At 39.3% G+C, this 50,988-nt stretch overlaps 1 protein-coding gene across 1 annotated transcript; it reads left to right on the forward strand.

Annotated features, from left to right (window-relative positions):
• Positions 1 to 6,454: 6,454 nt before the first annotated feature.
• On the forward strand, positions 6,455 to 32,853 carry RAB32 (RAB32, member RAS oncogene family). The gene is made up of 3 exons (XM_052645926.1): positions 6,455 to 6,707; positions 26,543 to 26,820; positions 31,641 to 32,853. Exons 1-3 carry the CDS (start codon positions 6,455 to 6,457, stop codon positions 31,785 to 31,787), a joined length of 678 nt encoding a protein of 225 aa, XP_052501886.1. The 3' UTR covers positions 31,788 to 32,853.
• Positions 32,854 to 50,988: the final 18,135 nt, after the last annotated feature.

A 50,988-nucleotide genomic window follows, 5' to 3' on the forward strand; every position in this document is an offset into this window, starting at 1 on the left:
AGACTTCATCAAAATAACTTTAAAATCAACTGTTTTTTACCAATATTTTATAGATTTCTCCGTGTATTCAGGTAGGATTCATTTACTTTTTCTCCAGTGAGCTACCCCACTATTTAAATATATAAATCACAGCTCATTTTTCCCTTTTCTTTGTTTCTACTTTTTTCCCTCTTACAGTCAAAGATGATGCATTGTACATGATCTTGTGAGCATTTGTAAAAAGTTGTTTTGTTTATGGCTTTAGTTTTTGTTTTTAGCATAGATATTGGATTACTAGGTGTGATGGTTTATGTTATGAGTCAACTTGCAGAGGCTACAGTACCCAGATACTGGTCAAACATATCTGGATGTTGCTTTGAAGATATTTCTTAGATGAACTTAACATTTAAGTCAGTAAACTTTGAGTGAAGCAGATCACCCTCCATAATGTAGTTGGACCTCATTTAAATAGTTAAAACACTTAAATAAAAGACTGACCTCCCCTGAGAAAGAGGGAATTCTAAAAACAGGCTGCCTTCAGGTTTAAGCTGCAGCATCAAGTCTTTCCAGGTCTCTATCCTGCCAGCCTGTCCCACACATTTTGGACTTGCCAACCTCTATAATCATGATATAAGGCAATTTCTTAAATTTAGGAATGTCTCTCCCTCTTTTTATATTTTTAGTGTATGTGAGCTCTAATTGCTCCACATCTTTCCCAGTGATTGGTGTTTGTCAGCACTTTTTAATTTTAGTCAATCTAGAAGGTGTGAAAAGATTTCACATTGATTTATGGTTTAAATTATCATTTCCCTGATGACTAATGAGGCTGGTCATATTGGCATATGTTTGTGGGCTATTTGAATCCTCTTTTGTGAAACATCTTTTTTTTTAGTCTTTTCTCTCATTCTTCTATTTTGTCATATGTATTTTCTTAACAATTTTTATTAATTATATGCTTCAAAACTGAGCTTTTTAAAAATTGTAGAGTACATGTATTTCCCTATTCTGTTAACTTTCAGTCTCCTAAAGGGAAATTTTTTAAGTTTTATGTAGTCCAACTTAGCCTATTGTCCTTTGCCATGATGGTTTTTGTGAATGCTTTAAGAATCCTAACTTATTCTGAAATCATAAAGATGTTTTTCTATGTCATGTTCTATAACAGTGCAGTCTGAAATAGAACGACCATATGGGATACAGGATATCACACACAGATACCTGCATTCCCATATTCACTGCAGCATAATTCACAAGAGCCAAGACTGGAAACAGCCTAAGTGTCCATCAGTGGATGAGTGGACAAAGATGTGGTATCCATACAGCAAAATACGATTCAGACCTGAGGAAGAAGGAAATCCTGTAATTTGTGACAACATGGCTGAAACTTGTGGGCATTATGCTAAGTGAAATAAGTCAGACAGAGAAAGACTGCATGGTGTTACTTACATGTGGAATCGAGAAAGGCCAGACTCATAAAAACTGAATCTGATGGTGATTACTGGGGCTGAGGGCGGGAGAAATGGGGAGATGTCAATTGAAGGATACAAACTCCCCGCTAAGGTGGATAAGTTCTGGGGATCTAATGTACAACATGATGGCTGTAATTAGCAATACTGTAATTATTATTACATTTTTGAAAGTTGCTGAAAGTCAGATGTTCTCACCACAAAAAAGAAGTGTAATTACAGGATGTGATGGAAATGTTAGTTAAGGCAATGGTGGTGATTATTACGCAGTGTATGTAAGTGTATACCTTAAACTTACACAATGTCAATTTTATCTCAATAAAGCTGGGAAAAAATTAAAGGAGTTTCAGCAATGACATAGAAGTTTTTTAGTTGTGTTAACCAATATGGTCACCACTAGACCACGTATGGCTATTGAGAATGTAAAATATAGCTGTTGACCAAGGAAATACTTTAAAATTTTTAATCTAATTTAAATTGCTGCTTATGACCAGTGGCTGCCATATTGGAGAGAAATTATTCAGCTGTGTTCTTAGACTATAATAGGATTAAACTAGAAATCAGTAACAGAATAGTTGGGAAATCCCAAAATATTTCTGAATTAATATACTTTAAATAATCTATGGGTCAAAACAAGTCAGTCAGTTGTGTCTGACTCTTTGAGACCCCATGGACTGTAGCAAGAATACTGGAGTGGGTTACCATGCCCTCCTCCAGGGGATCTTCCTGACCCAGAAATCAAACTCACGTCTTTTATGTCTCCTGCACTGGCAGGTGGGTTCTTTACCATTAACACCCATTAAAGGGAAGCCCATTCTATAAGTTCAGAATTATGGTATTATTAATTCCTGATATTGTTATAAATAACTGAATAGATAAATAAATGGGAGAAAAGACAAATCTACATGCAGTGTCCGACTTTTTGTGACCCCATGGACCACAGCACGCCAGGCCTCCCTGTCCATCACCAATTCCTGGAGTTTACTCAAACTCATGTCCATTTAGTCAGTGATGACATCCAGCCATCTCATCCTCTGTCATCCCCTTCTCCTCCTGCCCTCAATCTTTCCCAGCATCAGGGTCTTTTCAAATGAGTCAGCTCTTTGCATCAGGTGGCCAAAGTATTGGAGTTTCAGCTTCAACATTAGTCCTTCCAGTGAACACCCAGGACTGATCTCCTTTAGGATGGACTGGTTGGATATCCTTGTTGTCCAAGGGACTCTCAAGAGTCTTCTTCAACGTCACAGTTCAAAATTCATCACAGTTCAATCTTCAGTGCTCAGCTTTCTTTATACTTAGCCAGTACTTCTCAAAATCGTTAAGGCCATCAGAAATGTGAAAAGTATGAGAAACTATCAGAGCCAAAAAGAGCCTAAGAAGACACTTTCACTACATAGAGTGTTGTAACCTGAATGAGATTCTGTAACAGAAAAAGGGCATTAAGTCAAAACAGAGGACATCTGAATCAAATATAGACTTTGGTTAATTGTATCCATATCGGTTCATTAGTTGTAACAAACATACAATATTAATGTAAGATATTAACAACAGGGGAAAGCAGATATGAGGTACATAAGAACTCACTGTACTATTTTTGAACTTTTCTATAAATCTAAGGCTATTCTAAAATAAAAAGTTATTTTAAAACGTGATACTGATATGTTGAAAACCTCCCCTCAAAAACTGGGTTTTCCTACTCCTCCATTTTTATTCAAAATTTTATTGGCAGCCCTAGTCGGTGAAATAAAACATGAAAAACAAGATGCATTATTGAAAAGTAATTAAAAAAATATGTTTCTATACATAGAAAATGCAATTCTATAAAATTTTAGAATTATCAGGGTCTTTGAATCTAAATTCATTCTACACAAATCAACTTTATTTTTATAAGCCAGCTACACACAATTCAAAACCTCTTCATATGACTGAAAGATGTTAAGACCTACATAAATGATAGATACACCATGCAAATATTTTTGAAGACTCAGTTTTTAGTTCTCCTCAAATTGACTTAGGGACTCAATATAATTTCAATGCAAGTCCCAGCAGGCATGTTTGTGAACAATGAGATGCTGATTCTAAGATGAATATGGAAATCCAAAGGAACAAGAAAGGCTATAACAAAAAACCTGAAAACATTATAACTAAGGCAGGTGAGGGCTTCTATGGTGGCTCAGCTGTAAAGAATTCACCTGCAATGCAGGAGACCTGGCTTTGAGCCCTGGGTCTGAAAGATCCCCTGGAGAAAGAAACAGAAACCCACTCCATTATTCTTGCCTGGAGAATTCCATGGACAGAGGAGCCTGGTGGGCTGTAGTCCATGGGTCCCAGAAGAGGTGGACATGATTTAGTGACTAAGCAACAACAACTAAGGGAAGTAATTGGTGTAAGCACAGACATAGACTAATGGAAGAGACAAGAGTGCAGAAACAAACCCAGTCTTATATGACCTTTGGAATTAAGACTAAGGCGGCACTGCAGAGGAATGAGAAAAGGATGGTCTTTTCAATAAACAGCCCTGGGTCCGTTGGTTATCCCCATGGTAAACAAATGCATCTTGGCACCTACTTTAATATTTCCTTTAGAGTAGGCCAGCTAATTAGTGTAGTTTTTGTTGTTCATTCAATGATTACTTGCTAAATGGCATTTTCCTATTTTATTCACAAAATAAACTATAACTATCTGAATTATTTCACTTATTTGCTTTTTAATTATGTCTTGTTTCCAGTACTGCATAAAGTCCTTGAGAAAAAGAATTTTCTCTGTTCTGCTCAAACCAGTGTACTTGGAATATCTAGAACATTTCTTGGCACCATCAGAAGCTTTTTAATAAATAAATGAATTCATTAATCTGCCAGAGAAATTTGGAATGAAAATAGCAGGTAATCCCTTGATCTGGCATTTGAATGTTGAGACAGAGTTTACTTGGGAGAGCCTGTGTGCTAAGTTGCTTGAGTCATGTCTGACTCTTCACAACCCTATGGACTGTAACTCACCAGGCTCCTTTGTCTATGGAGATTCTCCAGGCAAGAATACTGAAGTGGGTTGCCATGCCCTTTTTCAAGGGGATCTTCTTGACACAGGGATCAAACCCATTTCTCCTGTCTCCTGCATTGGCAGGCGGGTTCTTTACCACTAGCACCACTTGGAGAAACCTTTGGAAGAGCCTGGAGTGGGGTAAAGGTTTAGAATATATTCCAGATGGGGAGTGTGAAGGTGAAGTCACTCAGTCGTGTCCGACTCTTTGCAACCCTGTGGACGGTAGCCTACCAGGCTCCTCCGTCCAGGGGATTCTCCAGGCAAGAATACTGGAGTGGATTGCCATTTCCTTTTCCAGGGGATCTTCCCGACCCAGGGATCGAACCCAGGTCTCCCGCATTGGAGGCAGATGCTTTAACCTCTGAGCCACCAGGGAAGCCAGATGGGGAGTGTAGTAGGTACCAAATGTGAGTAGATGTGAGAGGGTATTACAGGGTGACTTTCTAAAGAGGCCATTCCTTTAGGCAGTAAATGGAAATGCTTGTTTAAAACAGAGTTTTATTTATTCAGTCACAAGACTCAGAATCTCTTTGGAGATGGGCCTAGTGTGTAATCTGTTTTAACAAACCCTGTTCACTTAAGATTGAGAACCACCAGATCCAAGCTATTATCCTTCCTTTAGCTGGGACCACTTCTAATTTTAAATCATTTACATGTGCCTTTTTTTTTTTTTTAGCACAATTCTATTTTTAATGCCAGTGGAAACATAGGAAGGTGAAAGAAAACAGAAACTCAAAAACCTACGGTAATCTGTAAGTATGAAACAATATACTGTACTAAGGCAGTAAGAGAAAATTTCTCTTTCGTCAAGCTGAAGACTATTGAAAGGGCTCTCAGTTGAGTGAACATAAAAGCCGTAAGCGAGCTGGCCATAAAACATCTTTAGAGACATAGCCATGATTTTTCAGTAGCTATTCTATTGAAGATTTTATTCCACCTTGACTTAGAAGTCAATTTTAAACCTCCTCCCCTTCTGGAAAACATTTTTTAGTGATTGTCAGAGGACAGGCCGAGTGGCAGGCTTTAGTTTACTTAAGGAAGCTACCCGAAGATTTCAGTCCCAGGTGTTTCTAAATATTATGGGGAGGGGGAGGACAACCCTCGATTTTACAAACACAGCAGGCAAGGTAAGGCCGTCTATTTTTCTTTTTTTTAAATAAAAGCCCTCAGTACTGTTTTTCAATCAATTTCTAGCATCTATCTCAGTCCCTACTACGGAAACACTAAAAATTAAGACATTCATGGTTTGTCGGGGAATTAAAATAAGATCGTTTTCGTGGCCATGTGTCTTCTTCCTCAGATTCATCGATACAAAAGCGTTTTCAGTCCTTTGTCAAGTTCAGAGTCATCCGTCCACTCTTTTCCACTTCTAAAGTGGACCACTGGCGATCAATCAAAGGCAAGCACCTCCACGTGCTAAACTCCCACGGGGCAGAGCCAGGGAGGGAGATCGATTCCCAGACCCGCGCCTTCCAGGCTGGGGTCCCTCCTGGACAACCGCTTCTCGCCCCTCCGTGCGCTCTAAGGGCTTTCACCACCTGGCTGCGTGGTCTGACCTTGACCCGCCTGGTCCCCCTCGCCGTCGGCGCTCAGCTACCCTCTGCGGCCACCAGGGGGCGGCCGAGCTCGGCGGCGCCGCGAGGAGGGGACGCCCGGGGAGAGGAAGTGCCGCGAGTTCTGGCCCGGCCCGCGCGGAGCGCAGGCGGCGGCGAGCTGCGGCCTCTCGCCCGGGCCTCCCCCTCCAGGCCAGTCCCCCCCGGCCTTTCCCCGCCCCACGCGGGCTGCCAGCGGCGGCGGGTTCCGGGTCCTGTGACCGGTCAGGCAGTGCGGCAGCGCGGCGGGAAGGGCGGCCGGTCTCGGAGAAGTTTCGACGGCCGGCGGAGCACCCGGGGCGCCGCGGGGAGGGCGCGGCCGGGCGGGGCCCCCGAGCTCGCCGAGAGCGGCCGGCCGGCGGAGCGGGGTCGGGGGCGCTCATGGCGGGCGGCGGAGCCGGGGACCCGGACCGGGGGGCAGCCGCCGCCGCGGCGCCGCCGGAGACCAGCGAGCACCTCTTCAAGGTGCTGGTGATCGGCGAGCTCGGCGTGGGCAAGACCAGCATCATCAAGCGCTACGTCCACCAGCTCTTCTCCCAGCACTACCGGGCCACCATCGGGGTGGACTTCGCCCTCAAGGTCCTCAACTGGGACAGCAGGACGCTGGTGCGCCTGCAGCTATGGGACATCGCGGGTAAGCGGATGGCGGGAGCCGGGGACGTGCGGGGACCCCGAGGCGGGCGGGCGGCGGCCTCCGGGCAGGGGGCGCCCGCGGGGTTTCCCCGCCGTCGGAAGCCTGGCGCGGGGTGGGGGACGCGGCGCTTGGCTGCCCTCGGTCTCCTTGCTTCTTTCTCTGTCCTCTGCCAGAACTTGCCTGCCGGAGTAAGTTTACAAGAAAGGGGCTAAACCACCTGGAAAGATGGAAGGGGATGTTGGACTCCAGGGGGAATCAGCACAGTGGAACAGGCTTTGGTAATCGAAGAATTTAAAAGCAGAACAAGATAAATAAATGCGTAGAGAAAATGACCCTGGTTAGACGCCTCAGCTCGGTCTTTGGAAAGCTCTGGTGTTTTTAAGAGATAGGAGGCCCTCTCTTTTGGAGCTCTCACCTGACCAGAGGTGAGAAAGCCACGGAGGCTTTTCCCGAGTTTTTAATTCTAAATCTTGACGAGAAAGAGGGAGGGGAAGGGGCTGGCTCCTCTCATTCGCTTTAACATTTTACAGATAAGAACAGAGGTTCAGAGTGGTTGAACGACTTACCCAAAGTTACATTCCTAGTTAGGGACACCCCCAAGACTGGAAACCAGGGTTTCTTTTCAGAAGGGTTTTCATCATCCACTTTGAGTCTGAGACGCTTCCTTGGGAGCGAAACCCCATTCTTTGTACGCCTTGCTCGCATTCCTAGGGCAGGCCACCCAGGCAAAGATTTGAGAAAACTTCTCTTGAAACGTTATGCTCCTCTTCTCCCCTGAACCAACACACCGAGCCCCACTCCTGCCTCCCCACACCCAATATATATTGTTTCCCTGGCATTTGCTTTCCGTTGTCATTTTGGAGCATATTATCCCTGTTTGAGGAGGGTACAGATTCTCCTCACTCTAATGTATGAAAACTTGAACTCTGGCTGGTGTGGTGGGTTGGCTGTGTGCATTTAATAAGCCATTAACTTGGGAAAGTTGAAATATGGAAGTGGTACCAGGAATTACTCTGTTCAATCATTGTGAGTGTTAAGCTCAGTCTGCCTTCGAGATGGGGGCATGTTCAGAGTTAAAGAGACCATCCTTAATCCTCCACTTGTATGACTGAAGCCTGTAAAAGGTGTGGTCACCCAACTGGTGAAGAGTCAAGGACCCAGGTCTGTCTGCTGGGTAGGCTCTTTTCATCAACAGCTTATTACATATGAGATGATGTTGAAGAAATATCACATATATACTTATTTATTTAAGACTAGGCTTCTCTACCTCTGATAGGAAAATATAAATGATGTATGTCACCTCTAAGAAAGGGGGATAGGCAGCCTTTGGGCTCAGCTTGTGTGTTTTGTTTTGTTTTGGTTTTTTTGGTTACAGAAAACAAAATGTTCGTTTGAAAAGTTTTGAAAAGTCATCTTTTGAAGCCAGAGGCTTCTTTCGAAACACTTCCTGCTTTTTCACAGAGCACTTATAAGTAAGAGTATTGCTCCTTGACAAAGTCATGGATTCTAAAGGTTGCCTTACCATGTGATAATCATTCTACCGAAATCTTCAGTGTAGCTGTGAATTTCCATGAAGATGATTTTAAATCTCTGCCTAGGAGAATAGTTGAGTTTGCTTTATTCTTCATGTAAAATAGTGTGGTGTTTAGCAGTTAAATTGTGATTGCGTCCTTCTGCAAGTAAATAAAAGATTTTTTTATGGCACAGTTGTGTTTTTTTAAGCTTCAAGGAAAAATGCTTATATTTGGAGACTTGGGAAAGCAGAAGCATGAGTTAGAGTTTTCTTCCCCTTTTTCATCCTGCTTAACCAGACCTATTTTACCAGGAGGCGAACGTATTCAGTCTCTACCAGACTCTGGTACATATCAGCTTAGGTGGAATTTTCTTGCAGTTTTGCCGAAATCCAAAGCTTGAGCCTTTCCAGGAAGGAGAGCAGACCTTTCAGAATCTCCAAAAGAGATTCCATCCAGCAAGTACACACCAACAGTTAACAAGATTAGAGGTAAACTTATGAGATGATTGGAAATTATACGGTTCATCTTTTAAGTAAGGTTTTCAGCATATAAGGAAAGTAAGAGCAAAAAATAATGTGGCTTTAACTTAAGGTTTAGGGAGCTCTATCATTATCTCTGTCATTAACAAACCAAGGTTTGGTTTGAATATTTGAGCTACTAGTGAATCCTGGCTCATACCATTTGAATTCAGTAGTTATGATGTAATGGAGGCAAAGTGAAGGTCACTCCAAATAGTTCCCCATGGCTAAACATATTTGCCTTGTGTAGCAACAAAGTTGAATCATATTTAATTCTCAAAGGGGGGAGGTATTCCTTGATTGCAAAATAGTAGGTGGAGCTGGCCACTCGACATGACTAACTTAAGGTGTGCTGTTATTACTGGTTAGACTTTAGTTGCTGCTCTAGAAGTGGGAAAGGTGTAAAGAAATTATGTCAGGTCTCTATACTTGAAAGCTCTGGCGAGCGTGACCGGCAGGAATTACCCAAATGTTTTCTGTAAATGTAGCCAAGCAGTTTAAGCTAAAACCTTCAAATTGAGAACCATAGTGACTCATGGATACAGGCCTCATAAATCCTTATTAAATCAAATGAATGCAGTTTTAAAGTACAGATGCAATTTTACACAATTTTGTGTTAGGCAATTCCTTTCTTTTATTTCATATCTGCTTTGAGACTGCTGCTCAACACATTACTGAAATATACTGAAATATTGAAGTCTTTGAGAAGATTTTAAAGAGAGTTTAATAAGTGTATATACTAAATTAAGATGCAGTATCTGATCTTCCTTTTAACATGTATTATGAATGAGTATTTGGCTCACTACTTATTATAAGCTTATTAGCAACTGGAGAATTTTCCAAGTAGGCTGAATGGCTCGTCCAGGCTAAATCTTTTTTTTTTTTTTTAAGCTTGTCCATTTAGATCTAGTATAATTTAGTCTGCATGCATTCATTGCAGTGATTTGCTTTTATAGGGAAGGCCAAATTTTATCTCTGCCTTCTTAGAATGTTCAGCTGGTCCTGAGAATGAAATTAATGTAAGAGCCTGGGTAGCCTATCCCTTCTGCAGCAGATCTTCCCAACCCAGGAATTGAACCGGGGTCTCCTGCATTGCAGGCGAATTCTCTACCAACCGAGCTATCAGGGAAGCTTTATGTGACACCGGAGCCCTCATGAAAGGAAGGACCCCCAAAAGTACAAAACTATAAATGCTTTTATACTAGGTTGAGGAAAGGCAGCTGTAGAAAAATAACCAAACTCTGTGGGATGCTAAAGGAAGATAAGAGCTGTTTTAACAAGATCTGCTTCCGCAGAATTCTCTCTGTTTGATCATCTCTGGTGATGGGCGCAGTTCCTTCCTTCCTTATGGGGAGGACATCTTTCACATGGGAGTTTTATCTCCTGATTTAAGGAAGAAGAAGGGGCGGTTGGAGTACTCATCTTGCCCTTGTTTTTCAAGTGCCTTTAGTTCAAATAATACTTAGGCCATAGTGGCATTAGAGTAGGCAGGGAGCCTATTCTACCTCTCTTCAGTTTTTAGTGTCAAAATTTCTTAATAAAAATCTTCCTTTGGGCCAGAGAACAAATCAGAAACAATGTACTCTGAAATTCATGTAAATAAGATTTATCAGAGCATAAAATTCATGCTTGGAAGACCTTATAAGTTACGTAAACCATCCTTAGATTCACTTTTGAGCCATACTTAGATTCAGTTTCGAGTTTTTTGATTCCCATCTGAAAATAAAATGTTGATCTTGTCTTCCTTGTTCTCTCTCGCATATTGCCAATTGCTATAACTAGTGGTCTCTTCTTGTTTTCTTTGATAACGCTCCAGCTCTTCATGAGCAAGAGCCTGGATTATTATCTCATGCTTTCTTGACCTTCAGAGTGTCTATCAGTCAAGGATTATTAATGTTCAAGTTTTTTCTAAATATAAAGAAGCCGTTCTTTGATGAATTAGTCTCTGTTATATGTAGCCTCTTAGCCCTGCAGTTACTGTCATAGGACTTATTGTGGGTCAGTTACTTAATAATTCATTTAAAAGGATTGAAATAAAGTCTTTTATTACATCTGACTTGTACACTCTTGCCATCTTCAGCCTTATTCTGGCTCAGTTTTGTGCTGAATTCCAAGCAAAGCCTACTATCCCATTTTACATCTTCAAATCTTTCTTATTTCATAAGCCTTGACACACCTTTGGGTTCTCCAGTCTGGACTGTGCTTTCACAAATGCCCAGACAGGAATTTCAACGTAACAGCATATTTGTGTAACTGACATGAAGAAAATCCCACTGGTAATGTCGAGTCTGTTGCTTTTCCTTCTTTTGAATATGTTACTATTCCTAATCGGCCTCAGTTAGCCCAGGTGAGGTAAAAGTTGCTCAGATTAGAGGTACAGAGAGCCAGGTTCTGATAAGAAGTACTAAAATTTGACTTGGCTGCAAGCCATTTGCCTAATCAGTCTATTGTTCGAATAGGGTTAAAGGCTTTTAGAGACCCTATGGTATAAACCCAGGGAGGTGTGGTAAGCTGACCAAGAAAACACAGGTAATCCATGGCACAGGTCTCAGGTCTCTAATAGCAGAATGGATTTTTGTGACATAAACTTTTGTCTAAATTTGCAAATGTTCTGGTTAGCCCTGTTTTGGAGCATATGACTCATATTTCATATCTGTTATAATCATTACCATCTCTTTATGTCATCAGTCCAGAATTTCTAGTTCTTATACTTAATTATGAAGCATACTGCTTCCAAGGCAGACACTTTTTGATTGGCTGCATCTCTCTCTCTCTCTCTCTCTTTTTTTTTTTTTTTTTGTACATTTGGAAAGACACTCCAAACTGTGGACTTCTCTGAAGTTAATGAAGCTATTTTACTGGTATTTGGTATAGAGCACATCCTGGAAAACAAGGCAATAATTACAGCTGTTTGTCTGGACTATTCTGTGATCTCACAGATTAAACCTGTATGCCATGCATTATTCCAGAGGTGCAGTGTTATTTTCAAATATATCTTAGGAATTTCAGCTTTATGTATATGGTATTCTGACCTTCCAAAATGGCAACCCACTCCACTATTCTTGCCTGGAGAATCCCATGGACAAAGGAGCCTGGCTGGCTACAGTCCATCAGATTGCCAAGGGTCAGGCATGACTTAGTGACTAAACAGCAGCAGCAGCATCCTGACCTTCCAGCTTTCTTAAGCTTTTGGTATGTGAATTTCAATGATGATTCTTCTTTTTTAAAAGATATTTTTATTTTGTATTGGAGTATAGCCGATTAACTAACAGTGTTACCGTAGACAGCTTCTTATTCCCTTTTAACATGTACTCAAGGTTTTGTTTTTATTCAAGTGAAATGAGATCACCACATTAGGAGACAATTGCCATTAAAAGAGATAGTTTGTTACTGATAGGAAGGACCATGTCACACCATGCAGGACCACACAGGGAAGCACCAAGGTCATTTAGGAGGCAGAAGGAGCTGGGAGAAAGCAGAGCAAGGGCCAGAGCCTTTTTTTGTGATTTTTGAAGAAAGGAAAGGACCTCGCAGCATAGGCAAGCTGAGCAAGCTTATGATTGGATAGTTTGAAAGATTTCAGTTTGCTGAGGTCTGTAGGGATGGTCCCTAGTTGTCTCAGACCAAGACTCCAAGAGCCTGACCAAAGAGAGCAAGTAGAGGGGAAGGACTCGGGACTGATTGTTTTGAATATTGAAGAGGCGCTCTTAGCAAGTTGTTTGCTCTAATAACTAGATAACCCTGGGCAGGGGGCGGGGGCGGGGGCGGGGGGGGGGGGGCGGGGAGGGCAGTCCCTTCCCTGGCCTACAAGACCCCAAGATGTCAAAGTAATCCTAAAATATATTTTTTAAAAAACCCTGATGTACACATATTTCTAGGCATTTATTAAAATGGACTAAGAGATGAGAAAACGTAATCTTCTAAAGGAAAAAGAAACTTTGAAGGCCTTAGATTTGAGTCCAGGAATAGCGTATCCTCAAAATAGTGAAGATTTCACACTTAATCAACACTTAAGTAGTGGAGAGTGGGCTCAGTCGACAAGTTTAAGTTGCACTATGGCTGTAGAGTCCTTCTCTTAGATGAAGAGGTGGTGAGAAAGTGCTGACCTATGTGAGGAGATTTCTGGAGGTGAGATAAATGATCAAGAAAAAGGTGTTCAGAATTTTATTCTATATTTTCAAAAGAGCTTTTTGCACTTTTTACAGTCACAGAGGCTAGAAACATGTGATTTCTTTACTCTTATTTTGAGAGCGACAAACCACATAAAAAGAAATGGATAGCAGAGGTTTAAGGCTTTGTGTTGGTCTTTCTGACAGGAGATCTTACTCTTCTTCCTCATTTTTTTCACTCACTTCTATCCAGATACTTTTCCTTAAGCATTTTATGTAGTGATTTTTGATTGCTTTGAAATTAAGCTAAATATATATTGGGTGTTTTGGGTTTTTGTGTTTTTTTTTTGTATGACTGTATGGGGCCTGCTCCGTCAGACTCATCTGAGGTGCTTAAATGTATCTTCCTTAGCATCAGCTATAAGCAGAACTGGCTTCATCTGTCAAACATCCCCATAAATCATGGTTTAACAAGAGAAAAGTTAAGTCGCTCATCTAGTAAGTCTGTGGTTGAGCAGTCACAGCTGGTGAACAGAACCATTCATTCTTCATGGACCAAAGCTGACATTTCACCACTCCCTGGCTGTATTCTTTGCCTTTCTGGTTCATTCAGACGCCCATGCCTTGTTGCAAGGGCAGCTGGGAAACCTAGGGCTTTTTCTGTTTGTTTTCAAACTGGACACACTGCTTCCCCAAATAGAATTCTGTGAAGGGGATACTGCAGAGGCAACTAGCAATTTTCCATGCTTAATAAGTCAGAGTTCCTAGGGAGAGGGCCTGTAATTTACCAGGCACCAGGGGTAATCTTTCCCAGGTGGCAATAGTGGTAAAGACCCCACCTGCCAATGCAGGAGACATAAGAGGCACTGGTTCGATTCTGGGTCAGGAAGATCCCCTGGAGGAAGGCACAGCAACCCACTCCAGTAGTCTTGCCTGGAGGATCCCGTGGACAGAGGAGCCGGGTAGGCCACAGTCCATGGGGTTACAAAGAGTCGGACACGACTGAGCAACTGGGCACACACAGCATGGGTGACCTGGTTCATGCTCAAGTTGAGAGCGATGATTCTATCTTGCCTGTGCTGCCCATGCCAGCAGACCCATCCTCTGTTCACTCCACTGAACAAGCTCCTTGACACCCGCCTTTCCTGGCCCCTAAGTTCCTGTCTGTTTTGCGTCACCTGCTCTTTATCTCTGTTGCCGTCTCAAGAGGTGATGTAAGGAGACACGATAAATCACACGACAGAGATGGGCCATGTCTTGCTCTCACTGAATGCTGTACTTAAGAAAGGAAAAAGCCAATATCTCGAACTTCCAAAACTATTCTGACTTTGGACACGAACCCAAAGGGTACTTTGATTTTATTTCTCTCTTTAAATTGATTAAAGTCAGATGTTCTTTTTACAGTGACCACAGAAGATGTAAATAGTTGAATAAACAGACCTTACACTGTGACCTAAATACCACAAAAGCTTGCTCGTCTCTAATTAGCAAAAAGAAAAATCCAGTTTCTGAACTGTTGTGTATCTGGGAATAGGTAATTTGAAGGCTCCTTATCGAGACTGCTGCTGCCATCTCAAAAGGAGTTTGTTTTTCTTTTAGTTTAGGTATTTATCTGTGTTCAGTTTTGTTACTCTCTGGCTTGACAGACGGGTTTGATCTCAGCCTCAGTGGTGGTGGCATGGGCGCAAACGGTACTTTGTACATGATTTAAATAGCAACTTTGCTTCTTCCCCTATAATGCTCTTTTTTCCAAGTGGAACTATATTTCCAAATATAAGCATAGAATCTCAGAGGTAGGAAGTTTTGGTAAAAAAAAACCCTTCATGTAATCACAGCTAACATTTATGAAAAGCTGCTTTCTAGTCACTGTCTCTCAATTTACTTTTTTTTTAATTGAAAAATAATTGCTTTACAACATTGTGTTTGTTTCTGCCACACAGCAGCATGAATCAGATCAGTTCAGTTCAGTCGCTCAGCCGTGGCCTATTCTTTGCAGCCCGGTGGACTGCAGCACGCCAGCTTTCCCAGTCCATCACCAGCTCCTGGAGCTTGCTCAGACTCATGCCCAGGGAGTTGGTAAACCATCTCATCCTCTGTCATCCCCTTCTCCTGCCTTCAATATTTCCCAGAATCAGGGTCTTTTCCAATGAGTCAGTTCTTCCCATCAGTTGGCCAAAATAATGGAGTTTCAGCTTCAGCATCTGTCCTTCCAATGAATATTCAGGGCTTATTTCCTTTAGGATGGACTGGTTGATCTCCTTGCAGTCCAAGGGACTCTCAGGAGTCTTCTCCAACACCACAGTTCAAAAGCATCAATTCTTCAGTGCTCAGCTTTCTTTATAGTCCAACTCTTATATCCATACATGACCACTGGTAAAACCATAGCCTTGACTAGACAGACCTTTGTTGGTAAAGTAACGACTCTGCTTTTGAATATGCTATCTAGGTTGGTCATAACTTTCCTTCCAAGGAATAAGTGTCTCTTAATTTCATGGCTGCAATCACCATGTGCAGTGATTTTGGAGCCCCCAAAAATAAAGTCAGCCACTGTTCCCACTGTTTCCCCATCTATTTACCATGAAGTGATGGGACTGGATGCCATGATCTTAGTTTTCTGATTTTAGTTCATTGATTCCTAAAATGTCAATGTTCTCTCTTGCCGTCTCCTATTTGACCACTAGCCATTTACCTTGATTCATGGACCTAACATTCCAGTTTCCTATGCAATATTGTTCTTTATAGCATCAGACTTTACTTCCAATACCAGTAACATCCACAACTGGGCGTTGTTTTCAATTCATCTCAGCCCCTTCTTTCTTTCTGGAGCTATTTTTTCACTGTTTCCCATATTGGGCAGCTACCAACCTGGGGAGTTCATCTTTCAGGGTCAGATACAGGTATATGTATGTCCCCCTCCCTCCTGAATCCCTCTCTTGTCTACCTCCCCCAACCCCACCCTTCTAGTTTGTCACATAGCGCTAGATTGAGCTCCCTGGGTCACACAGCAAATTCCCATTTGCTATCTGTTTTACATATGTTAATATATATGTTTCTGGGGAAATTACAGTTGAGTAAACTGAGACTCAATAAGGTTAAGGGATTTCCCCAAGGTCTGTACATCTGTAACTTGCAGAGTTAGGGCATGAATCCAGATATTATTGCAAAGGTTTTATGGTCATGTTATATTATCTCTCTTTCTGCTTTACACATGATAGAAAAGAAAACCAGACAAATGAATGGCATTGTGTAAAATCACATGACTCCTTTTACCTTCGTCATGGTACAGTATTAAAATATGAAATTCAGTACATTATTGAATCCAGCCTCATACGGTGCTAATTTGATGCATTAGCTTTTAGACCTGTTTTATTTGAGGGTAATACAGTCATTTGTTTTATGAAAAATTGTGTAAACAAGTGGGGAAATGGGTTTTTAGTTACATTGTTTTATTGGTCAGTATTATGGTAGTTTTTTAATGTAAGGAATTTTTTTTCTTCTAACAATGCCTATAATTTTAGCATGTTAAATATTTAAGTGTAATTCTGGGGAACATTTATAAGGGCTTTATAAAGTAGTAGTATAACAAGTCATTAAATAGATGCCCTAAAAATGACAAAACCTATGTGAAATATAGCTTCTTACATATAAAACCTAAGACCCATTATGACATCACCATATTATCTATATCAAGCTATAAAAATTTTTAATGGCTAGATAAATATCTTTCTAGAACCAGTGACTGGACTTATATTTTGGCTGGATCTTGATCTGTTACCCACCAACCACACAAACGTGTTAAAAATGCTTCATCTCTGAAATGCGTACTGAACTTTAAGGATGTGTTTTTAAAGAACTTTATATGCACTCACTAGAAACTACATTTTTGACCAGTCACCTTAAGCAAGAACATGTAGCTCAGTACTTCTTGTTGTTTGTTGTTTAGTTGCTAAGTCGTGTCCGACCCTTTTGCAGCCCCATGGACTGTAGCCCATGCTCCTCTGTCCATGGGATTTCCCAGGCAAGAATACTGAGTGGGTTGCCTTTTCATTCTCCAGGCAAGAACTCTGGATGAGCAGGATGGATGGATCTTCCTGCCCCAGGGATCTAACCCTATGTTCCCTGCATTGGCAGGTGGATTCTTTACCTCTGAGCCACCTGGGAAGCCCAATAATTCTTAATGGATGGGAAAGGATAAGCATTTATACCTGGAAAGCTAAGCACTGATTGTCTTATTGCTCTGATTTAATTTTCATTGTTTGACTTATATTTTGAATTTCAAATAGCATTTAGAGATATTTAGATTTTTTGGCAAATGGGTACATGAACATAAAGTATTGAGACAAACATTAAAAAATAGTGATTAAAACCATAGAGAAGGCATCTCTGGCCTGTATTTCTGATAAATGTTCAAAATGCAGTATTTTGCTTTCAAATCTGAGAGCAAACATTTCCCTTTGGAAAATTTGCCTACACTAAAAAGAGAGAAGGCAAGCCGTTTTGTGATTTTCTTTTCCTTGATTAGAATACATATTCTTGGAAATGTATCAAGTTGTCTCAACTCCTTCTCAAAGTCATTAGTGTTGGGTACTCCAGATATTGGGGAAGCATTTTAATCCTTTTGCCAACATGTGTACCTTACAGGTCATCATCCATTAGAGTATGTATTACCAAGTCGTGCATCTTAAATGTCTTTGAGCCTAGATGACTAGCACTGTGCTCTTTTTTTCCCTTTCTCATCGCCAAGATATCTAGCTATAATCAGGGTTCCTTCCGCTAGAGAAGGAAGTAACACATCTTTTTAAAGGATAACACATTTTAGAAGCCATTTGGAATATTCAGGCAATATGCCCACAGCAATATGGTTGAAAAAGCCTGTCCCCAGTATCAGCCTAGCTAATGAAGTCATCAGTGAGGCATGTCCTTAGCTGCTGTCGTCAGGCACTTGGGGACACAGAGCAAGCCTGTAACTTTTGTGGCAGGGCTGTGTGTCCTTCAGGAATGTCTTTGCCGGGCTCATGCTACTTTGGATCTGTTTGGAGACACGGAGCCATGGGGAGCAATGTATACTCCAGAAAATGCTTGTCTACCAGATCAGGCAACACTGGATAACACATCAACCTAAGACACTTGAGTAATGTTGTCTCGCTAAGATTTTATTTTCTCATCTTTAAAAATAAGGGAGGTTGGATGAGATAATCTGGAGCAACATCTTCTCAGAAAAGCATAAAGTGGCCCCTCTCCTTCCTGTAAGAGGAGATTACAGCTCTGGTCTAGGAAGGTGGTGTTTGTTGCTCAGAGTTCTCCCCACCATATCTGTACTACTACTACAGACCACGTAAGAGGAAGATCTCCCAGGTTCTGCTGAGTTTCCATATTGCTGTACACTTTCACTCCACACACAGACACACCATGAAACAAGACACATGCAGCTGTCTTTACATTTGATAACTGCATACTTTCTCCTCTAACTGGTCCACTTCCATCACAGGACACAATCCAGGAGCATTCAGCGTTCAGCATGGCAGAAATGTCCTGCTTTTATTTATGTACTTGTGGAAAGAAGAGTCCTAGAATAATAAAAGTTTCTTAGAATAAACTTAAAATGGTTGATTGGCTACCCTCCAAAATTTAAAAAAAAAAAATTGTTAAGATTCCATGGATTTCTAATGCAATTCTAGTTTGCATATGACAGTCTTACCTATTAGCCCTTATTGATCCTTTAGCCCTTATCTGAAGCTAGGAAGGGCTGGCTTCTGCAGTGCTGTAAAAGGGGAAGAACACCTGTTTCTCCTTGTGATGACGCAGTGCTTCTGGGAAACTGCCTCCAGCAGTTAAAATTTAGCCTTTTAGTCCATGGATGGTGAGCATGGCTCTGAGTGGCTGGCTGCCCCCGAGGCATGCAAACTGAAAGTCACAGCATGGAAGTAAAGAAGTAAAGTTTATGAAGATATTATATTTTCATAGTATAAGCATTTGAAAGGCATTTTTTGATGATGTATCTTTCAAAAAGACTAGTAAGATTAGCATACTCACTTCAGTGAATGACATCCCCTTGTTGAATACCATAATATGCTCTTTGTATCTCTGATTACACCTAACACATCATGGCATCACTTGTTTTCTTTCCTCAGATAGCCTGAGATTCTTAGGATCCTATTCATTGTTTCACCAGGGTCTAGCACAGTGCCTGGTATGTAGGAGGAACCTAATACGTGTTTTCTAGTTGAGATCAAATCTAGCTATAAGAAGTAAAAAGATATTTGGGAGTTGTACCAGTCAAGATAAGCTAGGTTGTGGTAGGGTGCCAACAGCCTTAAAGTGAGGAAGATCCCCTGGAGGAGGGCATGGAAACCCACTCCGGTATTCTTACCTGGAGAATCCTATGGACAGCAGAGCCTGGTGGGCTACAGTCCATGGGATTGCGAAGAGTCAGATATGACTGAGTGATTGACACACTTTCACACTCTTTCTACATGTCCTTAGTAGGGAGCAGAAGTAGGGGGATGGTGAGGAATGTGAGGGTGGTTTTTCATTGGAGCCCCTTGAAGACCCAGGCTAAAAGAGGCCCTACCATCTGATACCATCACCTCAAAGGAGGGGTAACCTTGCTGCCACCCGACAAGTGATTCTGCTGGGCAGGGACACTTCTGTCCACATTCCGTGAACACAGCTGGTTTAGTCGGGGCAGGACAGTGTGGTCCTCCATGTATTCAAAAGTGGAGGAAAATGGATTATTCGTGAACATTAGTTGTGTTTTCCACTGGTCTCCTTTGTTTTAGATAGTAATAAGGGAATAGCTAAAATCACCCAAGGAGCAGTCATAACAAAGATACAAGCTGCAATTCTTGTAGGAAAGTTTACTTTCCAGCTTAACAACCGAAAGAGCTTTAGCAACCCTGTGCATTTAAACCTTTAAAACAAGAGAGCTAAATCTAAGTTTCACCTTGTTCAATTTTTGGAGAACAGTTCCATTAATTTTATGTTGAGATTAGTATTCTAAATGAACTCCTTTTATCTTTCTTCACTCCCTAATTCAATGACATGTGTTTTAGAAACTTTTGTTTTTCACTTGTCTTTACCAGTTCAGGAAAATCTCTGAAGCACTTTTGAATTTTTTTTTTAAAAAGAGATTATGAACCCAGTACAGTAGGAAGTATATTTTTCTTATTCTTTTGGAGAATAAGCTACTCCCATAAATGGATGGACTTGGCCTTTTGATGGTGGGTCATTTACATTTGATCCCCATTGCTGTCTTCTGGATTTGGTGATTGCACAATTGTCAGAAAATCATATAACATTAATATTATAGCATAGTTTTCTGATCTATAGCATAGAATTCTGATATTCTAAAATATCAGAAGTGAGAGCTTGGAGGAACTTTGATGGTCTCTAAAGGTCCCTAGAGACAGTTGGCTAATTTAAACAGACAACATTATTTCCTGGGGTAGCTTGACCGTCTGGTGCTTGATGTTTCATTCTCTAGGATGGTTGTACTTTTCTCAAGTTCATTTTCCTTTGCAAACCATTTTCACCACTTTGAGGTAAAACACTTAACTACCTAATAATTTAAGGCTTTGCCATGTGTGAAAGTGAACACATTAGCTGCTCAGTCGTATCTCTGCACACTGTGGACTATAGCCTGCCAGGCTCCACTGTCCATGGGATTCTCCAGGCAAGAATACTGGAGTGGATTGCCAGTTCCTTCTCCAAGAGATCTTCCTGACCTAGGGATTGAACTTGCGTCTTCTGCATTGGCAGGCATATTCCTTACCTCTGAGCCACCAGGGAAGCCCAGTGATAGTACTTAGCTAGTATTTATTCAGCGCTCACTTATGGACCTGGCGTTTTACGCTCTTTGAACTTGAAGTATAACCTACACGCAGAGAAGTTAAGGGTGTAGCTTCATGAATTTTATATACTACTCCTAGTAAAGGTATAGACTGTCCCTAAACCCTTAGCACAGAAATCATTAAACTATTTTTGTAAAGTTCCTGATAGTAATTATTTTAGGCTTTGTGACCCATTTACTCTCTATTGCAACAACTCAACTCCACCATTATAGAATGAAATCAGGCATATAATATGTAAATAGATGAGGGTGATATTCCAATAAAACTTTATTTAGCTGAGTTCTGCCAAACTCAGCCCTGAATATACTCCCAGCAAGGCATTTTACATTTAACTTCCCACTGACCATATATAAAGTAGGTATTTTTTATAGCTTTATTGTGATATAGTTGACATAGAGTAAACGGTACAATTTTATAAGTTTTACACTGGGGAAATATCACCATAGTCAAGACTGCAAGCATTTTTTATCATTTGAAATATAATTTCTCTAATCCATTCCCCACCCTTGTCCAACATAATCAACTGATCTGCTTTCTCTTACTGTATTACTGTAGTTTCTGATTTTTTGGTATTTGCTATAAGTAGACTCACAGCATTACCTCCTCCTCCTCTGGCCTGGTTATTTTGACTCAGCATAATTATTCTGAGATTCATCCATGTTGTTATATTTATTTATAATTTGTTCCTTTCCTTTTTTATTGTTGAGTTGTGGTCCGTTGTATGAATATACCATAGTTTATTCATTGCTATGTGAATAGACATTTGGGTTGCTTCCAGTTGGGGGCTATTAAAAATGAAGCTCCTCTGAGCAGTCGTGAGCATGCCTTTGTATAGATGTGCACCTTGATTTTGTTAGCAAATACCTAGGAGTGGGATAGCTTGGTTGTATGCTAGATATATGCTTACATTTTTGAGAAAGTATCAAATTGTTTTCCAACATTTCCACACTATTTTTAAGTATTATTCTTTCCAGCTGTATGAGAGCTCCAGTTGCTCCACAACTTCACCAGCACTTGGTATAGTCAGACTTTTTCATTCTAGCCTTTCTTGTGGGTATAAAGGATCAACTTAATTGTGGTTTAAAACCAATGTTTAATAATTTTGAGCATCATTTCTTTGGCTTATTTATCATCATATAAATTCTTTGGTAAAGTATTTTAATATTTTGCTTATTCTATCAAATTCTTTTTTGTTCTCTTATTTTGGAGTTCTGAGAATTCTGTGTATTTTAAGTATGTTTTTTAAATCAGATATAATATATATCTACTTTTTTCTCCAAGTTTGTGCCTTTACTTTTCATTTGCTTAACAGTGTTGTTGTTGTTCAGCCTGCTCAGTCCTGACTGACTCTTTGCAACCCCATGGACTGCAGTACCTCAGGCTTCCCTGTCCTTCACTATCTCCCACAGTTTGCTCAAACTCATGTCCATTGAGTTGGTGATGCTGTCCAACCATCTCATTCTCTATTGCCCTCTTCTCCTACTGTCCTCAGTTTTTCCCAGCATCAGGGTCTTTTCCAGTGAGTTGGCTCTTCTCATCAGGTGGCAAAGTATTAGAGTTTCAGCTTCAGCGTCAGTCCTTCCAGTGAATATTCAGAGTTGATTTCCTTTAGGATTGACAGGTTGGATCTCCTTGCAGTTCAAGGAACTCTCAAGTGTCTTCTCTAGTACCACAATTCGAAAGCATCAATTCTTCAACACTCAGCTTTCTTTATGGTCCCAGTCTCACATATGTACATGACTACTGGTAAAACCAACAAAGGTCCATCTAGTCAAAGCTATGGTTTTTCCAGTAGTCATGTACAGATGTGAGAGTTGGACTACAAAGAAAGCTGAGCACCAAAGAATTGATGCTTTTGAACTGTAGTATTGGAGAAGTCTCATGAGAGTTCCTTGAATTGCAAGGAGATCCAACCAGTCCATCATAAAGGATATCAGTCCTGAATATTCATTGGAAGGACTGACGCTAAAGCTGAAACTCCAATACTTTGGCCACCTGATGTGAGGAACTGACTCATTGGAAAAGACCCTGATTCTGGGAAAGATTGAAGGCAGGAGGAGAAGGGGATACCAGAGGATGAGATGGTTGGATGACATCACCAACTCAATGGACATGAGTTTTAATTACCTCTGGGAGTTGGTGATGAACAGGGAAGCCTGGTGTGCTGTGGTCCATGGGGTCGCAAAGAGTCAGACATGACGGAGCAACTGAACTGAACTGGTAAAACCATAACTTCGACTATATGGACCCTTGTTGGCAAAATTATGTCTCTGCTTTTTAATACACTGTCTAGGTTTATCATAGATTTCTTCCAAGGAGCAAGTGCCTTTTAATTTCATGGCTGCAGTCACTGTCTACAGTGATTTCGGAGCCCAGGAATATAAAGTCTGTCACTATTTCCACTTTTTCCCCATCTATTTGCCATGAAGTGATGGGACTGGATGCTATGATCTTAATTTTTTGAATATTGAATTTTCAGCCAGCTTTTTCACTCTCTTTCACTTTCATCAAGAGGCTCTTTAGCTCTCTTCTCTTTCTGCCATTAGAGTGGTATTATCTGAGAGTCTGAGGTTATTGATATTTCTCCCATCAATCTTCATTCTAGCTTGTGATTCATCCAGCCCAGCGTTTCACATGATGTACTCTGCATATAGGTTAAATAAGCAGGGTGACAGTATACAGCCTTGACATACTCCTTTCCCAATTTGGAACCAGTCCACTGTTCCGTGTCCGGTTCTATTTCTTCTTGCCCGGCATACGGGTTTCTCAAGATGCAGGTAAGGTAGTCTGGTATTCCCATTGCTTTAAGACTTTTCCACAGTTTTTGTGATCCACACAGTTAAAGGCTTTAGCGTAGTCAGTGAAGCAGATGTTTTTCTGTTTGCTTTTTCTATGATACAACGGATGTTGGCAATTTGATCTCTGGTTCCTCTGCCTTTTCTAAATCCAACTTGTACACTTAGAATTTCTTGGTTCACATACTGCTGAAGCCCAACTTGAAGGATTTTTAGCATTACCTTGCTAGCAATGTGAAATGTGCCCAATTGTACGATAATTGAAACATTCATTGGCATGGCTTTTCTTTGAAATTGGAATGAAAACTGACCTTTTCCAGTCCTGTGGCCACTGCTGAATTTTCCAAATTTGCTGACACATTGACTGCAGCACTTTGATAGCATCATCTTTTAGGATTTGAAATAGCTCATCTGGAATTCCATCATGTCCACCAGTTTTGTTTGTATTTGGGCTTCCCTGATGTCTCAGTTGGTAAAGAATCTGCCTGCAGTGAAAGAGACCCAGGTTTGATCTCTGGGTCAGGAAGATCCCTGGGAGAAGGGAATGGCCACCCACTCCAGTATTCTTGCCTGGAGAATTCCATGGACAGAGCCTGGCAGGCTACAATCCATGGGATTGCAAAGAGTCGGACACTACTGAGTGACTAACATTATTCTGTTAGGGCGTTGCTGTTTCTGTCCTTTACGTTGCCCATCTTATCTTTGCATGGAATGCTTAACAGTGTAATTGGCACCGTTTAGATTTGTCATATATGGTGGTGTTAGAAAGCACACTGTCTGCTGTGAGCATGTCAAGGAGGATTGAATCCTGGCCCTGGAACTAGAATGGGTATTTTAAGTCACAAGATCCTCCTCAAAAATGCCTTGTCTCAAACATTTGTTTTCTTATGGTTTAACCAGAAATTTTATATGAATATAAACTTGTATGTTCACTAACACAGCTGATAAAAAGAAATATTTGGGGCGGGAATTTACAGATGATTCTAGAAACAAAAGTCACTAGACCGCAATAGTTCTTCATAACTTCTGGATTTCTATATACGTTTGTTAGTTTGGCACCTTACCCTCTTCTAAATGAAAGGGTAACCCAAAGGAATGTTTTTATATAATTATGTAATTATCTTGTTATCGGGACTAAGTTAGTAGTACTAATTTCTCTTATTGCTGTAGTTTCATATAAAATAATTAAAATTGAGAAAAATCAAAATCATTGGTAGTGTGTGCTCTCTGTTTGAAATTAGGTGCACCTTAATGCATCTGCGCAGTGTTTACAAAATGGTGATACTGACCTTGAATGGTTGGCCTGTTCTCTGCCAGCATGCCTTGTGTGATAATTAAATGTACATTAATGGAAAAGGATACAACATGAGCTTTTTATAAATGTCAGCATTGTGAGCAAATAAACTAAATAGTTGGCTGGTCAGATTTACATCACTAATAATATATGAACACAATAATGACATTTCTCATGTGACTGTTCATTATAACAAAATTTGGAACTCTGAACTATCACAGTACAGCTTTAGATAAGCCGCTCTGGGGAGCAGTCATAAACTAGATGAACTCTGTTTATCCATTTAAGCTTGACTATTGCATTCTTCTTCAATTATTCCATTAAATAATATCTAAAAATGTATGATGGCATAGAATTTGGAGGAGAAAAATGATTAATTTAGGGGACAGCTTTGCTTTCTTCACTACCAGTACAATTAGATAAAAGCTTGTTTTTCATTGTATGTTTTAATAGGAAAATGTTCCATCATAACACATGTTTTTATCATTAGACAAAGAGTTATAAATCTTAGATTTGTAGTGACTGCAGTCATTTTCCCTTAGCACTATAGTCAGTAATTTGCCCCACTAAAGGTAAGAGCTTTAGAAGTCAGGGCAGCTGCGGGATAGGTCAGAATGACAGGCATGTTTGCACACACATGTGGGAGTCAGGAGATCCAGTCTTAGTCCCATCTTCTTTAGTTGGAGCTGTTGGAGTCCTGGCCAAGCAGCCTTTGCATGTTTTTCTATCTGTCAGATGAAGAAAAGAATTCTTCCTAAATCAATATCAGATCATAAGTGAATGCTTTGCCAAGACCTATATGCTATGTTTGATGGTAGATTTTTTTTCCAAAAAAAAGTGTTTAACATGTTAAGCTATTTTAAAAGTACAATGATATCCTAAGAGCTCTGTAGTTGATCCTTCTTTTAACAACACAGTTGTACCACGTTTTACTAAAGTAATGGTTTTGCACATCTACCTTCTTAGAGGAGAACAGTCTTGCATTTCGAGTCAAAAGTGAGAAAGTACCATTTATATATATATATACTATCAGGTGTTAAAAAGATGGCTAGTGGGAAGTTGCTGTCCATCATAGGGAGCCCAGCCTGGCACTCTGTAACTTCCTAGAGAAGTGGGATGGGAGAAGGGAGGGAGGCTCAAGAGGAAAGGAGTATATGTATAATTACTGATTCGCACTGTTGTACTGCAGATACTAGCACAGAGTTGTGAAGTAATTATCCTCCTTTAAAAAAAATTTAAAAAGGAAAAGGAAAGTGGGTTTTGCTGGAGATGTGAAAAAAGAGGAGTTAAGAACATGAGCCTCTTTATCTCAGGTCCAGGCCTAATCTTTTTGACTAGCGTTTTACCCACCACTCTTATCTTCTTCCTGCAAGTCTATTTGCTTCTATTCTTGTCTCTTCCCTCCACACCCAACTTTCTTTTTTTTCTTTAGTACCTCTCTTAGACCAAGGCGAGTGAGGGGGGACATGATGGATTCTGTAGCTGTAAGGACTGACATCTTGATGCTTATGGAGAATGTAGTGTACATGCACAGAGGACATAAAACAAGGTAACTGTGTCCTGAAAGCAGGTGATCAGCCACTTCTGCCCTATGGGTTGTGGTTCTGTGTGTGTGTCCTTGATCCCACCCATCTCTGTTGCTCTGGAATGACAGATGCATTTACAGCATTATTCTTAGGGTTAAAAAGGGTTATATCTAAATATAGCCTCTGACCAAATTTTAAGTTTTTGATGTCTCACTGCATTTATTTCTAGGACAGGAGCGTTTTGGCAACATGACCCGAGTATATTACAAAGAAGCTGTTGGTGCCTTCGTTGTCTTTGATATTTCGAGAGGTTCCACGTTTGATGCTGTTTTAAAATGGAAAAGTGATCTGGATAGTAAAGTACATCTTCCAAACGGCAGCCCTATTCCCGCTGTCCTTTTAGCTAACAAATGTGACCAGAAAAAGGAGAGTGGCCAGACTCCTTCCCAGATGGACCAGTTCTGCAAAGAACATGGCTTCACAGGATGGTTTGAAACCTCTGCGAAGGTGAGCTCTGCTGTGTGTTTGTATCTGCTCTGCAGTTAACTCATACATCTGACCTGTAACTGTAAAGGATTTAGACAGATTTACCCGAGTGTTTTTCGGAAGCCTAGTGAAAGGTGAAGCATAGATATGTTACAGCTTATTTCAGTCAGCTGCAGGAAGGCTTTCAGAATTGGCTACTAGGGAGGTGAATAGAAGGGCAGATTTTACATTAAAATAAAAATCAGTATTATTAGAGCAAAGAGCAAATGACATTTTCGGTGAGTTTGAGTCCTTAAACAAAGTGCTTTTCATGCACCCTGGAGTTTATGGGGTACGAAGTATATTGTCAAGTACAACTAATTTTGATTTTTACAGAAGACTTAACAAAACGTAGGGACATAGGCGTCCTTAGTGAAGATGTAAGTCGTGGGCAGGACTAACAAAGACATTGAAAAGGTCAGAGACAAGATGTATTCAGATGATGTTGGAGCAACTGTAGATCAAATGTGTATGAAAAATTTGAGCAAAAGGGAAGCATCAACAATTATGACATATTTTGTCATGAACAGTAGAATAAGATGTTCTTTCAACCATGATGGAAAACTGGATAAAATATTTTTTGAAGAAAAATACAGATTGGCTGATGAAAATCTTAATAGTCTAGATATACTGGAAATCAAAAGTGAAAATCTCAAGCACAAAATTTTGTGCTGGAGTGTATTTATATGCATTGCAAGTTTCACTTTAGAGGTCCAATAACAATCAGACATGGAAGAATGATGAAATGTTGGTGAAATTCTGTGATGATGACAAACTTGAAACCAAACTGATATAATTTTAACCCAGTTTCAGCTTTTAGCGTACTTCAGTGAATTTCTTAGGTATAGAGAGGATTTAGATGGATTTACCCAAGCAGTTTATATATATATATATATATATATATATATATATATATATATATATTTTCCCCTCCAAATCACCTACTTACCAGGTTACTTTTAGCTTTATTAGAAACCCACCCTAAAAGTGGAAGATTATTTGCTGCCACTGAAGATGAGAATAATGAAAGCAAACCTATGGGAGACTACACAAAATGTGCTCTGAAAATATTGTGATGGAGGAGTCATTGGGAAGAACAGTGTCTGCTAGAGGCAGAAGTGTTTACTTCTAAGCTAAAGGCTATTTATTATATAATAAATCTACTCTATTATAAATTAAAATTTAGTTTCATATTTAAAAAGTAGTGGTGGAACAGAGATGAAGCCCAGAGGTGTACTGCATGAGCACTCAGCCAAACAGGAAGGAAGAGATTGCAGAAGGGACGGCTTTTCATAGAAGCACTTGTTCTGGGAGCCATGCCCTCTGTCTTCTCTCTGCATCTGTCAAGGGATTTGCTTTACTTCCCAGCTTTGTTGGAAAAAAATTAGTGGTGTGTGTAAATGTTTACTAGAGCAAGAGATTTGACAGAGAAGATGCATGCATTACAGATAAAAATTCCTCTTCTTTTTTTTAAAAATTAATCATTCAGGTAATAAATCCAAATTTCTCCCCAGAATCTAGATGGAAGATTCATAAACAATAGCATCACGTGGCATGTAGCCTGAGACTGTAAGTCATCAGCTTCATTATATGTATAGACAGGGTAGCTTGTAGAAGTAAAAAGGAAAATATTCATATGTTCTGTGCCTTCCTACAAATATATTTCCTACAGATTTCCTTAGTGATGAGTATTTCAAGAGAAATATAATATAAAATTTTGTTAAAATTTTTAGTCAAGGCTTAAAGTACTGCCTACACGCCACTAAACATCTCTGATTCTGAGCTGACCAGCAAATAGCTTCAAAATGATTTCTGCTAGACTTGCAGGGATCTGAATTTCTGATAGGAACACAGCCAAAAGGCAAGTTTAAATTCATGAGCTTCATCTCTTCACCTTTATGGCAAATAATGGATTTCCAATATGAAAGTGTGTGACTAATTACACTATAGCATGGGACTTTCTGTTCTTAATGAGTTACAATTAGATGCAATTAGAGAATGTTTTAATTATTTGGTATAATGGGGATGGTGGAGACTGAGGGACATTAGGGCATTTAAAGATCAATACTTTAATTAAAGTTGATGCTTACCTTAGGAGTAGAGGTAAAAAAAAAAAAAAAAAAGCTTGTGTTGGTGCTAGAACAGATACCTGAATAAATAGCACAGGTCTTTACTTTTCAGACAGAGTTCTCACTGTCTGAGAAAGTTACAACAAATAAGGGAGAAGCCTAGAATGAACCTTGTGGTATTGAGTTGGAATGTCCATAAGAACTTAACATATATATACACATACATATGTATATAAATTCTGTGTTTATGTGTATATGTGTGTGTGCATATACACACATACACACATATATGTATAAACAGATAAACATAGAGGCAGATACCAACATATATATTGTTCAGTCACTTAGTTCGTGTCTGATTCTTTGAGACCTATGGATGCAGCACGCCAGGCTTCCCCTGTCCTCCACTGTCTCCTGGAGTTTGCTCAAACTCATGTCCATTGAGTCGATGATGCCATCCAACCATCTCATCCTCTGTCATCCCCTTCTCTTCTTCAGTTCAGTTCAGTTGCTCAGTCATGTCAGACTCTTTGCAACCCCATGAATTGCAGCACGCCAGGTCTCCCTGCCCATCACCAACTCCCAGAGTTCACCCAAACCCATGTCCATCGAGTCAGTGATGCCATCCAGCCATCTCGTCCTCTGCCGTCCCCTTCTCCTCCTGCCCCCAATCCCTCCCAGCTTCAGAGTCTTTTCCAATAAGTCAACTCTTCGCATGAGGTGGCCAAAGTACTGGAGTTTCAGCTTTAGCATCAGTCCTTCCAAAGAACACCCAGGATTGATCTCCTTTAGAATGAACTTCTCTTCTTAGCCTCAGTCTTTCCCAGCATCAGGGTCTTTTTCAATGAGTGGCTCTTCACATCAAGTATCCAAAGTATTGGAGCCTCAGCTTCAGCATCAGTCCTTCCAATAAGTATTCAGGATTGATTTCCTTTAGGATGGACTGGTTGGATCTCCTTGCAGTCCAAGGGACTCTCAAGAGTCTTCTCCAGCATCACAATTCAAAAACATCACATATTTCCTGGGTGTGTCTGCTGAAGATGTTTAGAAGCCATAATGACACAGAACTCATGAATTTACAAGTCCTCAGAATCTGGTTTTTAAATACAGTTATCCAGTAACTAGTGGAACAAGGAAAGTAAAGATGTGCCTGAGGTGTTCTGTGGTGCCAGAAGCTCAGGAAACACAATGATGGAAACATGTCAAAAAGACACAGGCCCCTGCTTGTAAGAGCTCCAAAATCTAAGATGAGATTGAACAACAAAGTAAATGATTATTGTTATGGATCTAATCCATAGAATAAAGTAATAATCCGTGACATGAACAAACAAGTGACTAAATGGGAGAGAAGAGAAAAAACTCTTCCTAACTGTAGAATTCCAAATCATAAATGAAGAAATGATGGAGATAGAAAGTCACCATTAAATATAACAGTAATACTTGTTCCATGGAGAAAATTAATTGACGTCAAAATGAGTAGGGAAAGATATGGTGAAAAACAGGGTATTTACACATTTGTACTTACTAAGTACAAAGTGAAAAATAGTCCCTTTTCAGTGGAGAAGGCTGGCAGACATGAACTCAAACAAGTGTGCCTCCTCTGCCGCTGAAAAGAGCACATTGGGTTTAGTCGCTCAGTCGTGTCTGACTCTTTGCGACCCCATGGCTCCTTTGTCCATGGGATTTTCCAGACGAGAATAATGGAATGGGTTGCCATTTCCTCCTCCAGGGAATCTTCCCGGCCCAGGGATGAAACCTGTTTCTCTTGTATTGCCAGGCAGTTTCTTTACCGTGGAGCCATGTGGGAAGTTCATAAGTATATGTTTACGTATTTTCCACAATAGCTTTAGAAATGTCTATCAGTTACTACTACCTCTACTTTATAAATAAGCACAGTTTTTGCTATGTGTTACTTATTATATATGCGATGACAGCATATGAATCAGTCATACAAATATGATAGCTAGTGATTCCTTAGAGCATCCTTAACATCTCACCCACAACATTGTTTCAGCTCAGTTTATACACATCAACTAAAAGTCATAATTTGCAGGCAGGGATGGGGAAGTGATATGCTGCATTTATCATATTTTAATGTGGTTTGAACCCTTTAACATTTTTTTCCACAAGGTATCCCAAATACTGGAGGTAGATGTTCAAGAACAGATTATTGAGTTTTGTTTTGATATCTGTAAAGTGAAAAGTGAAAGTGAAGTGGCTCAGTCATGTCTGACACTTTGCAACCCCATGGACTGTAGCCTACCAGGCTTCTCAGTCCATGTGATTTTCCAGGCAAGAATACTGGAGTGGGTTGCCATTTCCTTCTCCAGGGGATCTTCCTGACCCAGGGATCGAACCTGGGTCTCCCGCATTGCGGGAAGATGCTTTACCCTCTGAGCCACCAGGATAGCCCTTTTATATCTGTGCTTTCACTTATGTGGCTGGCAGCCTAGAGCAGGATTCATCATCTTCAGCCATGGAGATAGTTCATTGAACCTCAGCGCCAAAGTTTAAAACATTAAAAAACAAGAACATCAGAAAGAGGGATCCTTTGTAGGAAGAAGAGGGTTCTCTAGACCTGTTAGGCAATAGTATTGACTCTCAGCAAACAGTTTTAATATTGGAGCAGGAGATGGAGCTGTCCTTACCATGCCTCTGTGACACACTTTCCTAGTTTCTAGTAATACTCTTAATGCTTTCCTCTAAGAATTAATCCTTGTTTCTGCCCTGTAGGATAATGTCAACATCGATGAAGCAGCCCGGTTCCTGGTGGAGAACATTCTTGCCAACCACCAAAGCTTCCCTAACGAAGAAAACGATGGCAGAATTAAACTGGACGAGGAGACTGTGAAAAAAGAGGGCAAGACCCAGTGTTGCTGACTTGGCGTCTGCTTCTCTCCTGCGGGTGCGGCCTGACTGACTGGAAGCAAAGTCCTGAAACTGGATTGCAGATGGTGGATGCTCTGCTCTGTAAATCTGCCCAGGGCTGTGCCTGAAAATGAATGACGCCACCCTGGGAGCCTGAGACTTTCTGAAAAGGACCCTGGCCGAGGAGTCCTGCCAATGGCTCCTCCCCTTCACCCTGAACACTTAGGCATCTGCTGTTGTTGCCATCATATTCAGGATGTTTACGTCCTTTTCAACAACTTTTAAAATAACAGTTGCTCAGTATTTGTTAAGACTTACAAGTTGTGACTTTCAGTGTGAAAGCTGGATGGTAATAAACTTTCCTGCAGCCTCACTGTAGTTTCATGAGTCTATATTTTTGTCCCATCCTCATATTTGAGAGAGGCTTTTGGACTCTTAGGGCTTCCCCTGGTGGCTCAGATGGCAAAGAATCTGCCTGTAATGCAGGAGACCCGGGTTCAACCCCTGGGTCAGGAAGATCCCTTGGAGAAAGGAATGGTTACCCACTCCAGTATTCTTGCCTGGAGAATCCCATGGACGAAGGAGCCTGGTGAGCTACAGTCCATGGGGTTGCAAAGAGTCAGACACGACTGAGCAACTATCACTTTCTAGACTCAGCCATGGAAAGCTGGAAGTTTCTGTTTAGCAATCTATTTTTCTAGCCAGAACTTTGGTACTTCATGTAAAATTGTTATTCTTAAAATATTATAATTTAACTAGCCCTGGCTAGTGTAAGCATGTGATTATTCCCCTTAAATACCTTAAAATCCCCTCCTAAGGACTCAAGAAGCACTCCCACCACCCTGGCTTTCTGATCTGGTTGCCACCAGTTGGAAACAATATAAATGAACATCCCTCCTCTCTCCTTTGTCAGTTCTCTCCTCTCTTCTTTCTGTGTGTTTGTTGATAACTAAGAACTCGACTGACATTACTATTGTAGTTCTAACTAGTCCTTTCAAATCTGTAATAATGCTTTAGGAGAGAATTTATTTCTAAGTGTGTACAATTAAATTAAGATTTCTATAGCAGGCATTGTGAAAGAAATTGGGTCACATGGTTTTACACGAAGTTTTGAACATTTATAGTGCATGAGAAACTTAAAAGCAGGGTCACAATATTTGTGTTGTCATTTAACCCAATTCAGGAAAAGAATAAATGTTTTGACTGAAACTTTTGTTTTGAATTCATGCAGTTCTAGAAAGGTCATTTGGTGTAGACTTTTCTGCCTTAGAAAAGTCTGTGTCTGTTCCTTTTGCCTTTACTTTTCTTTTGCCCTTTATCTTTAAGGGAGGTGGTATCATATGAAAGTTTCAACTTATCTCTTTCAAAGGAAATTTAAAGGTTATCTATGACATCCCAAAACCAGTGCACAATGAGGCCTTGTATATTAAGCTTGAGCTCAAATAGGAAAGAGCTATACATTTATTTAGCAGGGGAAAACTAGCAAATTGCATTTGCTCTGACAGGTGTATTCTGGGAACAAGTAGTCATTGTTGTGAGCAGTACAGTGTAGCTTGCTCTTTTGTGTTAAACCTGAGCCTTGGCTAGGAATTACCAATGGATTTATATGTTATATATTTAAGTAAATCAAATCCTTAACCTCTTTGGACAAGTATTCTTTACAGAATCAGATTTTCCTTAGGCCAAGGAATAGAAAGCAGACCCTGATTTAAGTAACACTACTTAGTTAATACAACCCTTAAGTCTTCCTTTCTAGGAAACATACGTGTCATACTTTAGAAAGTCTAGGCACAAAGTTCAACTTTTTAAGCTTTCTTAAGTTCCAGAGTCCAACAGTATAAGTATTATGAAATAGTCATGCCAAAATCAAAACATTAGCAATATAAAACTTATTCTAGACAGTCACTGAAAGACAAGTCTGCTTGAAATATTCTTTTTTCATGTATTGACTTATTTTTTACAGGAAATTGATCATGTGTAAATTGATTTAGCAGTAAGTTCAACATCATGAGTATAGCACTTTCTTTGCCCATTTTCATATTTGTTTTCTTCTTTTAGAATAATTTTAAAGATTCAGTCAGTTCAGTTGCTCGGTTGAGTCCAACTCTTTGTGACCCCATGGACTGCAGCATGCCAGGCTTCCCTCTCCATCACTAACTCTCAGAGCTTGCTCAAACTCATGATCATCGAGTTCATGATGCCATCCAACAATCTCACCCTCTGTCATCCCCTTCTCCTCCTGCCTTCAATCTTTCCCAGTATTGGGGTCTTTTCAAATAAGTCAGCTCTTTGCATCAGGTGGCCAAAGTATTGGAGCTTCAACTTCAACATCAGTCCTTCCAATGAATATTCAGGATTGATTTCCTTCAGGATTGACTGGTTTGATCTCTTTGCTGTCCAAAGGCCTCTCAAGAGTCTTCTCCAACACCACAGTTCAAAAGCACCAATTCTTGGCACTCAGCTTTCTTTATGGTCCAACTCACATCTATGCATGACTACTGGAAAAATGGTAACTGGCTAGATGGACCTTTGTCAGCAAAGTGATGTCTCTGCTTTTGAATATGCTGTCTAGGTTTGTCATAGCTTTTCTTCCAAGGAGCAAGTATCTTAATTTCATGGCTACAGTCACCATCTGCAGTGATTTTGGAGCCCAAGAAAATAGTCTGTCACTGTGTCCATTGTTTCCCCATCTATTTGCCATCAATCTTTTGAAGATTGATAGCACCTTGAAAAAATTATTTTTCTGCAAACATGCAGGGTTCTATATGTAAGTGTGAGGTAGTTTTCTATTTATTATTCCATACACTGTAGAAGTTAAACTCCTAAATTCTCAGTGTAATTTGTTTTTGCAACTTATCCATAAAGCTTGAATTTAGGGTGTCAGGGAAATAAAAGGTGTCCTCTACCCTTTCTAGGTTCGTCTGGCTGGTCTAAGAATTAACTGACATGAGACATTAATAAGAAAAAATAAAATTCAATTGTATACAAACAGGGCCCCACAGGAAAAGGAAACCCAAGGACTATTTAGGAAATTGAGGCTTACCTACCATCTGAGAGAAACAAAAGAGTGTGAGGGTTGTGACTTCAAAAGGGAGGAAAGCAGTTCACATCGAGGTGGAAAAACAAATGTTTGGTAAAGAAGTGTTGCTTTGCCAGCAGAGACAGTGACACAGAGTACTCTGGTCTCCAGGCCCTGCTGAGTGCCCTGCCACCACACCCGACCCAAGTTCTTTGTAGGTATCTCTGGTGACTGCTCTTTCCGGATCAGATCTTTTATCTAAATGCTTTTGGGCAGTTAAGGTGGAGGTGGAAAAAAAAAGACTTCCTGAGTCTAGGGTTTCTTAATAATAATCAGCCTAATCTAATCCTCATGTCAAAGAGAGATATTTTGGGGTGGAAAATTTTGCTCCCCTACAAGGGTAAGCTACATAAATGATTAAGAGAATATTTTAAATTCCTTATTCACTTAATCACTAATTGAAAATGCCTGCACTCACTTCAGATTTAATTTTCTGAGGATAGCACTCAGAAATTTGCTTTTTTAAAAAAATGGTGATGTTCATCTTGAAAACCCTATCATTTGGGTAGCAACAGTTAAAGTGTAATTTAGTTTGAAATCTATGGTTTTACATGAACCATGAGCATGCCCAAAATATAACACTTCCATTTTCATTTATAATTAGTGTTTCTTGAAAGTCTGAACCCCATAAACAGTGGACCAGCAGAATAAAGTTGCTTTCATCCCCCACACAAAATGGAGACCTAAGGGTTTTGAAAGGCTGGACTAATCTACAAGTAATGTAGCCATTTGGAAAAAGGAAGTCATATCTCTGTTCCTACCTCTATTACACTGTTCCCTAAAATGATGCAATCTGTAAATTAATAACATAAGTGTGAAAACAAGAAATAAAACTACAAAAGCTTTAGCATGTATGAAAAAAATTTGACATTGGGCTAAAGAAAATCCTTAAATCTTCATATTCCTTAAGCCAAAGAGGAAAACAGGTGTTTTTTGTTACAGTATTATTGAAGAAGGAATTCACAGGGCCTGGACTCCATCTTAGGCCTGTCCATGCTGATCATGCTCAACCACCTTTCCAATGGACTCTGAACTCTGTATTTAGTGCCTATGAAAACAACAGAAGGATAAGACCCTCTCCAGACCGGGGAACCTTGAAGATCATATCTAAGTTACTCATCGCCTAAGAGAAAACATACACTAATCACCCCTTCCTCCAGACAGGCCATAAGTTTTTCTGTATCTATCGGAGTGTAACCTCGAGTGTATTGATTATTGGCTAATTATTTGACTGAGCACATGAGCACATAGCACGTGAGTCATGGGGCTATTGGGATTTTCCTTGGTTTATGTAAGTCTCAGGGAATTTGGAGTGGTGGGTTCAGACATGTACACATGGGGTATAAAAGATTTTCACAAATGCTGGTCGGGGTCCTTGGCTAAGAGGAGACTCTGCCTTGGGCCCACCAGTGTGATAAACTGCACTCCACTATCTGCATTGTCCTGAGTGAGTTTGGCTACAACTCAGTTTGGAACGCGTGGCTACAACAATATATCTTGGATAGCAAATGATGTAAGTAAAATTATATCAAATATAGCAAAGAAAATATTTTCAACTTGGATGAGGATTAATAAACTGGATAATAATAATAGCAAAAATTCTCAAAAACCAATAAGTAAAAATGAGCAAATAATATAAAACCAGCACTTACAGAAGAGACAATTCATGTGTCAAATCTTAGTGTCCAGGAAAATTAGCAAAAAGTGTATGAGTTTGATTATATCCCTGATCTGGATGAACATACAGGAATATAGATATTCGTAATCCACTGTTAACTAGATTTATAGACACCTCCAAGTTTTTCTTCCTGGTTGTTGTTCACTTTAGACTCTTAGTCCCATATCTTGCCTAGAAGTGGAACTGCTATTGTTGGGGAAAGAGAATTAAGAACAAAACCTCCTCCCAACCCAGAAAACCCCTCCACAAAGGTAGCACAGAAAGAAAGCAGTTATTATTGAATAAGCATGAAACTAGAACCTGCTCATCACAAGCAATATACTAAGTGACGGTAAAGACAGAAAGGAATTTTACCCTTTCACATAGCCAACAGATCCAACTCATTCCATGGTGCTCTCAAAGTATGCAAAATTGGTCCTCAGGCAAGAGGGCTTATCAGCCACACACGTAGTGAATTCAAAATCATTTAATAACTGGGATGACCGTTTGCATTAGCTAACAGGGTTTATCCAAAGGAAAAATAAGTTTCATATGTCTTCATGGCAGGAAGTAGTTTCATAACTTGATGTGAGGCTCCCAACAAAGTTAGGCTTCTCCTCTTCCAGAGAAACCTGGAGATGGAACCCTATATTCCTTGATGATCACATGTCAGAGAGATGGCTCCTGGGTCCTTGAGCAAGCTGATGAGAGTCTTATTATCTTTAAAAATGATTTACATACATTTCAAAGACACAGAGAAAAAACTTACGTTTTCAAATGTAAATACTACAAAGAATAAGGGGAAGCAGCGGCAGGGAGTCCCTTCCTTATTTTTCACAGGGAGAATTAAGCCTTTTACTTCTAATGTGTATATGCCTTTCTTGTCAGCTCTGGATAAACATTTGCTTATATGCACAAAGGAGAATATAGAGGAGTCTGTTCACTGCAGCAGTGAAATTGCTTTGTTGTTGTTGTTCTTTAGTCGCTAAGTAGTGTCTGACTCTTTCTAACCCCATGGACTGTGGGCCTACCAGGCTTCTCTGTCCATGGGATTTCCCAGGCAAGAATACTGGAGTGGATTGCCATTTCCTTCTCCAGGGGATCTTCCCAACCCAGGGATTGAACCTGCATCTCCTGCATTATAGGGGAGTTCTTTACCACTGACACCTGAGAAGCCCAGCATTGACTGTATAAACATGCAAAAAAAAAAAAAAAAGTAATCTAAATGCTTATCTATAGGGGAAAAATGATATGGATGAATGGATACCCATACAGGGAGATACTGTACAGCCGTATAGTGACAAAGTGAAAGTGTTAGTTGCTCAGTCCTGTCCAATTCTTTGCAACCCCATGGACTGTAACCTGCCAGGATTCTGTGCATAGAATTCTCCAGGCAAAAATACTGGAGTGGGTTGCCATTACCTTCTCCAGGGAATCTTTCCAACACAATGATTGAACCCTGGTCTCCGCATTGCAGGCAGATTCTTTACAGTAACAATTATATAAAAAGATGTATTAAGATTTAAAGACTTTGCACAGCTAAATGCCAAATTCCTGATTATAATTGCCTCAGGGAAGGGTTCGAATTGGGGAATTTGGTCAAGGCGGACTTGAGCTGTTCAGATAACCTTTACATTTTTCTGGTACAGTTTACTTTACATTGGTCAGTATGTTTCCTATGTGACTACTGAAATGAAAAGGAATATTTCCATTTAAACCATAATACTTAAAAAAAATACTGTTTTGAATTACCTTTGAAACCTTTACTTTTTGCTACATTTAATACAATCCTTTATGATTTGGCCCTTCTTGGATCTTACACATATTAGTTTATTTACTAAACCAGTTAATTTTCCTAAGATTAATAGCTTGACTTATTCAGTTCAGAGTTTAAAATGTACATCAACATTTGCATGGAGTGAAATTTTGTTGCTCACTCTAGCCAGTGTCCAAGAATAAACAATTTGTGACATTTAAAGAACAGGCTTTATCTGTACGTGAAATCATAAGAACCACCCACTTTGTTTCCAAAACAGGATTTTTTTTTGAAATATGAATATAGAAAATCACCAGTCTTTTCATTTCTGATTCTCCAAGTTGTTTATGTGTGGTGGGATGAGGAGGTAGAATGTAGGTGATTTGGTTAGAGTTACATATTAGATACTGCAAGAAATATGTATAGATTAGTAGATCAAACTATTGCCTCTGAAAAGTCCCCTGAATACCATCTGGCATTGTCCTGCAAGTGCATCATTTCCCAATCAAACCAATTATCTTTCAATCTTCTTCTCACTGCCAAGCCTGCTCTAGAGGTTTGAGTGTTCATATGTTATGAATTTTATGTTCACTCTAAGTTAACATGTAATGCTCTTTTTTAGTGGTAGGATTATTTTCCTGATTTTTTTTTGAACTGCACTAAATTTATACCTGCCATTTCCCTCCCTTTAAGAAAACCTTGCTTTTGAGTTTTTAGTATAGCTTTAGTCATGCTGTTAAATTGTAATTTGAGAGCCTACAGCACTTTAAAGAAATACAATAATGGCTTTAAGTGAAGCCATAATAACACTGGTTGAAACTGGTTTCAATTTCAATTCAACATACCATTTCACTGTCTGTCTGTGGCTAAAAGATGAAATTCTGAGGATTTGTTTTATTGATTACAAACTGAAATACTCTCCAATTTTTTTCTCTTATGGGAAGTTAGTACTGTAAAATATTACAGTATTTTCTAGCCAATGTGATTCAGAATGACTATAACAGCTGGGATTAGAATCTAATTTTCATAGCATAACAGCTTTAAAATTGCATATATATACGCTAGATATATTTTTGTGTGCTACTAACTGAGCATGTTTCCTTTCAATTCTGTCTAAGATGATTAATGATAAATTCATTGCATGTTGCAACTGATATGTAATATGTATAACAATTGTCTCTCCACAGAAATGAATTACAAGTTAAATAGGAACTGATGACAAGATGGATATACAAGCACTCCTCAAATACATGCAAAGCTAAGCATATTATATTCTAAAGTAATGGTCATTGTTAAACAAAAATCCACTTGTATTCAAACATTTAAAGACCCATTTTGGTAGAAGATGAAGATGGGTTAAGTCAGTGTTAAGTGTAAAATATTACATTCTTATGTTTTGAATTTATATATTATAATATTTCAATGTTTTCTCACCATACATTTTTGTTTAAACTGTAAAGGGAACATGAAATAAATACTTCATTCTGTAGCAGACTTTTAAGGCATTTCATGACTCAATGAAGGACTACAAATAAGAATTTACTTCATGTAAATTTTAAGATAGCTCTAGGATGAACCAAACTAATCTGAATCAAGAGTATATGAAATTGACTCCTGTACCCAGCTCTTTAACTCATTGTTACTTAAGACTATCTTGAACTGTGGGTGCCAGACATAATCCAATGCGGTAACTAAGACATTATTCAAGTCAGCGGTCATACATGAGCATGTGCTACCATTGGAATGTCAGCATCAGAATCCTCTACTTATAATTCAAAGGAGACAAGTAAAGGTTTTCTGCTCTCCTTTAATTCCTCATGTAATATATTAAATCAACAGGTAAAGAAGGGGAACCGATATTTATTTTCTTCGTAATGAGCTGGACAAGCTTCCAGATGACTGCTTCTAGTAGTGATGTTTTTGGAACTGCACATTATGAAAGCGTTAGTCTGTCTTTTTAACCTTACTAAATGACATATTTGTAAGTACATTTTTGAAGACCTCTTGTTCTTTTCAAACCAGGGTTAATGGTGAACTTAAAAGAGAAAATGAAACATGTCTGTCAAATGGAATTACCTATGAGCTTCTCCACCCACTCAGTCTGCTTACATTAGAAAGGAAATTTAGCCAAATCCTACTGGGTCCTTTAAAAAATTTTCTTTCTTTTCCTAGTTCTCATGTTTTAAATAAAATATCCAGTATGTCATGGCTGGTTAACTGTGTTCTAATATTCATTTTTAAGTCATTTTAAAATGGTAGAGTTCATTATTTCTAAAGCACTATTAGTATATAGGAAATTAACCTTAGCTCTGAAAAAAAATATCTGAAATAAAAATGAGGTATTATATGCTGAATTCAAAATTACTGTCCTTCTTAATAACCATGATTGTTTGCTTCTTAAAAAGCATTTTGATGTACAAGATAAGTTGATATCTTTAAGAAAAATTACTTCATTAAGTATGCCACAGCTTTATAACCAGATCAGAATTTATACAAAGATACTAGGGAAAAAAAGATACAAATGGGACCCAAGAGTGAAAATTTACCAAAGACCATCTATATAATCAACCATATTTCCAAGATTTTTTTTAAAAAAATAAGAGATGAATCAGAATTAGGAACTTATGGCAGAATGCATCCTGTCACCCATTTAATTCTGTCCCCCACAAGAGATATGTTGAAGTCCTAACCCCCAGCACCCCAGAAGGTGACCATATTTGGAAACAGGATGGTTGCAGATATAATTTTGTTCAGATGAGGTACTAGCGTAGGGTGGGCTCCCAATACAATGTGGCTGGCATCCTCATAAGAAGATGGACATGTGAAAACTAGGAAGAAGTTCACGTGAAGACACAGGATTAGAGTTCCTTGACATCCACAAGCTAAGGAACACCAGAGACTGCCAGAAAAATCACCAGAAACTAGAATAAGGGAAGGATTCATCTATAGATTTTGGAGGGAGCATGGTACTGCTGGAACTCTGATTCTGAATTTTTGTTGTTTAAAGCCACCCAACTTGGAGTATTTTGTTAGAGTAACCCTAGGAAATGAATATACACTCTAATACCAGCTGTACTTACTTCATGAGTCAGAGAAATTACTGAAAGTGGGAAAACTCAGAAAAATGAAAGTCAAGTTGGAAGCAATACAAAAACCAAAATGCTGAAAACATGGTAAGGGGTATAGAATTCAACAAGGCCAAAAGAAATTAAAATAAATTTGTTTTAAAAATCAGAGAAAAGGAATGGAAATGGGCAACGGCGCTCTAACAATTGGCATGCTCAGAGTATGCTAAAGTAAAGTGATTCACAGTTTGAAAATAATAAGATGTTAAAGACATGATAAGGCAATGCAAACAAACCAAAAAAAAAAAAAAGACACAAATATCAATCAAGGTGTTAGGCAAATGCTCCAAATGAGACATAAGAGAACATTTTATTACAGAGAGGAATCCATAAAGGGAATCTAACAATGATAAATATGTTTATCATCAACACTCATAAAACAAATTCTAGGAAGTATTCAGGGAAAAAAATGAAGTACAAGAATTCAGTTAAACTTTCCTCAATCAATTGTGAAGTAATATAAGAAAGATTCTCTGCAAACACACATACTCCTCACTCCCACAAAAGGATATATCTTATTTTCCAGTAATCATGGAAAAATCAATCACAAAAATCATTGGACTACCCATAAAGAAACTTCTAATTCTCAAAAAAAGAGTTGACAACATTCATCACAAAGCAATTAGATCAGAAAACAGCAGAAGGCACACAACCAACTAAACAAGTCAGTTAAACAAAAATTAACCTGGACATATATCTCAGACCAAGGAGCAAATCAAACCTATTATTATAGGCTGTCTAGAAAGTGACTATGATGAAGACACCATATATAGCAACCACCAAACTTCAGAGAACATTTCCAAAATCAAAATGCTTACCTTAATTACCATAATTAAAGAATTATGCTTAATTCTTTTATTCTTTAATAAAAGTGAATGGAATAAACCTTTAATACAAGAATTTAGAAGAGTCAAGGAAGAAAATAATACTGATAGCAGATATTTGTTTACTAGAAAACAATTTCTGTAAGAAAAGTTTTTTGAAGGGAGAGGGTAAAAATATATAAGCCTAAAAATTATGGTATAAAGAAAATAATGGAATTTAAATGAGAAAGTAAAAGATCCCAATTGAAAATTTTGTTCAACCCTATGCAAGTGAATTAAAAGGAAAAAAATTTCTTAAACTTCCTCAAAGAGAAAAATAATCCAATTTTTATATTTGAGAAATAAATGGTCAAAAAAATCTAACTTATCAAGGCAGCCTTCTTTGTAACTACTATCACCAAAAACCACACCAATTCTAGAATATATCATGGGGAACTCAATGAAACTTTTAAGCAACTCGTCTTTCCAAAACTATTTAAACTGTTCCAAAGTGTAGAACAAAGAAAATTCCTTATTTTAAAGGAAATTAGCTTTGAAAGCGTGAAAAATACCTTGTTGCTGACTAAAGTTGAGCAAGTGATGACACTAACTTACCAGCCAGTTTGTGGAAGGTTTCTACTAGACTGTAACTAGAAAATGACTAGTTACTAGTGATTAAGAAATCTGAGAAGTACTGCAAGGTAATTTTGGCAATGCAAAGTGTGTCCCTTGGGCCCTGAGGAACACTGACCTCCTGCACGCCCACACTTACCGTACAATGTCAGAATCAGAGGTAATAATGGGCTTTCTAGAAATGGAAGGGTAAGACAGAAGGGGCTTCCCCAGTGGCTCAGTGATGAAGAATCTGCCTGTAATGCAGGAGACCAGTGTTCCATGCCTGGGTGGGAAAGAGCCCCTGGAGGAGGGCAGGACAACCCATTTCAGTATTCTTGTTTAGAGAACTCCAAGGACAGAGGAGCCTGGGGGCTACAGTTCATATGGTCGCAAAGAGTCAGACATGACTGAAGTGACAGCATGCACAGAAGACAGAGGAACAAACTCTATGAATTCCAATTCAGTCTTGCTGGTGTTTTATTATAATTCCAAGTTTACTATTAAGAATGAAACAGCCCACTGTTGTGAATTGATGATTACATAAATATCAAAACTCTCAACCATCAAGAAATGTTATTTGTTAGACGAAAGCCCTTTATAATAAAAATGACCAAAACATTTTTTTTCCAGGATTAAATAATATATATAAATGAAGTTAGCATGATATTTATACTGAACCTGACAAGGGTGCACAAAAGTAGCAAACTAGCTACCAACCTTAAAGTGAGGCAAAAACCCTTTATAAATAATTAATAAATGAAACCAACAGTATAATAAAGACCAACATAAGATGCCCAGGATGGGTTTATACAGTTGTTTACTATTAGAATTATTAGGAGAGCTATTAATGATACTTAATATGGGAAAAATCAAAATACTATGTTATTTTTCTGTAAATGTTGAAAAAGACTGTATAAGAGTTAAGTGTAATTAACCTTTCATTCAATAAAAAACTCAGATGCAACTTTAAAAAATAGTAATAAATAGATACTTCCTGAATATGGCTTTTTAAACTACTGTGCCCTAAAGTTAACACCTGGGAAAATGTTTACACTGGTGGGATCCAAAATATTAGAGATGCGGATAAAAATTGAGATAATTTTATTATTTTGAAAAATGATATTTTTCCTGAAGTTGATAGATCAAATGTTTGTTAGAGCAAATATCATGTAAGACATGTATGCACTCTCAAGATATTAGTTTGGTTACTTCTTCAGCAGGTTCCAACTAACTGATTACATTCTTTGCATTCTATTGACTTCTAGAAAAACGTACTTTACTTAATAATTAAGGCTTTTTTGGTGGTTTTCATTCAACTTCCCTTGAGAACATGTACTAGCTTCTGTCCTGCTTAAACATCTCATACCTAGTTACTGTGAAAACACTTCTATGGACAAAACATTTATAAATAAATGTCCTTAAAATATAGAAATAGATTGACGGTTGAGACCAATATCAAAAGACTATATTTACATAAAAAGTCTGTGTCCTTTTTAAAGTACTGTGTTTATGAAAAATGTAATATGAGGCAGCCTAGTTATTAATGTAATACTTGTAAAAATTTCATTTGACTGCATAGACTTTTAGAAGCAAAAGGTTAACACTGGTTTGGTAGCCTTTTTTCTGGCCCTGATAACACCTGATAACTTTCAGTTCAGTTCATTTCAGTCGCTCAGTTGTGTCCAACTATTTGTGACCCCATGGACTGCAGCATGCCAGGCCTTCCTGTCCATCACCAACTCCTTGAGTTTACCCAAACTCACGTCCATGGAATTGGTGATGCCATTCAACTATTTCATCTTCTGTCGTCCCCTTCTCCTCCTACCTTCAATCTTTCCGAGCATCAAGGTCTTTTCAAATAAGTCAGCTCTTCGCATCAAGTGGCCAAAATATTGGGGTTTCAGCTTCAACATCAGTCCTTCCAATGAATACGCAGGACTGATCTCCTTTAGAATGGACTGCTTGGATCTCCTGCAGTCCAAGAGACTCTCAAGGGTCTTCCCCAATACCACAGTTCAAAAGCATCAATTCTTCGGTGCTCAGCTTTCTTTATAGTTCAGCTCTCACATCCATACATGACTACTGGTAAAACCATAGTCTTTTCTTTTTTTTTCTTTTCCTTTACTTTAATTTACAATACTGTATTGGTTTTGCCATACCTTGACATGAATCCACCACGGGTGTACATGCGTTCCCAAACATGAACTCCCCACCCACCTCCCTCCCTATAATGTCTCTCTGGGTCATCACCATGCACCAGCCCCAAGCATGCTGTATCCTGCGTCGGACATAGACTGGCGATTCGATTCTTACATGATAGTATACATGTTAGAATGCCATTCTCCCAAATCATCCCACCCTCTCCCTCTCCCTCTGAGTCCAAAAGTCCGTTATACACATCTGTGTCTTTTTTGCTGTCTTGCATACCGGGTCATCATTGCCATCTTTCTAAATTCCATATATATGTGTTAGTATACTGTATTGGTGTTTTTCTTTCTGGCTTACTTCACTCTGTATAATCGGCTCCAGTTTCATCCATCTCATCAGAACTGATTCAAATGTATTCTTTTTAACAGCTGAGTAATACTCCATTGTGTATATGTACCACAGCTTTCTTATCCATTCATCTGCCGATGGACATCTAGGTTGTTTCCATGTCCTGGCTATTGTAAACAGTGCTGCGATGAACACTGGGGTACATGTGTCTCTTTCAATTCTGGTTTCCTCGGTGTGTATGCCCAGCAGTGGGATTGCTGGGTCATAAGGTAGTTCTATTTGCAATTTTTTAAGGAATCTCCACACTGTTCTCCAAAGTGGCTGTACTAGTTTGCATTCCCACCAACAGTGTAGGAGGGTTCCCTTTTCTCCACACCCTCTCCAGCATTTATTGCTTGCAGATTTTTGGATCGCAGCCATTCTGACTGGTGTGAAGTGGTACCTCATTGTGGTTTTGATTTGCATTTCTCTAATAATGAGTGATGTTGAGCATCTTTTCATGTGTTTGTTAGCCATCTGTATGTCTTCTTTGGAGAAATGTCTATTTAGTTCTTTGGCCCATTTTTTGATTGGGTCGTTTATTTTTCTGGAATTGAGCTGCATAAGTTGCTTGTATATTTTTGAGATCAGTTGTTTGTCAGTTGCTTCATTTGCTATTATTTTCTCCCATTCAGAAGGCTGTCTTTTCACTTTGCTTATATTTTCCTTTGTTGTGCAGAAGCTTTTAATTTTAATTAGATCCCATTTGTTTATTTTTGCTTTTATTTCCAGAATTCTGGGAGGTGGATCATAGAGGATCCTGCTGTGATTTATGTCGGAGAGTGTTTTGCCTATATTCTCCTCTAGGAGTTTTATAGTTTCTGGTCTTACATTTAGATCTTTAATCCATTTTGAGTTTATTTTTGTGTATGGTGTTAGAAAGTGATCTAGTTTCATTCTTTTACAAGTGGTTGACCAGTTTTCCCAGCACCACTTGTTAAAGAGATTGTCTTTACTCCATTGTATATTCTTGCCTCCTTTGTCAAAGATAAGCTGTCCATATGTGTGTGGATTTATCTCTGGGCTTTCTATTTTGTTCCATTGATCTATATTTCTGTCTTTCTGCCAGTACCATACTGTCTTGATGACTGTGGCTTTGTAGTAGAGCCTGAAGTCAGGCAAGTTGATTCCTCCAGTTCCATCTTCTTTCTCAAGATTGCTTTGGCTATTCGAGGTTTTTTGTATTTCCATACAAATCTTGAAATTATTTGTTCTAGTTCTGTGAAAAATATGGCTGGTAGCTTAATAGGGATTAAAACCATAGTCTTGACTAGACGGACCTTTGTCAGCAAAGTAATGTCTCTGCTTTTGAATATGCTATCTAGGTTGGTCATAACTTTCCTTCCAAGGAGTAAGCATCTTTTAATTTCATGGCTGCAGTGACCATCTGTAGTGATTTTGGAGCCAAAATAAATAAATAAGGTCAACCATTGTTTCCAATGTTTCCCCATCTGTTTACATTGAAGTGATGGGACCGGATGCCATGATCTTAGTTTTCTGAATGTTGAGTTTAAGCCAACTTTTTCCTTCTCCTCTTTCATCAAGAAGCTCTTTAGTTCTTCTTCACTTTCTGCCGTAAGGGTGGTGTCATCTGCATAGCTGAGGTTATTGATATTTCTCCCAGCAATCTTGATTCTTGCTTGTGCTTCATCCAGCCCAGCATTTCTCATGATGTACTCTGCATATAAGTTAAATAAGCAGGGTGACAATATACAGCCTTGACATACTCCTTGTCCTATTTGGAACCAGTCTATTGTTCCATGTCCAGTTCTAACTGTTGCTTCCTGACCTGCATACAGATTTCTCAAGAGGCAGGTCAGGTGGTCTGGTATTTCCATCTCTTTCAGAATTTTCCACAGTTAATTGTGATCCACACAGTCAAAGGCTTTGGCATAGTCAATAAAGCAGAAATAGATGTTTTTCTGGAACTCTCTTGCTTTTTCGATGATCCAGCAGATGTTGGCAATTTGATCTCTGGTTCCTCTGCCTTTTCTAAAATTAGTTGGAAAATCTGGAAGTTCACAGTTCATGTATTGCTAAAGCCTGGCTTGGAGAATTTTGAACATTACTTTACCCTTTGTCAAATCCTCCTTGAAACACTAACTCAAGGAACTGGCGAAGAGTATGCCTACAACAGAGCCAAGATAAATCAGACTTTGTTCAGGAACCATGTAGGAGACCAAGCTATTGGGCTTCATTGTCAATATTCTTTATAAAGAGTAACCAATACTGATGAAATAGCCTCATGAAGGTATAGGTTCATGTAACTCCAGAGGGGGTGGCAGGACTAGAATTAAGCCAGTCTAGGTTGGATACAGGATACAGGATGCTTGGGGCTGGTGCACTGAGATGACCCAGAGAGATGACACAGGGAGAGTGGTGGGAGGGGGGTTCAGGATTGGGAACTCATGTACACCCATGGCAGATTCATGTCAATGTATGGCAAAACCAATACAGTATTATAAAGTAAAAATAAATAAATAAATAATGAAATTTTTCATAAAAGTGAAAAAAAAAGACATCTAAATTGGAAAGTAAAATTATCTCTATTTGTAGAAAACATGATATTATATATGGAAAACCCCATAGAATTCACTAAAACACTAGTTATTGTTATTTAGCCACTAAGTCATATACAACTTTTTGGGACTGTATGGTCTATCACCTGCCAGACTCCCTTGTCCATGGGATTCTCCAGGCAAGAATACTGGGATGGGTTGCCATTTTCTACTCTAGGAGATCTTCCCAACTCAGGGATTAAACCTGTGTCTCCTGAATTGGCAGGTGGATTCTTTACTGGTGACCTCCCAGGGAAGCCCCAAACACTAGTAGCTTTAGTTTTTCACAAACTAGCTCAGCAAAGTGGCTTTAACAAGATCAATTCACAACTTAAAAAAATAGTTATATTTTTGTACAGTAGTGATGAGCAGTCTGAAAATGAAATTAATAAAGCGGTTCCATTCACAATACCATCAAAAAGAACAAAATAATTAGGAATAAATTTAACCAAGGAAGTATACAATTTGTAAGCTAAAACCAACAAAACATTATTTTAATAAATGAAAAGTGAAAATTAGTTGCACAGTCGTGTCCAGTGTTTTCGATCCCTTGAACTGAAGCCAGCCAGGCTCCTGTCTCTTTGGAATTCTCCAGGCAAAAGTACTGGAGTGAGTTGCCATTTCCTTCTCCAGGGGATCTTCTGACCCCAGGTTCGAACCCAGGTCTCCTACATTGCAGGCAGATTCTTTACCAACTGAACTACTAGGGAAACCTTTTTTTAAAAAATAAATAAATAAATGAAAGATCTAAATAAACAGAAAGACACCTGTGTTCATGGACTGAAATTTTTAATATTGTTATAGTGACAGTAGGTCCCAGGTTAAATGCAATCCCTATGAAATGCCTGATTGCCTTTTTTTTTTCTGCAGAAGGAGATAAGTTAATCCTAAAATTCATATGGAAATGAGAGAGACATCAAATAGCCAAAACAATCTTGAAGGAGAAAAAATTGGGAGGACTTACACCTTCTGATTTCAAAACTCACTCCATAGCTACAGCAATCAAGACAGTTATAGGTTCAGTACAGAGTCATAGAGTAGATGCCAGGTCATATAATAAGTTTGTCTACACTAAACACAATAACAGTTTGACAGACATTTTAAAATTGAATTTCCCAATATGAGGTAAATGTTAATGCAAAGAAAAACACTAAATCTTTAATTTAGAATTATATTTTATGACTTTATATATTGAGCTTTCTCATACATGAACATACCTGCTCTGACACTTGAAGTACTCATTTTTGTAAAAAAGAAAAGAACATTATATTTGTGCAGAGCTCAGTATTAAGCTGTAAGTATGACATTAGCTTCTCTCTGTTGCTATGGGCAAGTTACTTGAATGACTTCCACAGATTCTTAAACTGAACAGAAATTGCTTCCCACTCAGTTATAATTTTACCATGCAGAGGCTAGAAATTGCGAATAAATAATGAAGGAGGTCATCCAGGTTCACATTTAATGCTCTGTGTGGGACGTAGCTGGTGGAGAGGGGAAACATAACCTAGTGGTAGAGAGATCTTGCTTTATGATCTGAAAGAAACTCTGGTAGCTCTGATTTTACTTTCATGAAACTAAATAGGGAAAACAAGGAATAAATGTGGTTGCTAAAGTTGTGCTTTTAAAGTTATACTATACAGAAATAAGTAAACAATCTCCAATTTTTTTAAAAAACATAAAATGTGAACTATAGGTTGATTATGAATGTGGTACTATTTGCCCTGTATTTGTTATATTATTGAGATAAAGATTGAAGAAATGGAAAATGTAAGCAATGTTTTTCCTCAAACCACCTTTTGTGTAATCCATAACTTTATTGAGGGTCTTCCCTGATAGCTCAGACAGTAAAGAGCCCACCTGCAATGCAGGAGACCCGGGTTCTATCCCTGGGTGAGGAAGATCCCCTGAAGAACAGAATGGCAATCCACTCCAGTGTTCTTTTCTGGAGGACTCCATGGACAGAGGAGCCTGGTGGGCTATAGTTAACGCAATTGCAAAGGGTCGGACACAACTGAGTGGCTAACACTAATAGCTTTATTGACAAGAGATTTGCTGGTGGCTCAGACAAGAACCTCCCTGTGGGAGACCCAGATTCTATCCCTGGGTCAGAAAGACTCCCCCTGGAGAAGGGAATGGCCAACCACTCCAGCATTCTTGCCTGGAGAATTCCATGAACAGAGGAGCCTGATGGACTACAGTCCATAGTGTCACAGAGTCAGACATGATTGAGCAACTAACATTTTCCCTTTCTTTTGGTGGATTAAAGATGGCCACAAGTTCTTTATAACTCTTCCTTTAGGAAGTAGATTTTATTTTCTCTCAACCTGAATCTAGTCTTATCCCATGACTGTTATAATATAACTAATATAGCAGAAGTGACACCATGCCAGTTCTAAGCTTAGCCGTTTTTAAAATTTTATTTATTTGTCTACATCGAGCCCTAGCCCCGGCACTGGGAATATGTGTTGCATCATGTGGGATCTTTTGCTGTGGCGCAGGGACACTTTGGTTGTGACAGAAGTATTCCAGAGGGCCAGAGCTTGAGTAGTTGCCATGGCGCGGCCCAGTTGCTCTGCACCATGTGGAATCTTAGCTTCCCAAGGAGGGGTGCAATCCAGGTCTCCCACACTGCAAGGCAGACTGCCAACCCCTGGACCACCAGGGAAGTACCTGCTGCTGTTGCTGCTAAATTGGAAGTACCTGCTGTCGCTTCAGTCGTGTCCGACTCTGTGCAACCCCATAGACAGCAGCCCACTAGGCTTCCCTGTCCCTGGGATTTTCCAGGCAAGAGTACTGGAGTGGGTTGCCATTGCCTTCTCCAGGGAAGTACCTAGGCTTAGCCTTTTAGGGGACTGACAGGCAGCTTTTGCTCTGTCCTCTGGGAACACTCATTCCTATAACTCTTCCTTCTAGAACCTAACTGCCATCCGTGAAAAGTCCAAGCTGCCTAAGGGTCTTTGTGAGGTGCTTCGGTCAATATGCCCAGCTGAGCTTCCAGGCTTCAGCCAGCATCAGCTGACAGCCAGCTGAGTGAATCATCTTAGATGTTCAAGCCCAATAGAGCCACCCAATAACTGTGGTCCCA

Source organism: Budorcas taxicolor, chromosome 9, assembly GCF_023091745.1.
Source record: "Budorcas taxicolor isolate Tak-1 chromosome 9, Takin1.1, whole genome shotgun sequence".
NCBI lineage: Eukaryota > Metazoa > Chordata > Mammalia > Artiodactyla > Bovidae > Budorcas > Budorcas taxicolor.

Coding starts and splice junctions, on each gene's coding strand:
- RAB32 (XM_052645926.1), top strand. CDS start 6,455: ATGGCGGGCGGCGGAGCCGGGGACCCGGACCGGGGGGCAGCCGCCGCC. Junction 6,708..26,542: donor GCAGCTATGGGACATCGCGG/GTAAGCGGATGG, acceptor ATTTATTTCTAG/GACAGGAGCGTTTTGGCAAC. Junction 26,821..31,640: donor GGTTTGAAACCTCTGCGAAG/GTGAGCTCTGCT, acceptor TCTGCCCTGTAG/GATAATGTCAACATCGATGA.